The sequence below is a fragment of the Rattus norvegicus genome, chromosome 8, assembly GCF_021556685.1.
Source record: "Rattus norvegicus strain SHRSP/BbbUtx chromosome 8, alternate assembly SHRSP_T2T, whole genome shotgun sequence".
NCBI lineage: Eukaryota > Metazoa > Chordata > Mammalia > Rodentia > Muridae > Rattus > Rattus norvegicus.
This window is the reverse complement of record NC_141541.1, coordinates 7,644,131-7,716,219: the sequence shown is the minus strand read 5'-3', so window position 1 is coordinate 7,716,219 and position 72,089 is coordinate 7,644,131. Positions and strand designations below refer to the sequence as shown.

Genomic DNA, 72,089 nt, shown 5'->3' with positions numbered 1-72,089 from the left:
TATCAAATAAAATCAATTTTCAACTAAAATTCATCAAAAAAGATAAGGAAGGACACTTCATATTCATCAAAGGAAAAATCCACCAAGATGAACTCTCAATCCTAAATATCTATGCCCCAAATACAAGGGCACCTACATACGTAAAAGAAACCTTACTAAAGCTCAAAACACACATTGCACCTCACACAATAATAGTAGGAGACTTCAACACCCGACTCTCATCAATGGACAGATCATGGAAACAGAAATTAAACAGAGACGTAGACAGACTAAGAGAAGTCATGAGCCAAATGGACTTAACAGATATTTATAGAAAATTCTACCCTAAAGTAAAAGGATATACCTTCTTCTCAGCTCCTCATGGTACTTTCTCCAAAATTGACCATATAATTGCTCAAAAAACGGGCCTCAACAGGTACAGAAAGATAGAAATAATCCCATGCGTGCTATCGGACCACCATGGCCTAAAACTGGTCTTCAATAATATTAAGGGAAGAATGCCCACATATACGTGGAAATTGAACAATGCTCTACTCAATGATAACCTGGTCAAGGAAGAAATAAAGAAAGAAATTAAATACTTCTTAGAATTTAATGAAGATGAAGGTACAATATACCCAAACTTATGGGACACAATGAAAGCTGTGCTAAGAGGAAAACTCATAGCTCTGTGTGCCTGCAGAAAGAAACAAGAAAGAGCATATGTCACCAGCTTGACAGCACACCTAAAACCTCTAGAACAAAAAGAAGCAAATACACCCAGGAGGAGTAGAAGGCAGGAAATAACCAAACTCAGAGCTGAAATCAAACAAGTAGAAACAAAAAGGACCATAAAAAGAATCAACAGAACCAAAAGTTGGTTCTTTGAGAAAATCAACAAGATAGATATACTCTTAACCAGTCTAAGGAGAGGACACAGAGAGTGTGTCCAAATTAACAAAATCAGAAATGAAAAGGGAGACATAACTACAGATTCAGAGGAAATTCAAAAAATCATCAGATCTTACTATAAAAGCCTATATTCAACAAAACTAGACAATCTGCAGGAAATGGAAAATATCTTAGACAGATACCAGGTACCGAAGTTAAATCAGGAACAGATAAACCAGTTAAACAACCCCATAACTCCTAAGGAAATAGAAGCAGTCATTAAAGGTCTCCCAACCAAAAAGAGCCCAGGTCCAGATAGGTTTAGTGCAGAATTCTATCAGACCTTCATAGAAGACCTCGTACCAATATTATCCAAACTATTCCACAAAATTGAAACAGATGGAGCACTACCGAATTACTTCTATGAAGCCACAATTACTCATACCTAAACCACACAAAGACCCAACAAAGAAAGAGAACTTCAGACCAATTTCCCTTATGAATATCGACGCAAAAATACTCAATAAAATTCTGGGAAACCGAATCCAAGAGCACATCGAAACAATCATCCACCATGATCAAGTATGCTTCATCCCAGGCATGCAGGGATGGTTTAATATACAGAAAACCATCAACGTGATCCATTATATAAACAAACTGAAAGAACAAAACCACATGATCATTTCATTAGATGCTGAGAAAGCATTTGACAAAATTCAACAACCCTTCATGATAAAAGTCATGGAAAGAATAGGAATTCAAGGCCCATACCTAAACATAGTAAAAGCCATATACAGCAAACCAGTTGCTAACATTAAACTAAATGGAGAGAAACTTGAAGCAATCCCACTAAAATCAGGGACTAGACAAGGCTGCCCACTCTCTCCCTTCTTATTCAATATAGTTCTTGAAGTTCTAGCCAGAGCAATCAGAGAACAAAAGGAGGTCAAGGGGATACAGATTGGAAAAGAAGTCAAAATATCACTATTTGCAGATGATATGATAGTTTATTTAAGTGATCCCAAAAGTTCCACCAGACAACTACTAAAGCTGATAGACAACTTCAGCAAAGTGGCTGGGTATAAAATTAACTCAAATAAATCAGTAGACTTCCTCTACACCAAAGAGAAACAAGCCGAGAAAAAAATTAGGGAAACGACACCCTTCATAATAGACCCAAATAATATAAAGTACCTCGGTCTGACTTTAACCAAGCAAGTAAAAGATTTGTACAATAAGAACTTCAAGACTCTGAAGAAAGAAATTGAAGAAGTCCTCAGAAGATGGCAAGATCTCCCATGCTCATGGATTGGCAGGATTAATATAGTAAAAATGGCCATTTTACCAAAAGCGATCTACAGATTCAATGCAATCCCCATCAAAATACCAATCCAATTCTTAAAAGAGTTAGACAGAACAATTTGCAAATTCATCTGGAGTAACAAAAAACCCAGGATAGCTAAAACTATCCTCAACAATAAAAGGACGTCAGGGGGAATCACTATCCCTGAACTCAAGCAGTATTACAGAGCAATAGTGATAAAAAAAACTGCATGGTATTGGTACAGAGACAGACAGATAGACCAATGGAACAGAATTGAAGACCCAGAAATGAACCCACACACCTATGGACACTTGATTTTTGACAAAGGAGCCAAAACCATCAAATGGAAAAAGGACAGCATTTTCAGCACATGGTGCTGGTTCAACTGGAGGTCAACATGCAGAAGACTGCAGATCGATCCATGCTTATCACCCTGTACAAAGCTTAAGTCCAAGTGGATCAAGGACCTCCACATCAAACCAGATACACTCAACCTAATAGAAGAAAAACTAGGGAAGCATCTGGAACACATGGGCACTGGAAAAAATTTCCTGAACAAAACACCAATGGCTTATGCTCTAAGATCAAGAATCGACAAATGGGATCTCATGAAACTGCAAAGCTTCTATAAGGCAAAGGACACTGTGGTTAGGAAAAAAAGGCAACCAACAGATTGGGAAAAGGTCTTTACCAATCCTACAACAGATAGAGGGCTTATATCCAAAATATACAAAGAACTCAAGAAGTTAGACCGCAGGGAGACAAATAACCCTATTAAAAATGGGGTTCAGAGCTAAACAAAGAATTCACTGCTGAGGAATGCTGAATGGCTGAAAAACACCTAAAGAAATGTTCAACATCTTTAGTCATAAGGGAAATGCAAATCAAAACAACCCTGAGATTTCACCTCACACCAGTGAGAATGGCTAAGATCAAAAACTCAGGTGACAGCAGATTCTGGCGAGGATGGAGAGAAAGAGAAACACTCCTCCATTGTTGGTGGGATTGCAGACTGGTACAACCATTCTGGAAATCAGTCTGGGGGTTCCTCAGAAAATTGGACATTGAACTGCCTGAGGATCCAGCTATACCTCTCTTGGGCATATACCCAAAAGATGCCCCAACATTTAAAAAACACACGTGCTCCACTATGTTCATCGCAGCCTTATTTATAATAGCCAGAAGCTGGAAAGAACCCAGGTGCCCTTCAACAGAGGAATGGATACAGAAAATGTGGTACATCTACGCAATGGAATATTACTCAACTATCAAAAACAATGACTTTATGAAATTCGTAGGCAAATCGTCGGAACTGGAAAATATCATCCTGAGTGAGGTAACCCAATCACAGAAAAACACACATGGTATGCACTCATTGATAAGTGGCTATTAGCCCAAATGCTTGAATTACCCTAGATGCCTAGAACAAATGAAACTCAAGACGGATGATCAAAATGTGAATGCTTCACTCCTTCTTTAAAAGGGGAAAAAGAATACCCTTGGCAGGGAATAGAGAGGCAAAGATTAAAACAGACACAGAAGGAACACCCATTCAGAGCCTGCCCCACATGTGGCCCATGCATATACAGCCATCCAATTAGACAAGATGGATGAAGCAAAGAAGTGCAGGCCGACTGGAGCCGGATGTAGATCTCTCCCGAGAGACACAGCCAGAATACAGCAAATACAGAGGCGAATGCCAGCAGCAAACCACTGAATTGAGAATAGGACCCCCGTTGAAGGAATCAGAGAAAGAACTGGAAGAGCTTGAAGGGGCTTGAGACCCCATATGTACAACAATGCCAAGCAACCAGAGCTTCCAGGGACTAAGCCACTACCTAAAGACTATACATGGACTGACCCTGGACTCTGACCTCATAGGTAGCAATGAATATCCTAGTAAGAGCACCAGTGGAAGGGGAAGCCCTGGGTCCTGCTAAGACTGAACCCCCAGTGAACTAGATTGTTGGGGGGAGGGCAACAAGGGGGGGAGGATGGGGATGGGAACACCCATAAAAAAGGGGGGGGGAGGGGGATGTTTGCCCGGAAACCGGGAAAGGGAATAACACTCGACATGTATATAAGAAATACTCAAGTTAATAAAATAAAAAAGAAATATAAAAAAATATTTACTCTACTTTGTGAAATTTTAAACATCTATTTACTTTTTAAGCACATTTTTTCAGCTCTATTACAAGCACTACAATATTTCATGCACATTGACTGTAAATAAACCCAGCCCTTCATTCTTCTTAGGAATGAGGAGGGCTTTATTTTAATAGAATTCAGAATGGTGTCAGAATCCAAGATTTCATCAGTATAGCAACAGAGAACAATGGAAACACTAAATGTCAAATAAATTCAATGTTACCATAGTAACAGTCAGATGCTTTAACAAACACATTTACTTTTCCTTTCTGGTCAGTTTCTTTAATGCTCTCATCCATATGAATACTCAAAGTGAATGAAAGTTTAAAATTATTTTTAAAAGAAAATCTCTTGGGCTGGAGAGATGGCTCAGCGGTTAAGAGCACCAGACTGCTCTTCCAGAGGTCCTGAGTTCAATTCCCAGCAACCACATGGTGGCTCACAACCATCTGTAAAGAGATCTGATGCCCTCTTCTGGTGTATCTGAAGATAGCTACAGTGTACTTATATATAATAAATGAATAAATCTTAAAGAAAAAGAAAAAATCTCTTAACAGACAAAAGCAATTTGTTTCACTCTCCATCATGTAATAAGTAAATAAATAAATAGATAGATAGATAGATAGATAAAAAACCTCATATGATTCACAAAACCTTTTAATGGAAGTAGAAAATCTCAGCATTGTTCAACTCGGCATTCTTCCGTTTTTCTTATTTACAGTCAGGCAGATTGAAGCACAACATTTAAAACATGCCTGCACTGCTGTTGCCAGACATTTCAAACCACTTTCCCTGAGCCTCTGAATAGAGGCAATTCTGCCCTAAGAAAGGAAGAGACACCATCTGCTGCCCTAGACCCAATCCCTCAAGCTCCTCCCTAGGACTGCAAGGAAACAAAAGCTGCAACCCTCCCACCTCCCCACCCTCTACCCCCTCTGTCTATGACTCCTGCGGATCCCACATCCCATGTCCTTTGTCCTTCCCCACATCCACAGGTTGCTATAACCCAGCCCCCAACTCCCCATTCCCTGCTCAACCACAGGCTACTCCTGACAGAAAACAAGGTAGGCTGTCTGTGGAGATTCTCCATTCCCTCTGCTCTGCCCAGACTCCTCATCCCCACAATACCTCAGGCTCCTCCCAAGCTCTGCAAAAGAACAGCAAGTGTAGCCTCCATTCTACCTAGACAACTTCTCCTGTGAAACTAAGTAACCAACCCTTCCTAACCTCTCTCCCGCAATTCATTGCTTTAGTCCAGATTCCAACACCAGCAGGCATTCACTGTGAAGCCAACTGCAGAGTAGGCAAGTAATACTGGCAATGCAGAATCATCACAGTTTATGAAAATCCAGGGGAAATCGAAACCAAGAAACAAAACACCCAACAAGGAACTCCATTTTACTACAAAGGCACTTGCTCAGCCATATTCAGTGCAACTCTATTGGTAATATCCAGAAACTGAAAACAACCTAGATATCCCTCAATAAAAGAAAGAATAAATAAAATGGAATATTACTCAGCTGTTTTAAAAATGAAATTATGAAATTTGAAGGCAAATGGATGGAACTAGAAAAGAAATCATCCTGAGTGAGATAATCCAGACACAGAGTAAAAAATATGGTATGTATTCACTTATGAGTGCATATTAGCAGTTAAGTAAATGATTAGCAAGCTAAAATCCATAGACCCACAAGCTTAGGTAAAGAGGAGGAGTCTAGGAGGGGAGGAGGACACATGGATCTCCCTGGGAAAGGAAAACTGAATAGATTTTGCAGTCGGACTGCAGACAGGTAGAGATTGAAGAGTGAGGGATCAGGTAGCAGAGAAAATGTGACAGAAGGAGAGAGTGAAGTTTGAAGATGCTGGACATTTGGAATGTATACATATGTATTGCATACATATACAATGGTATAGAAATCTAGTGAACTGGGAATGTTCTGGAAACTATGAGGATGATCCAAATGAGGGCTCCTTGTAATAGAAATATAGATTCTCAATTGACCATCTCTTATAGCCAAGCAAGGCTTCCAATGGTAGTACTGGGTTGCATTCAATTCAGTTGTTCGACAAGGGGTCCCTTGGAGACCTTCACACAACCCAGGCTGACTTTAGAACAGAGGGGTTAGTCTCTTTGAACATGGAAGGTTGAGGTAATGACCACACAGAGTTTTCATCCCCATATTCTAGACTCTTTGGTGTGGGAAGGTAGGTTGAAGCCTATGAAAAGAAAAACATGGACACCAACCCAAACACAAAACCTTTGACTAACAATTTGTACTGCCTACAACATGTAATGGGTTAATGGTGGTGCAGAACTTGTGTGAACATTCAACCTATGTTAGCTTGAAGTCCTTCCCTTCCACTAGAGGGAACCCATGCCCAACAGTGCTTGGATGGCCAGGAACCAGAGACTGGGTAGTTCAGAAATCTAGGGTAGAACCAAATATAACTGGCCTTTAGAAAAAAAAGAAAAAGAAAAGAAAAAAAGAAGAAAAGAAAAAGAAAAGCAAATCAAGAAAGTGATTTCTAGTGATTTCTGTTATACTCATGGATCAGTGCCTTGTCCAGTTCTCATCAAAAAGTTTTCTTCTGGAGGCAGTTGGGAGCTGATGCAGAGAACTGTAGCCAGGCATTTTGTGAAGAGAGAGTCTAAATCCATGGGAGAGGGGTGCAGAAGGATTGTAGGAGTCAGAGCCTAAAAAGGACACCAGAAGAGCATGGCCTACTGAATCAACTAAGCACAGTGCTCACAGACACAGAGACTGAAGAGACAAGTTCAGGGTTCTGCATCAAGTCCTCTGTCTATATGTTGTGGCCAATAATGACCATTCTGACAACAGAAACATTCCTAGGTACCCTTGTGCTCTCTGCACTTTATTCTTAGTATTATATTATAATAGTAACATATATTATGTCTTTATTAGAATTATAGATCAGTTTGTTGTTTACCAGTTGTGACTGCCACATTCGTTCATTGAAAATTTGTTGAAGGTCTGCTGTTAACATTCTGTCTAAGCTCGATCCCCACAGTTACCTGACAGCAGCCATGTATGCCTGCCACTCTAAAAGGGCCTGATTGCCCCCTCCTCCCTCTCTTGTTCCCTCTTGCTCTCTTGGTCCTACCCTCTTTCACCTTTGTTCCCTCTCTCCTCATTCCCCTTTCCCCTTCTTTCCACATGCTCATGGCCAGCCTAGTCTACACTTCTACTCCTGTCCTCCCTCTCCCCCTCCTCCTCCCTCCCCCTCTCCTTCACCCCCCCTCTGCCCTACGACCCTCTTAACTCTCCTCCCCATGCTCTGAATAAATTTTATTCTATATTACACCATCTTTTGGCTGGTCCATCGGGGGAAAGGATGTTTTAGCATGGGTCCACTGAGGCACCCCTTTCCCATACTTCACCACACCTCCATAGAACATAACCGACCCCCTCTTTATCTTTTTTATAAACACAACATTGGTGCCGAAACCCAGGACATATCCTCTTTTTATCTTTTTAAAAACACATAATATGATAAACTCTGCAGGTTTGCATCTCCATGCTATCACATGCAGATCCAATGCTTATTAGCCTAAACTTCGGAGAACTGGTAAGCCCTCTTCCCCCACTGGTCAGAATAAAAGTCCACATTGTCCCAGGGGAACATTCTTGAGCTTGGAGCTATCCCTGTGCTATCCTTGAGGATGGAGCTTTTCACTGACCCTTGTTCTAGGACTTTTTCCCTTGGGTAAGATTTTCTTCTCTCCTTTTAAGACAGTTTCTTTCTCGCTGCTGAAAATGCCACGCCAGACCTGGATAAACTGCTCTCTGGCTCAGGAGCACTGGCTCCTATTCTCTCACCCAGGGGTCTGTCTTCGCTGCCTTGTCCCTATTTATTGCAATGTTTTGGTCTAATTCACAGTAAGCAGAAAGCAATATTTCTATGTGGCCACTAAACTGGCACCTCTTTCCAGCGATCTGTGCATAGGCTTCCTTCTCCTCCCTACTCATTGCTGCTGTGCAGCTGCAGCTCCTGCTTCGGCTCTCTGTGAAAAATGTGTTTGGCCCCGCCCCTTGCATCCTGCTATGTACTCTGTAAGACTTGCTTTATCTTATCTACCAGCCTGCCTGGTTAGCTCGCAGATAGGGAAAAGCAGCTTTGGTCCTGCCTGTCCATATCTGCCCTCTTCTTTAATTGTAGTTCTGTTTAGGCCAGCTGCAGCGTAGAGAACATGCTACGTTGGGGTACTTCCCTTACCCCACCCACCTCAGGAGGGTGGAGGAGAGCAGCGCCAGCCTGAAGCCAGAATCACTGGCACAGGGCTTCTGGCTGCCAGGAGGAGGTTCCGCCCCACCTGCCTGGGTCCTACCCACGCCCGCCACAGAACCACCTGTGTGTCCGGTGCCTCAACTGCCGGCCTGCTCGCCTGTCTCTCGCGCTGCAGACTGAGTTGCAAGTGTGCGGGTCGTGGCTGCTCTGCGTGCACAGCTGCGACCATTCTGTTGCTTGCCCAGGGCCTGGAGCTGCCTCCACAGAATGTGTTTTTTTATACCATGCAACCTGTCATGTTCCTATCCTGCCTTGGTAACTTGAAAATGATTTTTACTATTGCCCCTGAATTATAATGTTCTATATTTACCATATAAATTCTCAAATATGTAATTTACAGGCACAAGTTATATAACTAAGATATAACCAATCTATATAGCCCTGAATCTTGTCGGAAGTCTGGTAATTATTAATATATTTAAGTTATGACAGACGGAATCTCCCAAAGTCTTTAACAGTTTGCCCCACAAGGTCTTAGAAGATATGAACACAGTTTCAAGAGGCTTCCTGGATTGTGATATGATAACCACTAAGAAACACAGTGGACAAAACTGGATACCCTCAGAGTGAAATGATTTATCAAAATAAGGTAAGTCATTTCTCATGTCACAAGTATCCATTCCACCGAGAAAAAGCTCTGTGTCTTCTGGGCTTGAAAGCCAGACTGACTCCACCCAGGTTGCCTTGAAGACCACAGAGACCAGGGGGAATTGTTGGCTGATGGACTCTGTCATTTTTTAAATAATGTATGACTGCTAGATTATAGTTTATTCTTCCCCACATTTCTGACTACACTGACAGCTAAGGTAACTATAGCTTGGCAGCTAAGAAACAGACCTCTGCACTCAGTTTCTAGCAACTAGTTCAAATGTAAGCTTTCAAACCTAAACTGTTATTAAATGGGTCATATTTTTTCTTCTTGCTAAACTCGCCAATATATGATCCAACTGTAATCACAAACTCTTATTCCTTCTGCTCTAAAACAGCTCATCTTAAAGAATGTTCATGTTGTTAACTCATATTTATCTCTTTTGTAAACTTATAAGCTATAAGAAACCCATTCAGACTTACCTCTCATGGACCAAATAGACTCCAAGCAGGTAAGTACATCTGCCTAAAATTCCCACTTAACTACCTATTCCAGAGGGTGAGCTTCCTCTGGTTTTCACATGTACATGTAAGAAAATTTTTTTCTTTATCCCAAACACACTTAGACTTATTCTCTGCCTATAATAAATATGTATGTATGTTTCAGCATCTTGTTAAGTCCAGGCGCTTACTATACCCGGGACAGCTCCAGAGAAGAAACCTCCAGATGTTCCAATCTCTTCTCACAGATAGACTCTTCTACTGGACTTGTTCCTTCTGACCTATTATTCTCAGACGGTTCCACAAACACTGGACAGCAAAGACAGTCAATTCTAAGACTAGAAAAACCTCCCATACCCACTTTTCTAGGTTTCCTAGAGACATGTCTCCCTAAAACAAGCATGAAGCAGTTAGAGATCACAACAGCCTTATTCCTGCTCCATCATCGCCTCTAATTTTTCTTGTTTAATTAAACCAAAATGGGGAAATGTTAGCATTATGTCTAAGCTCCAACCCCACAGTTAACTTGCAACAGCCAAGCATGCCTGACTCTATAAAGGGGGCTGCTTACCCCCTCCTCCCTCTCTTGCTTCCTCTTGTTCTCTCTTGCTCTTACCTATTCCCTTCCCCCGTTCTGTCCACGAGCCTCTACTCCTCTATACTCTTCTCCTTCTCTACTTTTCTCTACTCTCTCTTTCTCTGCCCTACTACCCTCTTAACTCCCCTCCCCATGCTCTGAATAAACTCTACTCTGTGCTATACTGTTATGTGGCTGGTCCCTCAGGGGGAAGGGATGTCTCAGCATGGGACTGCTGAAGCACTCCCTTTACCACACCTCCATAGAACATACCCCCTCTTTATCTTTTTATAAATACAACATTGGTGCCAAAAAACAGAACATATTCTTTCTTTATCATTTTATAAACACATCATCTGATGTATGGTCAAATAAAATTTTCTACCCTTATGGACCTGTGTAAACTTCTATGATTTCTACCTTGGATTGAGCAATGCATAAAATTTGTTTATTTTGAGATTTTAAATTCTGCTTTTGAGTCAAATTCCTAGAAGCTTTATCAGCCCTATACGCCTCTGCTTTTCTACATGGTTCTAGCCTCTGCTACAACCTGAAAACATCTTTAAGCATCTTATGATGTACAAAGTGTAAAAGCCACAATTATTTTAAAACATATTTAAAAAGAGATATATTTGTGCAGCTTTCATGCCTGTCATTTAATAAAAAATTATACACAACGTTCTACCCTTACAAGAAACCATAAAAGAAAATTAGAGACACTCAAGATTAGCAACTAATGAAACAATAATAACTAAACTAAAAGAAAATGCCAATCGCTTTAATCATGAGGAAAGGGAGACAACATTAGATAGAAACATAGAAAAGGAACATTTCTCTGTCATTAATTACACACTATTGAATCATTTATTAATAAGTGTATTACTTGATTTTTCTGCTGGCCATTTTATTACACTTATTTGTATTCATATCTCTGACCTTTGGACATTATTTTAAATTATACCATGAAGAAAGCTGTGCGTCTTCCCTGTTTTATGAAGAAAACTAAATTAATTTTGTTGCATTGTTGACTGAAGTAACAACTTATTTCAAGCCACTTTTTAAAAGCTCTGGATACTGCTTTTCCTGAGGGACAAAAATAAGTCACTTTATCATTTTACTTCTCTCTCATTCCCAAATCTAGTCAGTCATTGATACTCTGTGTGTGTGTGTATGTGTGTGTGTGTTGAAATTTTATTTTTTAATTAGACACATTTCTTTATTTGCATTTCAAATGTAATTCCCTTTCCCAGTTTCCTGTCCATAAACTCCCACCCTCCTCCCCCAACATAGGAGTGTTCCTCCCCATTCACCTCCCCTTACCGCCCCCTTCCAATATTCCCCTGCACTGGGGTCCAACCTTGGCAGGACCAAGGACTTCCCCTTCCACTGGTGCCCAAACAAGGCTATTCTCTGCTACATATGCAGTTGGAGCCCTGCGTCAGTCCGTATATAGTCTTTGGGTAGTAGTTTAGTCCCTGGAAGTTCTGGTTGGCATTGTTGCTCTTATGGGGTTGCAAGCCCCTTCATTTCTTTCAATCCTTCCTCTAATTCCCTCAAAGGGGGTCCAGTTCTCAGTTCTGTGGTTTGTTGCTAGCATTGACCTCTGTATTTGACATGCTCTGGATGTGTCTCTCAGGAGAGGTCTATATTCAGTCCCTTTCAACATGCACTTTTTAACTTCATCAATCTTATTTATTCTTCTGCTGTATATGTGGGGGGAGGATGGGGGGGTAAGGGGTGTTGGATCAGCCCCTGTGTGCCCTTTGGTGTGTATGCTCTTTGGTTGGTGACTTAGTCTCTGGCATCTCCCAAGGGTCTGAGTTAGTTGAGACTGTTGTTCTTCCAAAGGGTTGCCATTCCCTTCAGCTCCTTCAATCCTTCCCCTAATTCTTGCATAGGGGTACCAACTTTAATTTAATGCTTGGCTGTAAGTATCTACAGCTTTCTTAGTCAGCTGCTGGTAGAGCCTCTCAGAAGACAGCTTTGCTAGTCTCCTTTCTGTAAGCACATCATATCATCAGTAATAGTGTCAGGCTTTGGTGTCTCCCTACCCCCATGAGATGGATCCCAAGTTGGGCTTGTCCTTCAGTCATTACGCCATTGCTGTCCCTGCACTTCTTTAGACAGGAATAACTCTGGGTCAGGAAATGTGATGGTTGGTGGGTAACCTTGACCCTCCACTTGGGTCCATGTCTGTCTACTGGAGGTGGTCTCTTCAGGTTCCATTTCCCTACTGTTAGTCATTTCAGCCAAGGTCACCCCCCCCATTGAGTCTTAGGAGTCTCTCACATCCCAGGTCTCTGGGACTTTCTAAAGTGTCCCCCAATTCCCATACCCGTAGACACAAGGTATTTCCATTCATTCTCCTGGCCCTCTGGGCTTCTCTCCTGTTCCTCGCCCACAAACCTGATCCTGCCCCTTCTCCCCTGTTGTTGTAAAAATATAAAAAATAAAAAAGTATGGTTGTCTTTTACCTTGCTAGGTTCAACACCTCAGTGCCCCAAGATATCTGCTAGATATCTTGGCGGAAACACATCCCAACTCTGCTGCAGCCCAGTGTCTCCTGCCGCCGCACCCTTTCCTACACTCAAACCATCACATAAAAGAACACACAACACAATCATCTTTGACCCAATTGATAAGATATAATTGCCCACTTAAACATACCAAGCCCGGTACCATCCATCCCTTAAGAACATTAATAACAACCTGTAAATACACAGAGCAGAATCTTAATGTCAGCCTCCATTGTCCTGCCACGGCTTCTCCCTCCTCCCTCCTCTCTCCTCCTTTCTGTTCTAGTCTCCTCCTCTTCCTTCAAACTTCTCTCCTGCCCATCCTTCCTTCTCCTCCAATGACAGGCCTCCTTCTATTTTGTACCTGCCCCTCACCTGTATTTTACAAATTTAATGGGGAGAAGGTTCCGTTGAAGTCACCTGATTCCTTAGTAGTGACTAGGCAGACATCCTTGGGGCAGTGAAATTAGCATCAAAATACAGGTAACTCCAGGGCAAACCACAGCATTCCCCTTCCCCCTTTTTACCCCAAACAGATTCATCCCTCTCTCTGCCTCCCATAATTATTTTGTTCCCCCTTCTAAATGAGATTGAAGCATCCTCACTTGGGCCTTCCTTCTTGTTAAACTTCTGATGGACTGTGGGTTGTATACTGAGCACTCTTTACTTTTTAGCTACTATCAGGCTCTACATTTTGCAGAAGAGAGCTTTCTTGTACCTGCCTGAGTGTGGCAGTCTGACCTGGTTTTCTTCTGATCAATAAGCAAAATGCTCAGCTCCTTCTCCAGTGCCATGTTTGCCTGCAGGTTTCCATGCTTCCTGCTATGATAATAATGGAGGAAACTTCTGAAACTGTAAGCCAGCCCCTGTATGTTTGCCTTTATAAGAGTTGCTTAGGTCATGGTGTCTATTCACATTAATGTAAACCTTAACTAAGACAGTAACCAACTGCAGGAGGTAATCCATGCCTGTGACTATAAACTTGGCCAAAAGCCCACAGCTCAAGTAGAGGGACCTAGTACTGCTGTTTTGCTATATATACATGTTGTTATCTAAGTATTTGTTCATACCAATAGATCAGTGCTGCTCTCAATATTGATCCGAGAAGTTTCTTTTTGCAGTAGGCAGTAGTTACAACAGGTCTAAGGGTTGAGAATAAGAGTGCAGCTTTAAATTAGGCACTACCAATTCTCAAAAGACTTGGAGAACATTGTGGAAGAGAAAGCACAAAGAATGTAAGAGCTGGAGACATGGTGCTTGCATGCAGGAACTCACTGCAGCTATGATTATCTGCACAAGAAGAGCAATTGATGCTACTGGGTGAAGGTGGTCATTTTTCCTTTATGAGTGTGGGCACTGGTAGGTTGCTCATGAGCATACAGGCAGCACTAATTGGGTTCAGTGGATTTTTTATTTTTGAGAGAGAGAGAGAGAGAGAGAGAGAGAGAGAGAGAGAGAGAGAGAGAGAGAGAGAGAACTGTTTGGGAAAAACTATTTGTTGTTTGAATTACAAGTTTAGAAGTCAAGGTCTCTTTTTAAATGGTAAATCATCACTTAGGAAAACTAAAAACATGAGAGATAGGGGTGTTGTCAGAAAATAAATTATAGAAGCAAGAACTCAGATAACATTTTCCCAATGCTAGTATTTTTAAAAAAATTCCTCTTTGAAATTCCATTTAGACTCTCAGGTTTTGGCTCTCTTTGCCAACGTTATAGTATGAGCTTGTAGTATGAGAAAGGATAGTCCCAATCAGAAGATGCACTTGTGGGGGTCCCTGCAAATTCATACTATCCATAAAGAAATGATCATGACAGACAAGAAGGAATTCCACTTCAACATGACCAGCACTGCTTCAAACATCTAGAGTTGGTCACCAGGCAGCTTTATTTAGAGATATTTATATACAGTAAATTTTTGGGAAAAAGTTTTTACTGCTAACAATTATCTCAATCATATGTGAACAATAAATGTTAAGGCGAGGCTACATAAAAAGCACTTTTTTTGCAAAGCACATGTAGCCTCTACCATGCAAATGAGTTTTATAGCTTAGGAGCAAACATCTGCTGTGGTCCCCATCATATTGATGAGGTAGAGGTCACCAGTCTATAAGGAACATGTGATATCTCTCTTAAGGATGGGTTCTATTGACTGAAAAGCAATGCTTATGATAAAGGTCTAGAGAGGAAGAGGTTGGGATAAACGTTAATAGTCTAGGAGAATCAGGTGTGGCCAGGTCCTACAGATAGAAAAGGTTACCAGGTTATTAACTACATCCACTCTCAGCTTTCGGAGGTGGAAAATATACTGACACATCATTTTGTTGTAGAGACAAGTCTGGTGTTTAACATTTCTGGTTTCTCTAGTGTTTATCTGTGAGCACAAACAAGACCTTATGTGTTTTACAATGACTGGTCCTTTCAAGCCCCAAATAGAATCATTATCTAGGGAACAAGGATTCAATATAGTGGATGACAGTTCTATGAAAATAGCATAGGACTAGCATTCCTTGAGGCAGAGCTCATCAGCCGCTGACCCTGTGTATTTGCAAAATAGTTCTGTTTTCGTTATTTCTGGCAATGGATATTTGCTGTGTTCTTTCTGGAGCAGAGGGAGTTTCTAAAACCCTCCCATTCAAATGCCATATTCTCAATAATCTGAAACCTATAAGGGTTGTATATCAGTAGAACATTTGCAAAGAGTTAAGAAGAATCTTGGCATTCACTTTTCTTTGTTTTATTTCTGATAATGATAGAACATATTTTTGTGACACATTTCAATAAATTAACGTTTTATAGAACTGTGATGTTTTACTGCATAATAATGTTAATACAAACATAAAAATATGTTCATTTTATTTCTCTTTTTTTCTTCCCCTGCCTCCCTCATTTTATTTCTCATACCATATGGCAGGGGCCTCATATTTCACTATCAGAGAAAGGAAATAAGTTATCTGTGTAATAGCATTGGGCATTACCTACCTCAAGTGGAAAAAAAAATCACTGAAGCAATTATACTTAGAAAATGGGTATTGCATCAGAATACCCAAGATACAATTTATAGATAAAATGAAGCTCAAGAAGAAAGACCAAAGTGTGGATGATTCAGTACTTCTTAGAAGGGGGAACAAAATACTTGTAGGAGGAAATATGGAGACAAATTTGGAGCAGAGACTGAAGAAAGGCCATCCAAAGAGTGCCACACATAGGGATCCATCTCACAAGCAGTCACCAATCCCAGTCACCATTGGGGATGCCAAGAGGTGCATGCTGACAGGAGCCTGATATAGTTTTCTCCTGAGAGGTTCTGCCAGAGCCTGACAAATACAGTGGTAGAAGTTCACAACCAAATATTGCAGTGAGAACCAGATCTCCAATGGAGAAGTTAGAGAAAGGACTGAGGTAGCTGAGGGGGCTTACAACCCCATAGGAAGAACGACGATATCAACAAACCAGACCCCCCCCCCCCCAGAGCTCCCAGGGACATGTTACAGATAACATGAAGCTCAAGAATAAGAAAGACCAACAGATGGCTCCAGCTGCATATGTAGCAGAAGATGGCCTTATTGGGCATCAATGGGAGGAGAGGCCTTGGTCCTGTGAAACCTCAATGCCCCAGTGTAGGGGAATGCCAGGGTTGGGAGGCAGAAGGGAGTAAGTGGGTGGGTGGGTGAGCACCCTCATGGAGGCAGGGAGTGAGTGGATGGGATAAGGTTTTTCAGGAGAGGAAATCTGGAAAGGGGATAATATTTGAAATGTAGATAAAGAAAATATCCAATAAAAATGAAAAAATGGGGGTTGCAAATGCATTAATGACATTTGTACTTAGTGTCTTACCCATTATTGCTACTTAAAGGAAACATAGGATTAAAAGTTATTGTTACTGAACAATAAATAATGAACTGCTAGAAAAAATAGGTAGAGAAATTACTTAGAAGCTATAACATCACCTTAAGAAAACAACTGGCTAAAGGTATGGAAGAATCAGACATACTCAGTCATGATGTAACTGAAAATTACATCTTGGTTCAAGTGTTGCTAATAGAATTAGCTTCTGGGACAGATTTCTATAACAGGCACTGTGCTAATTACTGAACCTGAAATGGTGAAGATACATCTCAATCTCTGTGAACTTCCAAGTAGAGGAGAATCATAAAGAAATATTTATTTAGTGTGATACTTGCTAATAGATGGCTGCCTTTTTGAGTTATTTTAGCAGCTTTGTTATCCTTAAGAACAGTACAAAATTCATTGAGCTACTTAAGACCTGTATGGTTGGGAGTGTTCTCAAAGGTAATGAGGTGAATAAAGTTTCACAGTTGATAATTATGGAATTATGGTCATGTTTTATGAAAATATTCTACTATATCCAACTGGACAAATAGCACAAATGACTGTCCACATTTAGACTGTTCTCATCATAAGGGTAGTCTATACCAATCTGGGAACAAATTGTCCTCTTAATGATGTAATTGCTATTTATGGTTTCTAGTTTTTATAGACTTTCTGAAAGATTTTTTAAAGTATTTTAAAAATTTGAAAACATTAATAATAAAATATTGTCATTAACGCTGCTTCTACCTCATAACTGCAATTTTCCTACTATCATGAATTGTAATATAAATATCTATGTTTTCCAATGGTCTTAGGTGACCCACAGGTTAGAACCATTGCTCTGACTCTATGAGACTACTAAGACCCAAAGAATTACACCAGAATAAAATGTTTTGAATCCCCAAGTTCACTAGCACTAGAAAGTTAGGTAAAATCCTCCCATGAAAAATTCTACAAAGTTTGCTAGGCTCGACCCAACAACACAGCACCACAATGAAGAGAAAGTCTCTGTGGCAACCTTATAAAGAGAAATGTAACTTGGCCACTGATGCAGAAGTCAAAGTGTTGAGCCCTTAAATAAGAAGGAAAATGAGGATGTACTTTGTGAAAGTAAGAAACATGGTACTGTTCCAAGTACTTGAATGACTGACATGCAGAAACAACAATTTGAAATCAAGTATGGAAGTTCACATTACTGTTGGCAGTTACTTTCAGTGTCAGCAGAACTTTCAAAGGTAATCACTTGGAATCAGTATAGTAATTCTTTACCTTGGAAAGCAATGAACTATAAACTGTAAGACAAAAACCGTGTGGCCAAAATGTTTAAGGTAGAAAGATTTTCAACACCATATTTTATTCCAAGATTACATTCACTTTGAATGTACAACTGTAACTTAAGAGAGTTAATGCTTATTATCATCCTGATTAAATTTTGGTATGAATTTGAATAGGCATTAGGCCATCAAATGTAATCTATGAACACACTTTAAATTTTAAATATAAAGATAGGCTATCACCACCTTTGTTTATGTAAGTACCATGTCAGGGAGATAAAAATTCATAGAATTTGTTTTTGATTTGGTCTTTGTTTTTACTCAGTTAGGAGCTCTTCCAGAATGATAGAAGAAAATAAAAAAAAGGAGTAAGAGATGAAGGGAAGAAAATTTCCCTTCAATAAAATCAAGTCCTATTTTTAACAAGTCTCAAGAAGGTAAAACAATTAAAATCAGAAGTTAAAGTGTTTTAGTAATAGTTTCATCCTAAAGAGATTATAAAGTTCAACTAATGCTATATTGAATGTAAACATGCTTTCCTGTAAAGTCTAGATCTTACTGTGAAGGGTTACCTTTTGGAGTTGCTCTCTTGGAGACATTTCTTAAACTTATATTTTAATTTCAAATACAGAAGAGTGAAGCTCACAGAACAATGGATTCGATCAATCTGACAATGATCCCAAAGTAACACTCTATATTCTAGTATGTATGTAATTGCTACAAAATTTATTGCTTCAGATTATCAAGATATTAAACAGATATATAATTGTATATTAGACTTGGTTGTCAAATGCAAACTTGAGCCAAACACAATGAACATATATTCAATTTTTCTTAGTATACGAAAAACGGAATATTGTTTCAATCTGTGGTTGCCCTCAAACAACCCAGTTTTCATGCATAGTCTATACCAATGCAGAATTAAGTGTTATGGGATTTTAGACAATTTTGATTATGCAACTACTCTTCCTTAAGACACTACCTGAACAAAGGTGGACCACATTTTAACTCAGGTTTGAAGATCACTACAGGAATGTCCATTAACTTTGAATTCATTTCATATGTTAATCCTTTTCTATATTTAATAATTATATATATATACATATATATACACACACACACAGATATATATATACATATATATATATATATACTTTCAAATTCAGGAGATAATATTCAAATACTTCTATATACATACTCTAATGAGGTAAAACAAGACAAAATGTAATGGAGAAATGTTAAGAAAATTTTTCCCCACAGGAATGACAACAGTCTCAGTAGTGTGCTTCAGTATTTTGTTTGTTACACTGTAGTACTCAGTACAGGCCATAAGGAAAGGAAAACAGAATTTAAGAAGAAAGAAAAAACTGAGAGATGTCATAAAAAGATGCCATATTTGTGAATAGACTTCAGAGATCACAGAAATTTGCATGTTAGAAAACCAGAATGCAGAGAGCCACAGTGATAAATGCTGTTCTTAGGTAACAAGGTCATAGTGCCTGGCAAGACCACAGGATGTACTAATTTAGCCATGGGACAGAGATGTAACTGGCTTAGTCATGGATCCAGTGTGGTTCTGGAGATGCTAATCATAGGACCATTTTCCCCCATCAGTGAAGTTAGATGAAATGGCATCTTGACATTAGTGGAACTAAGCCTATGCCTGTGGTGGTAAGGAAATGGGCTTTATAATTGGATATAGTATTTTCTTCACAATAACATAATGAACATGTTTAAAAAGCAAACAAAGTAATAGAACTAAGCCAAAAACCAGCATAAGTAAAGGCAACAAATCCCAAGTAGATGGAGCCAGTTGGGTCTTGATAACAAGGATATGTCAAGAGACACTACCATAAGCCAATGGTCAACAAGAATAGCAAAAAAAGAAGAGGATTTGATAATGTAACACTGTTGGGAGGGGATTGTTTTTGCTTCTGTTTTTCCTTTTTGGAAGAAATGGTTTATTCCTAGATTTATTAACATTATTATTTAAACACACTGCACTAAGAAATACTTAACAGCCCCATATAAGTGACTCATCATTACTGGCTTTAAGAATGCCAGAGGAACATCTACTGAGCTTTCTTTTTATTAAGTACATAAAAGAAAGAGCAGAGAACCCTGTCTGTGAGCTTAAAAAGAATATACTCTGTGACTGACATCTGAGAGTCTGATTTTGAAGCTGCATGAAAATATACTTTGATTTTGAAAATACACCTGAAAATTCATACTTTCATGTGTAAAAGTATTTTCACTTAGGTAAATTTTATTTGCAAAGTTACCACAAATTAAGATTTACAAATGTAGCATAGGAAATGACACTAATTCTGAGTTATGCAAACTATATGATTTCTGAGATGTAAATCAGTGGTCTTAAAACCTAAAATGCCAATATCTTTTCAAGCAATTAAAGCATGCCTCTTGCACAGCAGAACAACTTTTTTTTTTTTCAGAAACAAGGATGCTTATTCTCTCGTTAAAGCTGACATAAACATACATTTTGAAATTATTGATATCAAAAGTTCTATCATTTCTTTGCACGATTAATTAACTTGGAATATTTTGCTGAAGTTGTAAAACAACATGATGGTTTAAATTTAGCGCCCATGCTATATGCTAAACCCTGGAATCTCACTGCAGCTCCAGGTTAAACATATAAGGGATTAGTGAACTTTTCTGTTTATTGTTACATTGTTCACAGCACTCAGGAACCAGTCTAGATGACCAACAATGAATGGTTATAGAAAATATTGGGTCTATGCATAATGAAATTATACTCAGTTGTCAAGAATGAAATCAGAGCAACTGTATGAAAATGGATGGAACTAGAGGTAATATGGAAAGTAAAATTAGCCAAATCCAGAGAGACAAATATTGTATGTTTTCTTCTCTCATACTAAATCTAGATGTTTCTATATGTGTGCAACATTACATATATATATGTTTATGAGTGTGTGTGTGTGTGTGAGAGAGAGAGAGAGAGAGAGAGAGAGAGAGAGAGAGAGAGAGAGAGAGAGAGATGGCTCTGAAGGAAGCAATTTTAAGGGAGAAGAGAGTACTACAGAATGGGTGTAAACTGAAAACAAAAGGGAGACTTTCCCGCAGGAAAGCTAGAACAGGACTTGGAGGCAATTGGAGAGGGCTATGGAATAGGAAATAAAATATAATGACAAACATGAATAAAAAATAAACCACAAGAAAACCTACTACTTGCTATGCCGACTTAATAATGACCAATTTCTTAAAGGTAGAAATTTCTATATCATTTATGTTGGGGAACAGACACTAATATTGTAGAAAAAGTATTTTTAAAGTATCATTTCACATTGTAAGGACATCACTCAGTGAGTTATATGTTAAGATAACACTCAGGCTTGGTGCAATTTAGAATGATAGTTAAATAAAAAAATGTAAAACGATTTTAAATCTATTAAATGTGAACCAGAAAATGAGTGCCAAGTTGTAACTAAAGCTAAGTCTCAAGATGACAGTGAAAACAAATAGAACCAGAAATTTAAAAAAAAATTAGCTGCAACTTAGCAATTTAATGTGCTCCAATACCTTCTTAGTAAAAAAGATATAGTGCATGTACATAATATTATACACAATAATAGTAAAGCCAAACTATTCTTGGTGTGTTGACCAGAAGGATGAAAAAGTGTATTTTGGCAAATTTCTAGCCACACAAAGGTGAAGTGAAACCATTTAACCAGCAAGCAGAAAACAGTAGGAATTCAATTCTTACACCTACGGTGTACAATGTGAATTTCTCATCTATTTCTAATTTATCTTCATGTCATATAATATGCAGTATATAAGCAACTTTCACTTCAGAAAAATTTTTCCTTCTATAAAGTACACATTTGTGAACACTAATATTTTCCATCCTTTTATAGATTTAACAGGCATAAATCTGTAATTTTTATCTACACAAGAAAATATTACATGTTCTGGATTATTCAAGATGAATTTATATTCAATAAAATGTTGGCAAAATGTATTTCATATTTTAAACTTCTGGGACAGCATATATCGATAGTTGTTCTTTAATAGAAGGAGCATTTTATTGTGCTAAGATATAATAATATAATTTTAACCAATTGTACCAGGCATAATTTTAGAGCACTCATGCAAATATTACTTTTAGAAATGATTAGAATACCATGGGTCCCTGTATTTGTTGAACTGAATGATCTGACAGTAAAATTCAGTTAAAGCTCTTGGCATTGGTGACACCTCTTCCCACTCTGACCTACTACTGTGGTAGACCTGCACCTCATCTGTGATCTCATCTGGTGCATAGTCTCCACCTAATATGTAAATCTTATCCTCAATCCCAATTGCACCTGCATTAAAGCCTGCACACTCAAAAGAGCCTTCTCCTTTCCAAACACAAGTATCAGGACAAAAACTATACACCTTATAGGTGGAAAGATCACATATATAAAGGGTGCAGTTTACTGGGACAGCTTTAATTAAAGTAGCATGAAAAAACTGCCCAAACTCTGCTACTAGTTCAGACCACTGGTCAGTTGTAGCATTGTATTTAAAAAAGCAATCAAGTGATGGATTGAAAGCATCGGCAATCTCTACCTCAGATCCAAGGACATAAATGACATTCTGGCATGCACTGGCTTCTGGGTAATAGATGCCTCTGGGTAAAGGGCTAACTGATGTCCACTCTTTGGACAGTGGATCATAAGATTCAACATCTAAGAGACTTTTAATGTCCTGGGATCCTCTAGTCTTTCCACCTATAACAAATAATCGATTGAGAGCCGTGACTGATGTATGCATGGTTCTTGGGGTTTTCATGGTTGAAACGAAGAAAAACTCATTTTTTATTGGACAGTAGCACCAGGTCTGGTCAGTGGCATCATGGTAAGACTCTGCAATATGAAGTCGAACCTTTCTACAGCACTTTCCTTTGCAACCCCCTGTCAAGAATATTTTCTCTCCATAGCTAGACAGACTAGATCCTGGCAAATCAATCAGATGTGATTGTGACAATATTTTCCAGGAGTCAGTTTTAATATTATAGCAAAATGTATATTGATTTTCTCCATTTTCCTCAGTTTTATGGATGAATATATATTTTTCAGTTGTTGATGGTCGAGCATCAGGAAAGAGGCCACTAGAACCTTGCACACGTTTAATAGCATCCACGATTGTCTCAAAACAGTTTGTGCTTTTGAGTAAATACTCTTCATTGAGCAAACAGTCTTGAAGTGAGGCCTCAGATAACTGATGTAATCTTACTTTTGCAATCAAGTGAGGCAGGTGCTTTTGCCTGGACTCTACATTGTATTTAATCCATGTGAGGACAGCCTTCAGGACCATTTCTTCTTCAGGTACATTCAATTCATCTGATTCCAGACACTTTTGCAGCACTCCAAAATTCATCTCTAAAAAGTCTCTGGATTTGAACAACAAATGAAAGTGATGTTGCACAAAATATAAAGTGTGACTGAACAACTGGGCAGAGCCGTAGCTGTCTGACAGAGATAACAAATGCAAACAATTGACCAGACTGATGCTTTTTATTAAAAAGTCACTGCAAGCTTTGGACAGGAAGGAAACTTGAAGAAAGGATGACAACTGGAAGAACATTTCCACGTTATCATCTGTTATTCTTGTTTTTCCGGTATAGGCATAGTCAAGAAATGCTTTTACAGCTTTGGAGGACAAGTTAGTAATGGTAACACTTCCGTCATCTCTTTCTTTCATGTTTACTTCAAACATAGCCCTGAAAAATATTAAAAAAAAAAAAAGAAGCACAAGTAAACAGAAGTATTTGAACTATTTCCAACACATGCCTTTTTACTACTTACTTAATTTAGGATACATTTATAAGATTTAATGGCATCCTAAGGAATTATTTTAACATTTAAAATAACTATATGGCATACTACTTATCTGCTGAGATATTATGTAACTTTCATAATAAAAACATATACAGTATAGCTGAGATACAGAAAGAAATAAAACAAGGTTGTAAAGTGGTTCAAATTTTATACATTGGCTAGTTCTTACATATAACTCAGTTTTTTTCCCCAATGGCAAATTAATTATATCTGTGATCAAAACTAAAATTTCTCAACATACTCTGCTCAAGGTCTTAGACTTAAAAAATTTACATCAAACACAGAAAATGAGAGGCCCACTGCCACCATTGATTTTGTATTGGTCTGTGGAGAAATCTGTCAAATCAGAGTCATACCGAAAAGGGGACCAAGGAAGCAATATCCAAAATCCAAGCCATACAAAGTCAAAAAGCCAAACCTACATTTTTGTGGTAAAAATCACAGAAAGACAGAGACTGTTCCCTAAATTGGAGTAATTATGCCAGCTTGGAAATTAAAAGGCAAATCTAGGGAATTGGGACTATTTTGAACTCAGGAGAGACAGAAATATTATTTGTAGAGATCCTAATTTCATAACTGTGCTGATAAATATTAAAAAAAAATGCTGTGCCGATCTGACTGAGAATGACATCCCCACCCCCCAATTGGGAAAGGTTTGAATACCTGGTCCCCAGTTGGTATAACAATCTGGGAAGGACTAAATGGTAGCCTTATGCAAGAGGTGTGTCAATGGGGGAGATACGAGGTTTCAAAACAGTGGTGCCATTATGAGTGTGTTCTCTCATATTTTTGCTACTGTGCCTTTGCTCTCCCATCACTGACCCTAACCTTCTGAAACTGTAAGCTAAATTAGACACTTTCTTTTATAAGTTGTTTTGGTCATGTTTTCTTACCACAGCTTAGAAAAGTAACTAAGAAAAATACTTTGGGCGCTATACGAGTGAGTATCCAAAAACTTGTACTTGGTGGTATTGGGGCTATCTTCCCTCCATGGCCTCTGCATCAGCTCCTGTTTCTTGCCCTGTGTGAGTTCCAGTCCTGACTTCCTTTGGTGATGAACAGCAATGTGGCAGTGTAAGCAAAATAAACTCTTTCCTCCCCAACTTGCTTCTTGGTCGTGATGTTTTGTCCAGGAATAGAAACCCTTTCTAAGACAAATTGCTACCAGCATAGAGGGTATTCCTGTGACAACCTGACCATGTTTTGGTGAGGACTGTGGAAGGACTTTGGAACTTTGAACTAGAAGAGCCACTGGAATATTAGGAGCTCTGTGGGATGCTCTGTAGGAGCTTGGACAATAATGTTGAGAACAGTGCAGAGATGGGGGCCTGACTTGTGAAATTTCAGAGGGAAGATTAAAGACTCTTTTTGGAGCTCTAGCTGTTTTGATTGTGAAGATTCTGTGGTTTGGTTAGCTGGGCCTTAAGAATCAGCTGTGATTAACAAGTTGACAAAACTGCTAAAGCAAAACCTTTGTGTTACTGGGACTATTGATGCTGGTCAACTGGAGCTAGGATATTAGTGGTGATTAAGAAGAGACCAGCATCATTAAGGCGAAATCTTATGGGAAGCGTTTTCTGAGAGCAAAAAGAGGCTGTGTTCCAGAGATAGCCAAGGTTGTACCTTATGCTGTGGCTGGACATGGTAAAGTGTAAGAGTCACCCAGGTAGTACTGGTTTTGAAGGCGTGAAGGGACTATGAAGAGCAGCTGAGGCTGGGCACTGTGATGCCTCCAATGGAAGGCCATTGGTGAAGGTGCACCCTCTGTTGCAATTGATGGTCCAGGACTCAAGGGGCCATTCAAAGGAGATGAGGTTTGGCATCATCAAGAGAGCCCGTGAGAGGGTATTAGTGAAGCCTAATTGCAGCAGAAGACAGCAGCGTTTTGGAGATGCCAGTACCATGACATGACCACCAAGAAAAGCAGAACAGTGGAGTACAGGCAGCTGGAGCATAGAAGACAAGGTGTGTGCTACGAAGGACAGAGCTAGAGAAGTGACCCAGAAGACCGTGAATGGATCCCAGACATTGGGCAGTTTGATTTCACTTTTGATTGTAACTGTGCCCTGATATTTTAACCTCTTGAAGGAGGAAAGTATTTTAGTGGAGTCCACAGTTAAAAGACTGCGTCACTCTTAAAGTTATTTAGATCTTGGGGATGAATAAGAAAGTAAGGGTTGGGGCTGGGGATTTAGCTCAGTGGTAGAGCACTTGCCTAGCAAGCACAAGGCCCTGGGTTCGGTCCCCAGCTCCGGAAAAAAAAAAAAAAGTAAGGGTTGAGGATTAATACTGATGTGTTTGTGTGTCAATTGTACTGGCTGGTTTTGTGTGTCAACTTGACACAAGCTGGAATTATCACTGAGAAAGGAGTCTCAGTTGAGGAAATGCCTCCATGAGACCCAGCTGTAAGACATTTTCTCAATTAGTGATCAAGGGGAGAGGACCCAGGTGGTGCCAGCCCTGGGCTGGTGGTCTTGGGTTTTATAAGACAGCAAGCTGAGCAAGCCAGGGGGAGCAAGCCAGTAAGTAACATCCCTCCATGGCCTCTGCATCAGCTCCTCCCCTGACCTGCTTGAGTTCCAGTCCTGACTTCCTTTGGTGGTCAACAGCCACATGGAGTATAAGCTGAATAAACCCTTTCCTCCCCAACTAGCTTCTTGGTTCTACTGTTTTATGCAGGAATAGAAATTCTGACTATGACAGTCATGTTGTCTTACCACAGCTTAGAAAAGTAACTAAGATAAGTACTTTGGGTGCTATACCAGTGAGTATCCAAATATTTGTACTTGGTGGTATAGGGGCTAACTTTTTGCTTAGAGTCTGTCCCAGAGGATAAATAAATCAATTAGTAATCACAAAATCTACTTGAAGACTATGTGAGATCTTTCAAATAAAATAGGAAAACAATAATAAACAGTCTTTTTCCCTGCATACTCAATATACTTCTTAATAGGAAGCCAAATAAACGTAGTGAGAAAAGTTATAATTATGATATATCCTAACACAATGTATGCCAGTTTAGAAATTCTAACTTGTAATTATCTATATCATGGAGTCTTGCAAAATAAAGGGATTAAGCAAGTTGTTTAGAAGAATAAATAACTTAATCATTGCAAAGTATTAAGAAATCAAATGTTTCCTAATACTACTCCTCCTTCCACATCTCTGTGTGTCTGTTTATGTATGTGTCTACCAACCTACTATAGTTTTATTTGTGGTTATGGGTGGTTTTTGTCTTCATGTATAAATGTGCACAGGAATGTACCTAATGCCCGTGAAGGACATAAAAGGGGAACAGATTCCCTGGAACTAGAATTATAGCTGATTATGAATTACCATATGGATGCTCTTAATCAATAAACAATTTTTTCAGTCCCTGGATTCTATATGTATTTTTAATTTGATATCAGCTTCTACACACTTGCAGAAGACACATTTAAGATCAAATTCTTATACTTTACCATACTCTCCTACTTATTTCTCAGATATGACATGTTATTATAAGTGGTTTCTATAAGACATGTTCCTTGATGTTTGTATCTTAATCATAAATTTTGTGATGTAGTGCAAACTTTTCTGACACTTTTACTTTACATTCTCTCAATGCAGTTAGTTTTTATCAAACTGTAGATATTTAAAATTGATTGTTCATTTTAAAAGTATAAATGATTAAATTTCTAGCCACAGGGATAAAGAGAAGGCTCAGTGGTTAAGAGCACTGGCTGTGCTTTCGCTGATCATCGCCCGCAGCTCACTGCTCCCAAACCCCGTGGGAGAGACAGCTCACCACCGGACAGGTGGGCACTCCTGAGACTGCAGAGCAGAAGAGACCACCAACACTGCCCACCCCTGCCCACATCCCTGGCCCAAGAGGAAACTATATACGGCCTCTGGGATCTGGTAGATAAGGGTACTGGAGCTGTAGGTCCCCTGCGCCCAAGACAGCACCAGAACCTGAAGGGACCAACCGGATCAACAGTTCTCTGCACCCAAATCCCGTGGGAGGGAGAGCTAAACCTTCAGAAGGCAGACATGCCTGGGAAGCCAGAAGAGACTACACTCTGCCCACATTTCTGACTCCAGAGGAAAACACCAAACGCCATCTGGGACCCTGGTGCACGGGGGCTCACGGAAAGGGCGGCGCAGGTCCTCCTGGTTGCTGCCCTTGTGGAGAGCTCATAAGCAACACCCCACAAGCAAACTTGAGCCTCGGGACCACAGGTAAAACCAACTTTTCTACTCCAAGCAACCTGCCTGGTGAACTCAGGACACAGGCCCAAGGAACAGCTGAAGACCTGTAGATAGGAAAAACTACACGCCCGAAAGCAGAACACTTTGTTCCCATAACTGGCTGAAAGAAAACAGGAAACAGGTCTACAGCACTCCTGACACACAGGCTGATAGGACAGTCTAGCCACTGTCAGAAATAGCAGAACAAAGTAACACCAGAGATAATCTGATGGCAAGAGGCAAGCTCAGGAACCCAAGCAACAGAAACCAAGATTACATGGCATCATCGGAGGCCAATTCTCCCACCAAGGCAAACACTGAATATCCAAACACACCAGAAAAGCAAGATCTAGATTTAAAATCATATTTGATCATGATGTGGGAGGTCTTCAAGAAAAACATGAAGAACTCCCTTAGAGAAACGCAGGAAAACATAAATAAACAAGTAGAAGCCTACAGAGAGGAATTACAAAAATCCCTGAAAGAATTCCAGGAAAACACAATCAAACAGTTGAAGGAATTAAAAATGAAAATAGAAGCAATCAAGAAAGAATACAGGGAAACAACCCTGGATATAGAAAACCAAAGGAAGAGACAAGGAGCCATAGATACAAGCATCACCTACAGAATACAAGAGATAGAAGAGAGAATCTCAGGTGCAGAAGATTCCATAGAAATCATTGCCTCAACTGTCAAAGATAATGTAAAGCAGAAAAAGCTACTGGTCCAAAACATACAGGAAATCCAGGACTCAATGAGAAGATCAAACCTAAGGATAATAGGTATAGAAGAGAGTGAAGACTCCCAGCTCAAAGGACCAGTAAATATCTTCAACAAAATCATAGAACAAAACTTCCCTAACCTAAAGAAAGAGATGCCCATAAATGTACAAGAAGCCTAAAGAACTTCAAATAGATTCGACCAGAAAAGAAACTCCTCCCGTCACATAATAGTCAAAACAACAAATGCACAAAATAAAGAAAGAATATAAAGAGGAGTAAGGGAAAAAGGTCAAGTAACATATAAAGGCAGACCAGACTTCTCGCAGGAGAGTATGAAAGCCAGAAGATCCTGGACAGATGTCATACAGACCCTAAGAAAACAAAAATGCCACCCAGGTTACTGTATCCTGCAAAACTCTCAATTGACATAGATGGAGAACCCAAGATATTCCATGACAAAACCAAATTTACACAATATCTTTCTACAAATCCAGCACTACAAAGGATAATAAATGGTAAAGCCCAACATAAGGAGGCAAGCTACACCCTAGAAAAAGCAAGAAACTAATGGTCTTGGCAATAAAACAAAGAGAAGAAAAGCACACAAACATAACCTCACATCCAAATATGAATATAACAGGAAGCAATAATCACTATTTCTTAATATCTCTCAACATCAATGGTCTCAACTCCCCAAGAAAAAGACATAGATTAACAAACTGGATAGGCAATGAGGACCCTGCATTCTGCTGCCTACAGGAAACACATCTCAGAGACAAAGACAGAAACTACCTCAGATTGAAAGGCTGGAAAACAACGTTCCAAGCAAATGGTCTGAAGAAGCAAACTGGAGTAGCCATTCTAATATCAAATAAAATCAATTTTCAACTAAAAGTCATCAAAAAAGATAAGGAAGGACACTTCATATTCATCAAAGGAAAAATCCACCAAGATGAACTCTTAATCCTAAACATCTATGCTCCAAATAGAAGGGCACCTATATACGTAAAAGAAACCTTACTAAAGCTCAGAACACACACTGCACCTCACACAATAATTGTAGGAGATTTCAACACCCCACTCTCATCAATGGACAGATAGATCATGGAAACAGAAATTAAACAGAGATGTAGACAGACTAAGAGAAGTCATGAAACAAATGGACTTAACAGATATTTATAGAACATTCTATCCTAAAGCAAAAGGATATACATTCTTCTCAGCACCTCATGGTACTTTCTACAAAACTGAACATATAATTGGTCGAAAAACAGGCCTCAACAGATACAGAAAGATAGAAATAATCCCATGTGTCCTATCAGACAACCACGGCCTAAAGCTGGTCTTCAATAACAATAAGGGAAGAATGCCCACATATACGTGGAAATTGAACAATGCTCTACTCAACAATAACCTGGTCAAGGAAGAAATAAAGAAAGAAATGAAAGACTTCTTAGAATTTAATGAAAATGAAGGTACAACATACCCAAACTTATGAGACACAATGAAAGCTATGCTAAGAGGAAAACTCATACCTCTGAGTGCCTATAGAAAGAAAAAGAAGAGAGCATATGTCAGCAGCTTGACAGCACACCTAAAAGCTCTAGAACAAAAAGAAGCAAATACACCCAGGAGAGTAGAAGGCAGGAAATAGTCAAAATCAGAGCAGAAATTAACCAAGTAGGAAAAAAAAAGGACCATACAAACAATCAACAGAACCAAAAGTTGGTTCTTTGAGAAAATCAACAATATAGATAAACCCTTAGCCAGACTAACAAGAGGACACAGAGAGTGTGTCCAAATTAACAAAATCAGAAATGAAAAAGGGAGACATAACTACAGATTCAGAGAAAATTCAAAAAATCATCAGATCTTACTACAAAAGCCTATATTCAACAAAACTTGAAAATCTGCAGGAAATGGACAATATCTTAGACAGATACCAGGTACCGAAGTTAAATCAGGAACAGATAAACCATTTAAACAACCCCATAACTCCTAACAAAATAGAAGCAGTCATTGAAGGTCTCCCAACCAAAAAGAGCCCAGGTCCAGATAGGTTTAGTGCAGAATTCTATCAGACCTTCATAGAAGACCTCATACCAATACTATCCAAACTATTCCACAAAATTGAAACAGATTGAGCACTACCAAATTCCTTCTATGAAGCCACAATTACTCTTATATCTAAACCACACAAAGACCCAACAAAGAAAGAGAACTTCAGACCAATTTCCCTTATGAATATCGACACAAAAATACTCAATAAAATTCTGGCAAACTGAATCCAAGAGCACATCAAAACAATCATCCACCATGATCAAGTAGGCTTCATCCCAGGCATGCAGGGATGGTTTAATATACGGAAAACCATCAACGTGATCCATTATATAAACAAACTGAAAGAACAAAACCACATGATCATTTCATTAGATGCTGAGAAAGCATTTTACAAAATTCAACACCCCTTCATGATAAAAGTCCTGGAAAGAATAGGAATTCAAGGCCCATACCTAAATACAGTAAAAGCCATATACAGCAAACCAGTTGCTAACACTAAACTAAATAGAGAGAAACTTGAAGCAATCCCACTAAAATCAGGAACTAGACAAGGCTGTCCACTCTCTCCCTACTTATTCAATATAGGTCTTGAAGTTCTAGCCAGAGCAATAAGACAACAAAAGGAGATCAAGGGGATACAGATCGGAAAAGAAGAGGTCAAAATATCACTATTTGCAGATGATATGATAGTATATTTAAGTGATCCCAAAAGTTCCACCAGAGAACTACTAAAGCTGATAAACAACTTCAGCAAAGTGGCTGGGTATAAAATTAACTCAAATAAATCAGTAGCCTTCCTCTACACAAAAGAGAAACAAGCCGAGAAAGAAATTAGGGAAATGACACCCTTCATAATAGACCCAAATAATATAAAGTACCTCGGTGTGACTTTAAACAAGCAAGTAAAAGATCTGTACAATAAGAACTTTAATCCTCTGAAGAAAGAAATTGAAGAAGACCTCAGAAGATGGAAAGATCTCCCACGCTCATGGATTGGCAGGATTAATATAGTAAAAATGGCCATTTTACCAAAAGCGATCTACAGATTCAATGCAATCCCCATCAAAATACCAATCCAATTCTTAAAAGAGTTAGACAGAGCAATCTGCAAATTCATCTGGAATAACAAAAAACCCAGAATAGCTAAAACTATCCTCAACAATAAAAGGACTTCAGGGGGAAATCACTATCCCTGAACTCAAGCAGTATTACAGAACAACAGTGATAAAAACTGCATGGTATTGGTACAGAGACAGACAGATAGACTAGTGGAACAGAATTGAAGTCCCAGAAATGAACCCACACACTTATGGGCACTTGATTTTTGACAAAGGAGCCAAAACCGTTCAATGGAAAAAAGATAGCATTTTCAGCAAATGGTGCTGGTTCAACCGGAGGTCAACATGTAGAAGAATGCAGATCGATCCATGCTTATCACCCTGTACAAAGCTTAAGTCCAAGTGGATCAAGGACCTCCACATCAAACCAGATACACTCAAACTAATAGAAGAAAAACTAGGGGAGCATCTCGAACACATGGGCACTGGAAAAATTTTTCTGAACAAAACACCAATGGCTTATGCTCTAAGATCAAGAATCGACAAATGGGATCTCATAAAACTCCCAAGCTTCTGTAAGGCAAAGGACACTGTGGTTAGGACAAAACGGCAACCAACAGATTGGGAAAAGGTATTTACCAATCCTACAACAGATAGAGGGCTTATATCCAAAATATACAAAGAACTCAAGAAGTTAGACCGCAGGGAGACAAATAACCCTATTAAAAAATGGGGTTCAGAGCTAAACAAAGAATTCACAGCTGAGGAATGCCGAATGGCTGAGAAACACCTAAAGAAATGTTCAACATCTTTAGTCATAAGGGAAATGCAAATCAAAACAACCCTGAGATTTCACCTCACACCAGTGAGAATGGCTACGATCACAAACTCAGGTGACAGCAAATGCTGGCGAGGATGTGGAGAAAGAGGAACACTCCTTCATTGTTGGTGGGATTGCAGACTGGTACAACCATTCTGGAAATCAGTCTGGAGTTTCCCCAGAAAATTGGACATTGAAGTACCTGAGGACTGAGCTAGACCTTTCTTGGGCATATACCCAAAAGACGCCCCAACATATAAAAAAGACACATGCTCCACTATGTTCATAGAAGCCTTATTCATAATAGCCAGAAGCTGGAAAGAACCCAGATGCCCTTCAACAGAGGAATGGATACAGAAAATGTGGTACATCTACACAATGGAATATTACTCAGCTATTAAAAACACTTTATGAAATTCATAGGCAAATGGAGGGAACTGGAAAATATCATCCTGAGTGAGCTAACCCAATCACAAAAAAACACACACGGTATGCACTCATTGAAAAGTGGCAATTAGCCCAAATGCTTGAATTACCCTAGATGCACAGAACATGTGAAACTCAAGATGGATGATCAAAATGCGAATGCTTCACTCCTTCTTTAAAAGGGGAACAAGAATATCCTTGGCATGGAATAGGGAGGCAAAGATTAAAACAGAGGCAGAAGGAACACCCATTCAGAGCCTGCCCCACATGTGGCCATACATATACAGCCACCCAATTAGACAAGATGGATGATGCAAAGAAGTGCAGGCTGACAGGAACCGGATGTAGATCTCTCCTGAGAGACTCAGCCAGAATACAGCAAATACATAGGCGAGTGCCAGCAGCAAACCACTGAACTGAGAACAGGACCCCCATTGAAGGAATCAGAGAAAGGACTGACAGAGCTTGAAGGGGCTCGAGACCACATATGAACAACAATGCCAAGCAACCAGAGCTTCCAGGGACTAAGCCACTACCTAAAGACTATACATGGACTGACCCTGGACTCTGACCTCATAGGTAGTAATGAATAGCCTAGTAAGAGCACCAGTGGAAGGGGAAGCCCTTGGTCCTGCTAAGACTGAACCCCCAGTGAACGTGATTGTTGTGGGGAGGGTGGTAATGGGGGGAGGATGGGGAGGGGAACACCAAGAAAGAAGGCGAGGGGGAGGGTTTAGGGGGATTTTGGTCGGGAAACCGGGAAAGGGTATAACATTCGAAATGTAAATAAGAAATACTCAAGTTAATTAAAAAAAAAAAAAAGAAGAAGAAGAAGATGATGAAGAAGGGAGAGGGGAATGGGATAGGGAGTTTATGGACGGGAAACCAGGAAAGGCGATAACATTTGAACTAAATAAATTAATTAATAAATTAATAAATAAATATTACTAAATTAATAAATAAATAAAATATATCCAATAAAAAAAGAAATTAAAAAAAAAAAAGCACTGGCTGCTCTTCCAGAGGTTGCTAGTCATTAAGCAGCAACCATACGATGGTTTCCAAACATCTGTAATGGGATCTGTTCCCCATTTCTGGTGTGTATGAAGAAAAAGTGCTCATATACACAAAACAAATCTTTAAAAAGAATTTCTAGCAACATTTGTACATATTTTCATGTTAACTATGTATTCCTTTAATAAAATTCAATCAAGACCAGTCATCTCTGCTGTTTAAAACTTTAAAATTAAAAATGAAAACTATTATTCTACTCTGATAGTAATTTTTACAATGAAAAGCAGACTCAAAAAGTGAAGAAAAGGTATAAGGCTCCATTTTGTTGTGTATTATTTACTAATATTGTTAAATTTAGCTTTATAATTATAAAAATTCTGCACACATGATACACATGTAAAAAACTGTCAAAGAATTAACATACAGAACTATTTAAAAAATTTGATAAGCTCAGAGGATTACAAATTCAAATGTTTACATGAACTTTTTGTTGTATTACCTTGAAAACACTGCAAGAAAATCATGCTGAATACTCAGAACAGAATCTTTCTGTGTTTTTTTGTTATGAAACAAGAACTTTATTGACTAACAGTAACTGAATGTAAAATAAAACATGCTAACCAATTATATATTATTTCCTTTATAACCTACAGAATGACCTTATGTATTAATTCCTATTTTTTTATTTTCTCTATTTTTCTAATTTCCTTGTCACTAGTGAGGAGACCTAGGTCTGAAGAGGGTAAGTGATTTGCGTAAGGTCACATGAATAGTACGCAGGAGAGCTGGGATTTAGATTAGGGCACATATACTAAGAAACTAAGTATTTAAACCCTTAAACAGACCGAGGCCTGTGAACAAGAGGCCACATTTATAAGGATAAGCGCTGCCCTAAAAGAAACATGGAAGGAAAGCTGTGCTTAAAAGAAAGGAAGACAAAGGGGGCCCGGGAGCAACAGATTCTAACATTGGGGACCCCAGTAGAGCTCAAAACATACCTCAGAGTATATGAAGAAACAAAATGAGAAGAGTTACACTAAGAAAACAGCTCGTTTAATACTGCTGGAGCCTCCCTGGCCACGGACACTGTGAATTATTGAAGTCTAGCTTATAATATTTACTCTAATGGCAATACAGAAGGTTTTGAATTATATATTTATATAAAGCAGGCTTTGAATTAATGATTCAAAATCATTAATTGAACCCACAAGGCCCTGGGTTCAGTCCCCAATTTAAATAAATCATAAATGCAATATAATTACCACTTTGCTTCATATATTAAATCTTACTCTGTTTTTACCAATTTGTTGGGAGATTAAATCCCTACTTAATTTTTCTTCCAAAACTGGACCTAACACGGAGTATCAAGTGAGGACTTGAGTTTACTGCAGTATGACTAGGATGGCTGACTGCAGACTGTCAGCAAAAAATACCTGTTTTTTTATAGGCCAGGAAACAGTCACCACAGTATTGTAATAACACATGTGACCTTATAGTAACAGAAACCTACTATCATCATGACAATCTTCCTTTCTCAGCCTCCTCAATGCTGAAATTGCATGCATGGAAAAAAATAGTCATCTGGGCTGCAGTTCCTGCCCTGGGAAATGTCATTGACACCACTAAATTGTTTTCTTCTTGGTTAAATTCTGTAAATTCAGCTTCTATATTTTTCAACTTGTCATTTCACCGTTTGCTAACATGATATCATTCAAGGAATCCTCAAAGTTGATCCCATATGAACCTTACCCAGAATAGCTGATGGCACTAATTTTAAAGATCTCTGGGAAACTGTCCTGGGAGGACTCTTGTTTTTACAGCTGTAGTTTAACATTCCCAGGTCAAAAGCTATTAATAATCTACTTATAATTAAGCCTTTTTTATTAAGAGTTAAACATTATTATAGCATGTTCAGGGGGCAGAATATGGTTGTAAGATATAATGTAGTTTTTCATATATAAAATCTAAGGCACAGATAGGGGTACAGTACCTGAAAAAGTCACTGCATGCTGCCAACACACAACGATGACATGGGATTATTTCTTCTTTCATGATTATTTTGAAGTCATAAAAGACATTCTGTTCTCTAAAACTTTGTAGTACACTTAAGATTTTCTGTCCATGATCTTCTGATGCAAGGAAATTCTTTTTCTTTTCAGATGAGATACCATTCCATGAGCTTTGTTCATTTAAATTGTATGACTTATCCATAGCCAATTCCACCTGTTCTTAGAACTAGAATAAAAAAAAGTGTGATAGGAAGCTAATGAAAATTTCAGATTTAATTCGACCTCTTCAAGCTGGCAACATAGCTTATCAGGCAAAAGCTCTTACCATGCAAGCTGGTGACCTAAGTTAGATGCACAGAACCCATATGAAGTGGAAGAGAATCAACTCCACAAAACTATCTTCTGACATCCACATTTGTCACAATCTCCCATAATGAACTTTTAAAAAATGTATTCATGGTGTGAAATTATAACAATACTCAACAACAGCAATATGATAGTAAACCTTACTTTAAACATTTTTTCATGATATTTAGTACTAAACTCTTTTTGAATTTTCATAAATGTGTATTTGAATTGAGAAGTACGTTTTAATTGAGACCTAAGTTTATGGTTGTAGAATTAACTGTATAAACTGTATGAATACCTACCTTCTTTAGGCCTTTACTATATGCCTTGTCTTATTGTTATTAAATTATTACTCTTGAAGTAGTTCTTACTTTAGTATACACTCTATATATCCCTGTCCTTCTATGAATGTTCTACTGTAGCAAAATCAGGATTAAAATGTTGATGGTGATGTACACACTACATATCTTCTAACTTTAACCCTAACCCTGACTTTCACAAGCAAACTGGCCTAAGGGGGAAAAAAAATCCACCAGACTTTGGTGGTATTAGCCACTTTATGGCTATAGTGGTTTGAATAAAAGTGACCCCCAAGGCTCATAATGGAGTAGCACTACTAGGGGGTGTAACCCATGTGTCATTGGGGATGAGCTTGGAGGTTTCAAATGCTCAAGTCAGGGCCAGTATCACTCTCCCTGCTGTCTTCCTATCTCGGTTTAGAAATCTGAACTCCTGTGCCAGTACCATGTCTGTAAGCCCTAATGCTTCCTGCCATGATGACAATAGACTAAACCTCAAGTGTAAACCAGCCTCAATTAAAATCCTTGTTTATAAAGTAATGACTTTATTAAGTAATTTAGAAAATAAAATAAAAAGGGTGGGCTGTGCTCTACTTCATCTGGGCTTTATTTCATTAGAGCATCCAATCACTAATATCTAGATATGGATTTTACTATAGAAGTTAATTATGCAAAAACACTGTATTAGTCAGGGTTTTCTGGAGTCACAGAGCTTATGGGATGATTGTCCCTATCTATCTGTCTGTCTGTCTATCTCACAGGATTTCTGGAATGACTTACTGGATGAACCAACAATGGCTATCAGTGAAGGGAAAGTTCAAGAGTCTACTAGTTGCCAGTACCGCAAGGCTGGACATTTTAACTGGTCTTCTCTATACAATGGAAACCTGAAGAAGTAGGTTTCAATGCCTCTCAAAGGAATAGAGCTGTTTTGGAGAATAGGCAGACAATTACCTATACTTTCTATATTTTCTTTCTTTTTGTGTTTATTGTCTAGTACTGCTATTTCTGCATACTTTGTATTCTCTTTAAATCCTCTAGCTACCTATACATATCAAATACTATTATCTCTATTTTATAGATGGGAAATAAGGTTTTGCTACTCTAAGTACTTTGTATAAGGTCACATACAATGATTAAGTGTGAACTCAAATAGTCTGACTCAGGAGGCCTTGCCCTCATCCACTACAATACTAGTCTTTTTGAGGATGTATTGTTGACACCTAAATGACAAGAAGGTAAATCACTGGTAGGAGAAAGTATGTAAAGTCCTCACATGAAAAAGGAGTCTTTTGGTTTTAGAAAATTAGAGGCTCACTGACCCCAGCCCACAGTTCCCTGCTCCCAAACCCCTTGGGAGAGAGAGCTCAACACCTGGACAGGTGGGACTCCTGAGACTGCAGAGCGGGAGAGACCACCAATAATACCCACCCCTGCTCACATTCCCTGGCCCAAGAGGAAAGTGTATAGGGCCTCTGGGGACCGGAAGATAGGGGCACTCAAGCGGTAGGTCCCCTACTGTCCAGAAACCACCCTGAACTGAAGGGACCCGGTCAAAAGCTCCCTGCACACAAATCCTGTGGGAGGAAGAGCTAAACCTTCAGAGGGGCAGACACACCTGAGAAGCCAGAAGAGACTAGAGTCTACTCACATTTCTGACTCCATAGGAAATGCCATCTGGGACCCTGGTGCACGGGGGCCCTGGGAAAAGGCAGCACAGGACCTCCTGGTTGCTGCCCTCACAGAGAGCTCAAAAGCAGCCCCCCAGGAGCAACTTCAGCCACGGGACCACGGGTAAGACCAACTTTTCTGCTCCAAGCGACCTTCCCGGTGGACTCAGGACACAGGCCCACAGGAACAGCTGAAGACCAGTAGACAGGAAAGACTACACCCCCAAAACCAGAACACTGTTTCCATAACTGGCTGAAAGAAAACAGGAAAACACGTCTATAGCCCTCCTGACACACAGGCCTATAGGACATTCTAGCAACTGTCAGAAATAGCAGAACAAGGTAACACCAGAGACAACCTGATGGCGAGAGGCAAGTTCAGGAACCCAAGAAACAGAAACCAAGACTACATGGCATCATCGGAGGCCAATTTTCCCACCAAAGCAAATACTGAATATCCAAACACACCAGAAAAGCAAGATCTACATTTAAAATGACATTTTATCATGATGATGGAGGACTTCAAGAAAGACATAAAGAACTCCCTTAGAGAAACGCAGGGAAACATAAATAAACAAGTAGAAGCCTACAGAGAGGAATCACAAAAATCCCAGAAAGAATTCCAGGAAAACACAAACAGTTGAAGGAATTAAAAATGGAAATAGAAGCAATAAAGAAAGCAAAACGGGAGACAAACCTGGATATAGAAAAACAAAGGAAGAGATAAGAAGCCGAAGATACAAGCATCACCAACAGAATGCAAGAGATAGAAGAGAGAATCTCAGGAGCAGAAGATTCCATAGAAATCATCGACACAACTGTCAAAGATAATGTAAAATGGAAAAAGCTACTGGTCCAAAACATACAGGAAATCCAGGATTCAATGAGAAGATCAAACATGAGGATAATAAATATAGAAGTGAGTGAGGATTCCCAGTTCAAAGGACCAGTAAATATCTTCAACAAAATCATAGAACAAAACTTCCCTAACCTAAAGAAAGAGATGCTCATAAACATACAAGACGCCTACAGAACTCCAAACAGATTGGACCAGAAAAGAAACTCCTCCCGTCACATTATAGTCAAAAGACCAAATGCAAAAAACAAAGAAAGAATATTAAAAGCAGTAAGGGAAAAAGGTCAAGTAACATATAAAGGCAGACCTATCAGAATCACACCAGACTTCTCACCAGAGACTATGAAAGCCAGAAGATCCTGGACAGATGTCATACAGACCCTAAAATAACACACATGCCAGCCCATGTTACTGTATCCAGCAAAACTCTTAATCAACAGAGATGGAGAAACCAAGATATTCCATGACAAAACCAACTTTACACAATATTTTTCTACAAATCCAGCTCTAAAAAGGTTAATAAATGGTAAAGCCCAACATTAGAAGGCAAGCTACACCCTTGAAAAAGCAAGGAACTAATTGTCTTGGCAACAAAACAAAGAGAAGAAAAGGAAACAAACATAATCTCACATCCAAATACGAATATAACAGGAAGCAACGATCACTATTCCTTATTATCTCTCAACATCAATGGACTCAACTCCCCAAGAAAAAGACATAGATTAACAAACTGGATATGCAACGAGGACCCTGCATTCTGCTGCCTACAGGAAACACACCTCAGAGAAAAAGACAGACACTACCTCAGAGTGAAAGGCTGGAAAACAACTTTCCAAGCAAATGGTCTGAAGAAGCAAGCTGGAGTAGCCATTCTAATATCAAATAAAATCAATTTTCAACTAAAAGTCATCAAAAAAGATAAGGAAGGACACTTCATATTCATCAAAGGAAAAATCCACCAAGATGAACTCTCAATCCTAAATATCTATGCTCCAAATGGAAGGGCTCCTACATACATAAAAGAAACCTTACTAAAGCTCAAAACACACATTGGACCTCACACAATAATAGTGGGAGACTTCAACACCCCACTCTCATCAATGGACAGATCATGGAAACAGAAATCAAACAGAGACACAGACAAACTAAGAGAAGTCATGAACCAAATGGACTTAACTTATAGAACATTCTATCCTAAAACAAAATGATATACCTTCTTCTCACCACCTCATGATACTTTCTCCAAAATTTACCATATAATTGGTCAAAAAACAGGCCTCAAAAGATACAGGAAGACAGAAATAATCCTATGAGTCCTATCAGACCACCACGGGCTAAAGCTGGTCTTCAATAACAATAAAGGGAGAAAGACCACATATACATTGAAGTTGAACAATGTTCTATTCAATGAAAACCTGGTCAAGGAAGAAATAAGGAAAGAAATTAAAGACTTCTTAGAATTCAATGAAAATGAAGGTGCAACATACACAAACTTTTGAGGCACAACAAAACTGTGCTAAGAGGAAAACTCATAGCTCTGAGTGCCTGCAGAAAGAAACAGGAGAGAGCATATATCAGCAGCTTGACAGCACACCTAAAAGCTCTAGAACAAAAGAAATCAAATACATCCAGGAGGAGTAGAAGGCAGGAAATAACTCTCTCCCTACTTATTCAATATAGTTCTTGAAGTTCTAGCCAGAGCAATCAGACAACAAATGGAGGTCAAGGGGATACAGATAGGAAAAGAAGAAGTCAAAATATCACTATTTGCAGATGACATGATAGTATATTTAAGTGATCCCAAAAGTTCGACCAGACAACTACTAAAGCTGATAAACAACTTCAGCAAAGTGGCTGGGTATAAAATTAACTCAAATAAATCAGTAGCCTTCCTCTACACAAAAGAGAAACAAGCCGAGAAAGAAATTAGGGAAACGACACCCTTCATAATAGTCCCAAATAATATAAAATACCTCGGTGTGACTTTAACCAAGCAAATAAAAAGATCTGTACAATAAGAACTTCAAACTTCTGAAGAAAGAAATTGAAGATGGAAAGATCTCCCATGCACATGGATTGGCAGGATTCATATAGTAAAAATGGCCATTTTACCAAAAGTGATCTACAGATTCAATGGAATCCCCATCAAAATACCAATCCAATTCTTCAAAGAGTTAGACAGAACAATTTGCAAATTCAAATTTAGTTACACAGGATAGCTAAATCTATCCTGAACAATAAAAGGACTTCTGGAGGAATCACTATCCCTGAACTCAAGCAGTATTACAGAGCAGTAGTGATAAAACCTGCATGTTATTGGTACAGAGACAGACAGACAGACCAATGGAATAGAATTGAAGACCCAGAAATGAACCCACACACCTATGGTCACTTGATTTTTGACAAAGGAGCCAAAACCAACCAATGGAAAAAAGATAACATTTTCAGCAAATGGTGCTGGTTCAACTGGAGGTCAACATGTAGAAGAATGCAGTTCGATCCATGCTTATCACCCTGTACAAAGCTTAAGTCCAAGTGGATCAAGGACCTCCACATCAAATCAGATACACTCAAACTAATAGAAGAAAAAGTGGAGAAGCATCTCGAACACATGGGCACTAGAAAAAATTTCCTGAACAAAACACCAATGGCTTATGCTCTAAGATCAAGAATCAACAAATGCGATCTCATAAAACTGTAAAGCTTCTGTAAGGCAAAGGACATTGTGGTTCGGACAAAACAGCAACCAACAGATTGGGAAAAGGTCTTTACCAATCCTACAACAGATAGAGGGCTTATATCCAAAATATACAAAGAACTCAAGAAGTTAGACCGCAGGGAGACAAATAACCCTATTAAAAAATGGGGGGTTGGGGATTTAGCTCAGTGGTAGAGCACTTGCCTAGCAAGCTCAAGGCCCTGGGTTCCGTCCCCAGCTCCAGGAAAAAAAAAAAACCAAACAAATAAAAAATGGGGTTCAGATCTAAACAAAGAATTCACAGCTGAGGAATGCCGAATGGCTGAGAAACACCTAAAGAAATGTTCAACATCTTTAGTCATAAGGGAAATACAAATCAAAACAACCCTGAGATTTCACCTTACACCAGTGAGAATGGGTAAGATCACAAACTCAGGCGACAGCAAATGCTGGTGAGGATGTGGAGAAAGAGGAACACTCCTCCATTGTTGGTGGGATTGCAGACTGGTACAACCATTCTGGAAATCAGTCTGGAGGTTCCTCAGACAATTGGACATTGAAGTACCTGAGGACCGAGCTATACCTCTCTTGGGTATATATCCAAAAGATACCCTAACATATAACAAAGCCACATGCTCCACTCTGTTTAAAGCAGCCTTATTTATAATAGCCAGAAGCTGGAAAGAACCCAGATGCCCTTCAACAGAAGAATGCATACAAAAAATGTGGTACATCTACACAATGGAATATTGCTTAGCTATCAAAAACAATGACTTTATGAAATTCATAGACAAATGGAGGGAACTGGAAAATATCATCCTGAGTGAGCTAACGCAATCACAGAAAAACACACATGGTATGCACTCATTGATAAGTGTCTATTAGCCTAAATGCTTGAATTGCCCTAGATGCACAGAACATATGAAACTCAAGATGGGTGATCAAAATGCGAATGCTTCACTCCTTCTTTAAAAGGGGAACAAGAATACCCTTGGCAGGGAATAGGGGGGCAAAGATTAAAACAGAGGCAGAAGGAACACCCATTCAGAGTCTGCCCCCCATGTGGCCCATACATATACAGTCACCCAATTAGACAAGATGGATGAAGCAAAGAAGTACAGGCCGACAGGAACCAGATGTAGATCTCTCCTGAGAGACTCAGCCAGAATACAGCAAATATATAGGGGAATGCCAGCAGCAAACCACTGAACTGAGAACGGGACCCCCGTTGAAGCAATCAGAGAAAGGACTGACAGAGATCGAAGGGGCTTGAGACCCCATGTGAACAACAATGGCAACCAACCAGAGCTTCCAGGGACTAAGCCACTACCCAAAGAGTGTACATGGACTGACCCTGGGCTCCAACTGCATAAGTTGAAATGAATGGCCTAGTAAGAGCACCAGTAAAAGGGGAAGCACTTGGTCCTCCCAAGACTGAACCCCCAGTGAACGTGATTCTTGGGGGGGAGGGTGGTAATGTCGGTGGATGGGGAGGGGAATACCTGTAGAGAAGGGGAGAGGGAGGGTTAGGGGGATGTTGGCTAGGAAACTGGGAAGGGGAATAACAATCAAAATGTAAATAAGAAATACTCAAGTTAATAAAGATGAAAAAGAAAAAAAAAAGAAAAAGAAAATTACCGGTGGCCAGTAGTGTTCCAAGACAGAGATGCAGAAAACAAGTAAAGGAGCTGTGATTTTAAAGTTAAGAATTATTAACTTCTAATGTGGCAGTGATTTGATGTTCCATTTTTAGAATATATTTCTCGCTCATAAATGCATAAGTTGAAAGAAGGCTATTTATTGGAACATTTATAGAGTAATTATTGTGGAAGCACTATTCTAAACACAGGACAGTGCATGGCTAGTCATGAGGCTTTTTTTAAAGGATTTTTTTATGTAAATGAGTGCTCTATCTGTATGTACACCTGCATGCCAGAAGAGGGCATAAGATCCTAGGATAGAAGGTAGTAAGCCATCATATGGTTGCTGGGAATTGAATTCAAGCCCTCTGGATGAGCAGACAGTTCTCTTAGGAGCTGAGCCATCTCTCCACCTCCTTAATATACTTTAATATGAAGTAGCATCTCCAGCTCAGTGACATTGTAAAAAGCCATATGGTCCATCACACTGGAGTGACTGCTAGAATGGTGATCAGGTCTCAGTCTGTCTCTCTCTGGCCTACACAGTAAAAATTTCTCCTTCCCTTGGACACTTAGCATAACATACAATTTCCAGTACTCTTATCTTTAAGCATTAACAAAAAAATCCACATCCTGTGACTTCTTATTCTCCCCTAGCCACCACTGTATTTTTCTATTCTGTATCCAGGAAAACAAGCTTGACAATACTCTTTTGGTACCATTACCTCCAGTCATCATGACCCTAATCATGTTCCTCTTTTGTCCTACTCAAACTGGCCCAGGTCACACTATCATTAAAAACACGGGGAAAGACACTATGATAGGATGCAAAACAGAAAACTGAATTACTATATTTACTTATAAGGGTAAATATAGTGCTTGCTGTCTTTATTCATCCCCACATTGCTTATTGTAGCTTTTTCTGTGTACTTTAGATACCTTGTCACATTATGAGATCTTTGCAATATTTAGATTTTAGAACAGCACCTCACTCACAATTTTAACAGATAAGGTGTTATATCAAGATAGCAATGTCAAAACTGCCATATAGCTGCAGAAGAGTCGAGGGGTGTGTAATATCACAAAAAATGTTAATGGGAGTAAGTATGGATCAGACTAAACGCATCTTTAGGAATACAGAACTAATGGACAATAGTTGTGCAGATCAGATTACTGTTAGCTATCCCAGATCCTTCCTGACTGCCTTAGAAAGGAGACAGGCTGAATCAGCATGCCACCTCGCGCGAAATCCACATTCATCGGCAGAGACCAACTTTTCCATGTACCCTAACTGGTCCTCAGAAAGAGGTGGACGTTCACAGAAGTGCACCGATATCCATCTACACGAGCAGTCAAGGAAATGAACCGGTGTGACTGCAGGAAGAACAGCATGGGGCGTCAAGGTACGCAGAAGCCGCGCCTTGAACCCTTGTGGGACACAGCAAACCTTAGAGGGCTTGCACTGATACTGTCCTGGGCTGGCCCAAGGTAGACAGGGAGGTCCGCACAGGGTCCATCTGCAAATGACAGGGAAGGGTCACCTCCCGGCCGCCTCCTAGTAGAACTTCCGGGGCAGAGTGCTCCTCGCTGCGGACCCTTCCTCTCCGGAGCGCTCACGAACTGCACCGCAACCGAGGGTCGTAGGAACCTGGCCTCCAACAGCCGGATACAAGCCCACTCTTCCCTCGGACCCCACAGCTCACCCACCTGCACCTGCAACTCCACCCAGGCCCAGCCTGCAAATTCTGGCTGCGATTGGCTTGTGTGACTGTCCAGTTAGCTCTTCCTCCAGTGTGAGCGGCTTAACGGTTCTGAGACGCTCTGGTCCCGCCCTTTCCGAGGCGAGCTATGCTTAGTCAGCTGCCGCAGATCTCTGCGTTGAGTCTGAATCTCCTCCCCCAAATCGCCCTTGCGGGCTTCTGTAGGAGACGTCCGTGTTGGGGGCGGAGCAGCGTCAGACTACGCCACCACGCGCAACCGGGAACTAAAGATGGGTATTGGGATGTCTAGCTACTTCGCGCTGAAGCCTGAAGAAGGGTGGAGCCTGGCGACATCCGTAACTAGGCGCCGCTCCTTTGCGCAGACTCTGGGGCAAAGGAGGGCGTGGCTACGTCAGCGCTCGCTCTACTTGGCCTACGATCGGCGATCCAAGCGAGTCCTATGGTGTTCCCAGCCAAGAGGCTGTGTGTGGTCCCGTACATGGAGGGCGTTCGCTGGGCCTTTTCCTGCGGCACCTGGCTGCCAAGTCCAGCCGAATGGCTTCTGGCGGTGCGATCGATCCAGCCAGAGGAGAAGGAGCGCATCGGCCAGTTCGTGTTTGCTCGCGACGCTAAGGCGGCCTTGGTACTTGAGGCCGGCGGCTTTGGGGAGGCGGGCCGGGCTTCGGAGCCCTATATGCGCTTCTGGTGTTGCAGCCTCCGAGCCGCCGGCGGGCTGATGACTCCGTAGTGTGTGCGACTGTCTTCGGCCTTTGCACCCTCGGAGGCCTGGGGCACTTAAAACTAGTCCTCTTTTGTGAGGTTGAGAGTGGAGACCCTTAACCCTAAAATTGGAGGCAGGGCCTAGGAAGTAATCGTTGTTTACTAATGAATATATACTTCGAAAATTAAAAGCTTAGAAGCCATAAATAAACTTTCTAAGCAGTGTACTTATGCGATTAGTAGATAGCAATACATACCCTGTGTTTTATGTCTAAACAGGCTGGTCGTCTTATGATAAGGAAATTAGTTGCAGAGAAATTGAATATCCCTTGGGATCACATCCGTCTGCAGAGAACTTCAAAGGGAAAGCCAATTTTGGCGAAAGACACGTTGAATCCTTATCCCAATTTCAACTTTAACATCTCTCATCAAGGGGACTATACAGTTCTTGCCGCAGAACCTGAACTACAAGTTGGTATTGATATCATGAAGACTAGTTTTCCAGGTGATGGTTCATTTTTACGACATATTAAGTGTTTTATGTCTCAGATTCTATTAGACAGTTGTAAATCAGGAAACTTACTGTAAATACAAGTACTAGCAATACTTAATTTAATGACAAAGTATTTAACCAAAAAGAATGCATTTCCTTTAACATTGACATATATGTATAGATATGGTGGATTCTGCATTACTGTACCTTTTAACCTCTTTAAATTGTTAGCTACATTTTCTCTATACGTATCATATGTTTTTCTAAGTATTTTTGTTTTTTCTTGTTATGAAATAAGCAAGGCTGAATTACAAAGATGAGTTTATTTAGGCTTATTCTGAATTCAGGGAAATCCGTGAGTAATGGGATAATAAATTTGTAAAAGTAGTAGGTACCATTACGGCCTTTGCAATGCACTTTTATTGGCAATTAAATTTCAGCCTGAATTTGAAGGTAAGAAACCTTTTTGAAACATGTCCAATGAAAGGACCTGGTATTGTAGAAGGCTTGTTCTGAAGTTACTGCTACAGCAGAGGAGTCAGGATGATTTTTGGGAATAGTCCAAATGAGTTTGCATCTCTGGGGAAGCTTCATATGAGCTTTCCCTATAACTAGAAGTTAGCAGAGAGGCCATTAGACACTTAGAAAAAAGATAGCACAGTTAGACAGTGCCTGCCTGGAAATAAAGGAACAGATTTTACAACCCATTTTTAATGGTGGGAACATATTGGGAAGATGTTGAAGATTCTGTCTCCTGTTAATACTTTATTAATCCTTTGACACCCAGCACTTTTGATTAAAGCCTTTTCCTTCCCTTTTATAGTTTAACTGCCTCAAAGCTTATTATATGTCCAGTAAAACAAAGGAAGAGATCCATTCAGTTGGGACTAGTGTCATATCATTACCATTCCACTCATTTTCACATTTTGATTGGGTGCTGCCTTTTTAGTGATGAGAAGTAAACAGCAGTTTGCTTCAGTGGTAAGTGAGGTAGTTGATCAAAGATTATTCTTCAGTCTTGCTGAATGATGGAAGATATAATTTTGGATATAAGGAACCTACTCTGCACTAGGAATTGACAACAGAGACAGGGTAAGCAGAAAGGAGTGTCATTAGCATATTGAAGAAGACAGTTCTCTTGCATTCTCTGTGTGTGTGTGTGTGGCCATAAGAAATGTCATGTAGGAACATGACTTTCCTTATTACTTAAGCCGTGTTGGGTGAGTACAGCTTATTTCCTAGTAGATTTAGGCTATGGGTTCTTAGCACAAATTGTCAAGTGTATACATTCTTGGTCAAGTGTTTTCCTAATTTCTTAATTTTTACTTAGAGTTACAGATGATTACAGTTTTACGTGTAATAAAGACATAGTTTTATAATTCAGTTTAATAGTATTTACAAAATAATCATCAGTATAAAAATATTTTAAGTTTAGGAAATAGTAAGAATTCTATTTTTGTGCTTTTGCAATTTCATGTGTGTTTTTATTATAAAATATTTTGGATAGTAATTGGCACAATAAAAATAACTTTAAAATATTTTGAGAAACAGTTATAGTTTTAATTAAGTAGTTTAAAATGACTATTACTATGTATACTGACAAACCTGTATTCCCAGCACTTTGGAGGTAGAAGCAGAAGCAAGACTATGAGTTCAAGTCTACCCTGAAATACATTGAAAGACATTCATCCCAATAGATTCTGTAACAGAACTGCTCTCTAGAGGACCTATTGCATTATAAGTGTAAATTAAGTGTAGTAGGTATAAATTAGACCTGGATATTACTAAAGAATAGGAAGCCTCTTTCTCGTCTTCTCCCATACCTTTGTTCTGAAGTATTATTATATACTCCTAACTGGTTCTCCAGCTAGAGCTAAGTGATCTTTTGAGATGGACACCAGTTTTAAGTGTGAAATAGATTCTCGTTAGACATACAATAGAACTCAAACTCCTAAATCGTGTTCTTTTCTGCTTTCTGTTCTCAGGCATGTTAGCATTTCTCATTTCTTTCTATTTTTATTATTGTTTTCTGCCCATTCTAGCCTTTAATTAGTGTTGCTTAACTCCTTACCTCCATTCTCCCCTTGATAACTCTCATATTCTTTGAGAAGCATGGATAATTTTACTGCTTTGTTTTTAGTTTATGTGTGTTCGTGGTGCTGATAATATGTATGGAGGACCGAGTACAACCCATAGTAGATGCCATGCCCCTTGAAAACAGGATCTTTTCAACTGATTAAGCTAGACTTGCTAAGTAGTGTGAGCCTTAGGGTTCCACTTACTTCCTCTTCCCCAGCACTGGAATTACCAGGCTGTTTACTGTTTACTGGGCTGGTATTTTTTTTTAAGTCCTAATGATTTAACTCAGGTCTCCCTGTTTGCACTTTACTATTTGAGCTTTCTTTATAAACAGCTGAATGGTCAGTTTTATCTGAGGTGCTATTATGCCCCCGCCAGCGGGGACCCAGTTATTTGTGGGTGTCGAGGGGGACCCATACCTGTGGGAGAAAAGGCGAGAAAGAGGAGCGAGACCAAGCAGTGTCCTTGTCAAGGTCTGTTTATTGAGAGGAATGTACAGCATTTAAAGCTCTAAAGAAGGAATTGAAGCAGGAACTGAAGCTTATGGCGGGAAGCGGGGGTGGAGGAGTACTGGGAAGTGCCGAAGGACATAAGGTGAATCTCTTAACTGAAAGATATTCTCCTTAGACAAGGAGGCAACAGTCTTCCAGGGACGTGAATCTGACTAGTCCGGCAGTCTGGTCCCGACATTATTATAATACATTTGTAATGGAGACTTGTTTTAGAATGATGTAGGTTGACTTATATTAGAATATTTTTACATAGGCCTAAAATAGTAACTAAAGATATTGGTTGTGCATGATTTCGTTATGGGTTTTTATTAAGTTTAAAATAAAACAGTTGTCTGATTTTGATTATATAGAACATTTAGTTAGTAGCTGACATTCTTCTTTAATAACTAAGTTCTAAGAAGGATCAAGTTTGTCAAAACTTAGTGATAGTTCACATTTTCAGTCCTATACCTTTCTTATATGTATATACCTATGTTCTTAATATTTTATAGGATAATTAGATTATAGTATGCATCAATAAATTAATAAATAACAAGTAATATTGAGGATTTACTTATGTATATGCTCAGTAATTATGCTGATAATTTGAGAGGCAAATTTGTTTTTCTACTGGGATTTTCTCTTAGTTTTTCTTCAAGTTTCCAGTGTAAACTGGAGTAAAATAGAATGTTTGGCCAGTGTGCGTTCTCCCCATAACACCACAGGGTGGTGCTGCTGTCCTTTAGTTGAGTGTTTAGAGACTTACCATTGCTTGCTTACATATATAGGAAAATGTAAACACTGATTTTTTTTTCAGCCATAAGTAATAAGTTATACTATTGCTTCATTGCCAATATCTAAAATACAAGTTAAGATATTCCCCCTCTTGGTTTCATGTATGCTATTTATGTCAGAGTCTACTCAAGAAGAGTTTATCTTCTAAATTTTGTGGATATGGGTTGTGTGGGTTTGTGAATTCGGAGGCCAAAAGTTGTTATCAGTTTCCTCTTGTAATCTACCTTTTGTTATGTTTGTGACATAATCTCTTACTGCACCAGCATGCTGATAAGTGAGCTCTGGGGATCACCTTCACCTCCCAACCCTGCCCTGACAAATGCCCTTTCTGACAGTATTGGGTTATAGACACTGGCAGCTTCTGTACCTTTTACAGGTGCTGGGGAATCCAAGCTCAGATCCCATGCTTGCTTAACAAACTACTCACTGAAGCATTTCCTCTACCCTTTTACTTTTTAAAAGATTAGGTGCCAGAAACAGTGAAGAAATCAGTTATTATTGACAGGCATTCAATAATTCTCAGTAAAGTGAAAATGAGCTCTAGATCACTAAAAGGATCCATGTCCCCAAATGGTAATATTCTTTTGTCATAGGATTCCCAAGATCATAGAATTGAAGTTATGGTCTCAAGTAATACAGATTTCTGGGTTAAGGAAAAAGGATCTGTTTTGAAGAATTGAATATTGAAGTAGGAACTTGGGGGAGTCATCAATATTTTTGCACAAGAACTGGTTTATAATGTTTCCTTTTCTGACTTCCTGTAGGAGAGGTAGGTGGATACTGCAGAAGTCCTAGACAGTACAAATGAGGACAGTCCATTGTGTTCCAGATTTCTGCAAGACACTTGAGTGTCTATATGTATATACTGACTTTATTTTCCCAGTAGTAATTTCTAGTAAGCAGTATACATATCTATGTGTTTGTGTATATTTATATATGAATGAAAGTATACTGCTTTCTAGTTACAAAATATAAAACAGTCCTGTTCTTTTTCCCCTCAGTAATGTAGCAGGTCAAAGTATAACATGGAAAGTTTGTTGTGAATTTCTGAAAAATATTTTGTCATATATAAGAATTTTCTTGTAGCTGTTTAAAATTTAGAACAAGTTTGGATTATCAAATATTAAGGTTTTTTGGAACATGTTTCAGAAGCTAGGGTTCTTCTGCTTCATTATTTAACTCACAATTCCACAAATTCCTATTAAACTGCTTCTTTTAGGCTAATCATGCTTGTTATGGTGAGTTATTCTTTTAATTTCTAGCTAGTTTTGATATATAAAATATTTTTGTTTTGTTTGTTTGTTTGTTTATAGTAGTAGGAATTTAATTCAGGACTAGGCAAGTACTCTACCACTGAGCTACATTCCTCCCTCACTTAAGATTGTTTTCTGAATAAGTTGTCTTTCCTTTTTGGGTAGTCCTCAGTAGTTTTGGTGATACAACAGCTTTTAAGTTTTGTTTTTATTTTTATTTTTAATAGAATAATTCTTTAATTCTGTATTATCTGATTTGACAGGTCGTGGTTCAATTCCAGAATTCTTTCATATCATGAAAAGAAAGTTTACAAACAAGGAGTGGGAAACAATCAGAAGTTTTAATGATGAATGGTCTCAACTGGATATGTTTTACCGGCATTGGGTATAATTCCTTTGTAATTCTATAATTATTCCATTGTCTTCACTAGAAATAAGAAGGAAAGACTTGTAGATACCTGATAATGTCATATAGTGCTTGATACAAATGGACAGCTTCTTGAGAACTTTGGGATTTTTTTCTTTTAATCTATATAACTATAGAAACATGAACCTTATTTAACAGAAAATGTCACTTCACAGTTAATTCTCTTAGCAACCTCTTAGATGGCATTGTTTGGACATATAGTTTATATTTGAGAGATCTTAAATTTATTTACATAAGCTACTACTAAGGTGAGTTGTTTTTGATGATATTACAATGAGCAAAATAAAACAGAAGTTTACAGCTGTAACAAACAGAAATCCAAATGTACTATATCTATTAATGTTATAAAAGTTTTAGCTATTGGATTTTCTAAAAGAAAATGTCCCTTTTTCTCTCAAGGCACTGAAAGAAAGCTTCATAAAAGCCATTGGTGTTGGACTGGGATTTGAAATGCAGCGGCTTGAATTTGATGTATCTCCATTAAGCATGGACATCGGCCAGGTTTATAAGGAAACACGTTTGATTTTGGATGGGGAAGAAGAAAAGGAATGGGCCTTTGAGGTAAGAAATTTATTTTAATTATTATAGATAAGACATTCCATATTTATTCATATATGTGCATATAAATAGATTGTTATAAATAAATTTATAAGAATGTCAGCAGTAGAGAGAACATATCTCTTTTGAGCCTGTGTAGTTTCAAAAATGCATAATTAAAATCTGATCATTAAAACTCTTCAGTCTTAAAATTTGGAGCAGAGACTGAAGGAATGGCCATTCAGAGCCTGCCCCACCTGTAGATTCAGCCCATATATATACAGCCACCAAAACTAGATAATATTGATGAAGCCAATAAGTACATGCTGATAGGAGCCTGATATAGCTGTCTCCTGAGAGGCTCAGACAGAGCATGACAAATACAGAAGTGAATACTGGCAGCAAACAATTGAACTGAGAACATGTCCCCATTGTAGGAATTAGAGAATGGATTGAAGCAGTTGAAGGGGCTTGCAACTCCATAAGAACGACAATACCAACCAACTAGAGCTCCCAGGGACTAAACCACCATCTAATGACTACACAGGGACAGACCCATGGCACCAGCTACATATGTAGCAGAGGATGGCCTTGTTGGGCACCAAAGGAAGGAGAAGCCCTTGGTCTTGCCAATGCTGGACCCCTTAGTGTAGGGGAATGTCGGGGGGGGGGAGGGGGAGGCATGAAAGGAAGGGTGTGATTGGGGAGGGGGAATACCCTCATAGAAGAAGGGGAGGAGGATGGGATATGGGGTTATGGTCAGAAAACTGGGAAAGGGAGTAACATTTGAAATGTAAATGGAAAATATCCAATAAAACAACAACCAAAAAAATAAACAAACAAAAACCTCTTTAGTCTTAGTAAGACATAATGGTACTTGCATTCAATTTCAGTATTTGGGATCTCTTTTGAATTGGAATCCAGACTGGTATACATAGGGAGTGACATGCCAGCCAGTTACATGATGAGACTTTTTACAAGCTTAATTTCTTAGTCCAAAAAAGAGCAGCATTGTATAATAAAACCTGTTGGGACTTGTGTTTTAAAATCACTAAAAGAGGTCAGGACAAGAACTCAGGCAAAGTAGGAAACTGGAGCCTGGAGCTAATACAGAAGCCATGGAGAGGTCCTGCCTACTGGCTTGATCAGCCCACTTTCTTGTAGAACTCAGAACCCAGCAACCACAATGAGCTGGGCCCTCTTACATCAATCACTAATGAAAATGCTCTACAGCCCAATCTTAGGGAGGCTTTTCTTTTTTCCCCAATTGAGGCTGTCCCTCCATTCTGATTGCTCTAGCTTGTGTCAAATTGACAGAACTAGTGAACACATAGTCATAGTAGAGATTAACATATGAAATACTTAATCGTGTTTGCATGCTACATGGTTCCAAGAGAGGCGAAAGTGTTTTAGTGTGTGTAGAAATGTATAGAAAGTAAATGAGGTTTTGAAAATTAAATAAATTCTATCTAAATTTAGGTTTTAGAATCTGAATTCATTTTTTACTTTTTAGGAAAGCAAAATAGATCAACACCATTTCGTTGCGGTGGCTCTTAGGAAGCCTGATGGATCTAGACATCAAAATGTAAGATTTTGTTTTTTTAAAAGTTTTTCTAAAAAAATAAGAATGAATCAATGATGCTTTTGATTATAGTTGATCATAATTGTAATTTTGGGTAGGGATATAGTTTATAAGTATTTTCAGATTAGCTGGTATGCCCCCCCCAAAAAAAAACCCAGAAAACTTTATAAGATCATAATCTTCTTTATATTTAAGTAACCTTAAATGTTGAAAAGGAAAATGTTTATAGTACTATTATATTTCCAATAGAAATTTAATATCACTACTATATTAGTTGTAACCATAAATTATTTCTAAGTGAATCCAGATTGTATTGAATATAAATAGCACCAGGCTGAAGGTTGGTGAATACTGATAATACCTTAGAAATTAAACATACTCCTAATGTTCTAAACTATTCCCAGAGGTTATGCGAGACTTTGTATCATATTGGGACTTAAGGTTGGACTCACTTTGTACTTTTAATCATAATTGGATTATATTTCTAATATTGTTATCTAAGTAATGAGGGAAAATACTAACACTTAATATACATATTGCATTTGTTCTGTGTGAATAATTTCTTTATGGTGTACTGGTAGCAAAACTTTATGCCTTTGTTTTTATGAAATGCATAGGAGAAAATATGTATATGTATATGCATACACAACCTGTTGTCATTAATTCTAGAAAAACAATGTAGGCCACAGACAGTTTCTTTTATAATAATTTTGTCATAGAGTACCCTTTAAGAATATTAACAGGTTAGAATTGATACTTGATAGGAGATGGTGTGATTAGTTCTATTCTTATTCTCTAGTCTCAGCTTCATGTTCCTTTTACCTTTTTTGTATACTCATACCCATTTATTACCTTTCTATACAGTCATCTACTCTGCATCCTTCCCAACTTCATTTGGTTTAGGGTTTTGTTGTAGTTGAAGTTGTAGTTGTAGTTGAAGTTGTAGTTGTAGTTGTAGTTGTAGTTGTAGTTGTTGATAACCTTAACTCTAGTTAGTGCTGCTCATATCGGCATGGATTTGGGGATATCCACCTGAGTCATGATACCCAAACTAGATTGACTCCCTCTCTAAGTAATGGTCATGTATCAGGGGCTCTTCTTTTATTTGTGTAGTTATTTTGATGTGCTTGATTTTGTTCAAGTCTTGTGCAGATAGTCGCAAGCCCTGTAAGTTGTATGTACCACCATGCCATGTCCAGAAGTCAGCATTTCACAGATTTCCTCTTCATGTGTCAGCTCTTAAATTCTTTGTCTACTCTTCCTTGGTGTTCTCTGAGCCTTAGATGTGGGCAAATTAATATAGATGCTTCATCTACAGATGAGCACATACTATTATTTATGTTATTAGGCATATGACCAGCTATCAATCAGCCTGTTGGTTGTTACCCATTACAGAAAGACCAAAGGGAACAGCACAAGAAATATTTGTATATTAATGTAACAGAAAGTAGTTTGACAGTTTAACAGAATAACAACAGTAGGGTTCTCCCCTAGGGCCCGTGCTCTTTCCAGTCATGAGCTTTTGGCCCAGTTTTACAGTACCAAACATGAAATTCATCCTGTGATAGTGAAGGCCCCAAGTGGTTGGATACCATCATAACTGTCATGCCACTATAACACTATTAGTAGATGAACTTTTAGTACTTCTGGCTCTTTGAATAGAGTCTGCTGCAACAGTGCATAGTGGGAAACTAGGCTCTAAATCTAAGTTCACAATTTAACTTGTGTGTTCAGCTTGTGCAAATGGTCTGACCTTCTTTAGCCTCAATTTCCCATCTATAAAATTGAGATAACTGTATTATAGCATGGTCTACTAAACTTTGTTAAGATAGTTTATAAAGTTCAAGTACTGTTTAATATGAATTGATTGCCCCTCATCTAAAATGCTTTGGGCTCAAAGTGATACTGGATTTCAGAGTTTGTTATATTAAACATATATAACATATATATTATGTATATGTGTATATATATAGTGAATATGTATATTCACATATACACAATTATATTTTGGAGTTGGAGCCCAATATTAAACATGAATGTTAATTTTTATTTCATATATACCACCTACATTCTGTCTGAAGTGTATAAATGTTATACACTGATTTTTGTTATGTTTGTGTTTTGATTTGGTTGCCACAGAAAGTCAGGTGCTTTATTGGTACTCAGTAGTTTCTGGATGGGTGTCATTCCTATGTAGTTAGAAGAGATTATCAAAGCAGGCCTATATTTCAGTAATGTTTCAGAAATTTTGCTGGTGACACACTTCTGCTTACTGAAGTTAAAGATCTTCAGATTTCTTTTATGTATGTCAACTGAGTTGGACTTTCTTTATATAGGATAGTATTCTTTAAAAATAGTACTGCAGGTAGTGGTTTGAACATGTTCGTGTTTTACTTTTTTTATTGACAACACTAGTATAAGAAATAAAGACAATATTTTAGAAATTTTATTTTGCCTTAATACTAAACACTAGAATTATTTCAAAATTATAAAACTGATCATATAGTTAATATGGAGTTTAAAAACAAGGCAATCTTTTCGTTTTTTTTTTTTTTTTTTTTCTTTTAGGTTTCATATCAAGATGATTCTAAGCCATCTCAGAGGCAGTTCACCATTCTTAACTTTAATGACTTGATAGCATCTGCTATTCCTATGACACCTGAGGATCCTTCATTTTGGGACTGCTTTTGTTTCACAGAAGAAATTCTAATACGAAATGGTTCCAAGTCATGATAGGATTCTCTGAGAAAGGAAAATAAATGAAAAGGATAATCTTGTGTATTCACTGAAATAAATTACCTGATGTGGTCAAATTTTATTTAACAAAACATTTTTTTCCTTTTATTTGGAAAAACATTTTTTTCTTTTATTTATATTTCAAATTTTATCCCTTTTCCAGGTTTCCCATCCAAAAACCCCCATCCCATGCCCTCTCCCCCTACTTCTATGAGAGTGCTCCCCAACCTCCCACCCATTTCCCCCCTCCTCCCTGCCCTGGCATTCCCCTACACTGGGGCATCTAGCCTTCACTGGACCAAGGGCCTCTCCTCCCATTGATGCCTAGCAAGGCCATACTCTGCTACATATGTGACTAGAGCATAGGTCTCTCCATGTGTACTCTTTGGTTGGTGGTTTAGTCCCTGGGAACTCTGGGATATCTGGTTGGTTGATACTGTTGTTCTTTCAATGGGATTGCAAACCCCTTCACCTCCTTCAGTCTTTTCTCTAGCTCCTCCATTGGGGATCCCGTTTTCAGTTTAATGGTTGACTGTGAGCATCTGTCTCTATTTGTCAAGCTCTGGCAGAGCCTCTCAGGAGACAGCTATATCAGGCTCCTGTCAGTATGCACTTCTTGTCATAAGCAATATTGTCTTGGTTTTGTGACTATATGGGATGGATCCCCCAAGTGGGGCAGGCTCTAGATGGCCTTTCCTTCAGTCTTTCCTCCACATTTTGTCTCTGTATTTTTTCCTGTGAGTATTTTGTTCCTCCTTATAAGAAGGACTGAAGTATTTGTTCTTTGTTCTTCCTTCTCCTTGAGCTTCATGTGGTCTGTTAATTGTATCTCGGGTATTCCAAGCTTTTGGGCACTTACTGGTAAGTGCATACCATGTATGTAGTTTTGTGATTGGGTTACTTCACTCAGGATATCTTCTGGTTCCATCCATTATGTAAATGCACCACATTTTCTGTATCCATTCCTCCATCTGGGAGGACATCTGGGTTCATTCCAGCTTCTGGCTATTATAAATAAGGCTTCTGTGAACATAGTGGAGCACGTGTCTTTGTTGTATGTTGGAGAATCATTTCAGTATATGCCCATGAGTGGTATAGCTGGATCTTCAGGTAGTATATGTCCAATTTTCTGAGGAACCTCCAGACTGATTTCCACAGTGGTTGTACTGGCTTGGAACTCCATCAACAATGGAGGGGTGTTCCTCTATCTTCATCCACATACTGGCCAGCATCTGCTGTCACCTGAGTTAGCCATTCTGACTGCTGTGAGGTGGAATCTCAGGGTTGTTTTCATTTGCATTTTTCTGATGACTAAGGATGTTATTCTTCAGGTGAGAATTCTTTGTTTATCTCTGTACCCCATTTTTTAATAGGGTTATTTGGTTCTCTGGAGTCTGACTTCTTTAGTTCTCTGTATATATTGAATATTAGCCCTCTATCAGATGTAGGATTGGTAAAGATCTTTTCCCAATCTGTTGGCTGCTGTTTTGTCCTATTGACAGTGTCTTCTGCTTTGCAATTTTATGAGGTCCCATTTTTTTTTTATCTTAGGGCATAAGCCATTGTTGGGGAAATTTTTTCCTGTGCACATGCGTTCGAGGTTCTTCCACACTTCTTCTATTAGTTTCAGTGAATCTGGTTTTATGTGGAAGTCCTTGATCCACTTGGACTTGAGCTTTGTACAAGGTTCTAAGAATGTATTAACTTGCATTCTTGTACATGCTGACCACCGGTTGAACCAGCACCATTTGTTGAAAATGCTCTCTTTTTCCACCGGATGGTTATAGTTTAGCAAAACATTTTTTTTTCTTTTTTTTTCGGAGCTGGGGACTGAACCCAGGGCCTTGCCCTTGCTAGGCAAGCGCTCTACCACTGAGCTAAATCCCCAACCCCAGCAAAACATTTTTAAAGACATACTTTTACAGTTCAATGGCTGCATTTCGTATGTTTACTTCTTCCTTCTCTAATTGTAATTAATAGACACGATGACAGAATCTTGATTCAAGGGTAAATGTTCATTTTAGAAAAAATAAAGTGTAAACATGCTCAAGGCAAGCATTTCACCTTATTTTTCAGAGAACTACTCTAAAATTTGTTATCTTTTCAGAAACTTGTTGCAAATTAATTCATATGATCTTTTTTAAAAGTGGAGACACATGTTTTGTAATTACAAGAACATGTATCTGCCCATCGTAACTATTCCTGCTGCATGAACTTAGTGGTTTTATGTTGCTGTCTTGTATGACATAGTGGTTTTATGTTGCTGTCTTGTATGACATAGTGGTTTTATGTTACTGTCTTGTATGACATAGTGGTTTTATGTTGCTGTCTTGTATGACATAGTGGTTTTATGTTACTGTCTTGTATGACATAGTGGTTTTATGTTACTGTCTTGTATGACATAGTGGTTTTATGTTACTGTCTTGTATGACATAGTGGTTTTATGTTACTGTCTTGTATGACATCTGTCTGCCAGAGCAAAAGGTATAAGTTGCCAGCACTATAACACACATTTTGCCTTGCCTACAGTAACACAAACTGCTGTTGAAACTTCCAGACTTATGTCTTTATAAAGTTATAACATTTGTTTTATCAGTGATAAATTAGCCCCCCAAAGATTCCATTAACTCAGATGTGTCTTTTTTTTAACCACTGTCAAAAGTAAACTATTGGAGAGAAAAAACTGAACCTGTTGTCTAAGTTTCATTGCTGTGAAGAGACACCGTAACCATGGCAACTCTTACAAAGGACAACATTAACCTGGGGCTGGCTCACAGGTTCAGAGGTTCAGTCCATTATTATTATGGCAGGAAGTATGGTAGTCAGGCATGGTCCTGAAGGAGCTGAGATTTGTACCTCTTGTTTCAAAAGAAGCTCAGAGAAGTTTTCAAAGCACCCCCCCAACCCCCGTGACACACTTCCTCCAACATGGCCACACCTAATAGTGCCATTGCTTGGGCCAAGCATATTCAGTATGCCTGGTGTGGTTTGGGAGAATTTCATTAATGTCACACTACTATGGTTGAAGAAAATATACCATAGGGTACTCGTTCCTGTGTTAGGAGCTTTTATTGTGTGTGTCATTACTGTGGCATTTTGAGAGACATCCTTATGTCCTACAAACAGTTTTTAGAAGTGGAGTGATTGGTTCAAAGGGTTAAACAAACAGCTTTAGGTATTACCTTAAGGCACTTGAAACACTGTAGTTTATGCTTCAGCTAGTTGTGTCTGCCACCACTTGGGCCCTCTGATCCAACTGCAGGTATTACCTTACTTTTGTTTATCTGAAGATTGGCTTGTTGGTTCTTCTTGTTTTTTCTTTGTATTGAATAACTGTATAACTAAAAAGTGATATATCACATTTAAATTTACATTCCTTTCATTATAAGTAGGGTTACTATGACATTGTTACTTGTTATTTGTATTTCCTTTTTATGAACCTATTGTTCATAATCATTTGTTTTTATTTACTAAATAGACTTAAAGTGAACACAGTAAGATGCCAAGATGATCATACTGATGAGAGAATCTATTTATGGTTGTAGTGCATGTCTTCAGGAGTTAGTCTTATTACTGTTAAATAGCAAGAAGTAAAATATTGTTTTTATTAACATCAATCTTGTGTGTAAGTGCTCTAAAATTACTCGGTATTTTTTTTTAATTTTATTGAGCATGCTTAATTATAGAAAGCATAGAAAATCTTATAGCATTTCTAATAAATGAAGTATTGTTTTCACCTACATGAGTATAATACTGAAATGAAAAATCACTTATCATTATAATAAAATGATGATAATTATGGAATTTTAGGGGCTTGACAGTGTGCCAGATTTTGTGCCTTTTAAATTTTTTTTATTCTTCTATTTTTAATCAAGTTACATGTGTACATAGTTTAAAAAGAAAAATAGATCAGATTTTTTTTTTACAACTTTGCAATTTTCTACCTTTTCCCACTACTATAACAAGCACTGTCAACTCTTTAGTTGATATGCTATTTTTTATTATTGCAAATAAGGTTTATATTGCTTTTAGTTGGTTTTTAAACTTTAGTTAGGCTTTGATTTCCATATTCCAGATAGAAATCTTTTCTTCCCTCAACATTGCAGCTTTCATCTTCTCTTATGGCCCCGTTTACTTCCCATTGTTCATTGTTGACATTACATTTCATAACTTCACCTGAGCATCTCTATATGCACTAATTCCTCTTTTCTTGTTTTGTTTTTTGAGACAGTTTCTCTGTGCAGCCCTGCCCTGAAACTTGCTCTGTAGACCAAACTGGCCTGGACCTCCTTGACTGCCTCCTGAGTTCTGGGCCGAAAGGCATTTGGCACCACCACCTAGCATGTACTAGTTCCCCTTTTTATAGGGACTCTTAGCTCTTTCCATCACTGTGATTAAAAAAGGAGGTAGGGGAGCTTTATTTTACCTCATGGTTTCAGGGGATTCAGTTCATGGTTGATTGATGTCATGGAGAAATCAAGGAAGCGAAGTAGCAATTCTGCACCTAAGGGAAAGGAAGTAAAAGAGGAGAGGGTCTGTAGACAAGCTTTATTTCTTCCAGCTAGTCTCCATCTCCTAAAGATGACAGGGCCTCTCCAAAATAGTGCTACCATCTGGGAACCAAGAATTCATTATATGAGTTGGGGAAAGGGGTATTTTGCAGTCAAGTTATGAGAGGGATGCTAGTTCTACTTGATAGCCTGTCCTGGTGACCTTATTTAACACTGAATTGTCCAATCTCCTTATGTACTCCTAGGCACACAGGAATTACAATATGAATATAAGAACTGGATGGTGTTTAAAAAATATAACATGGTTCTAATTCTTGTTTACACTTCCTCTGATTCCCCTGCAATTCATTCTCCATTATTTGATCCCATAATTTTTTTATAGCTACCCTTTTTAAATTCTTCTCCTAATTTGTCACTTTATATATTTATAATCATTTTATAGTATCTACCTTTTTTCTCTTCTAGACTCTCAATTTCTTTGAATTTATTAATACCTATATCACATGTGCATGTTGTGTGTGTGTGTGTGTGTGAGAGAGAGAGAGAGAGAGAGAGAGAGCGAGAGAGAGCACTTTGTGTGTGTGTGTGTGTGTGTGTTATATGCATATGTGAGGGAAGGCAAGGGGGCAATGTTAGGCCAAAGCCTATTTTCTTGTTTACATACCATACTCTCATTCAAAGCAACAGCATAAATAAAACCATACTCTTGTCAAATAGGCTTGAAGCTACCTTTGAAGTATGTCTGGTAGACCCTGAAATGGAATTAGTTTAGAAGAGAGAAATTGAATTTTTTACTGCTGGAATTTCTTTTCTTTGTAGTCTATATTCTTACCTTTGAAAAATTTAGCAGCCAAGAATATTAAGTTTGTTTCCTCATTACAGTGTCATATAGTGAATTCATAATTCTAGGGCAATGAATATAATTTTACTTTGAAATAGAGATGAGAAAGTCCATGGCTTTTGTTAGACAATTTTTATATGACTTCTTTATCTAATGACTGTAGGGAGCTGTATTGGATTTGGGCCTGGCCGTTTTGTGACTGTATAGCTCAGAATGCCTACGTGACTCTTGGCTGCATGGCCACAGATGTTCAGCCCTAAAATGACTGCCATAAAGTCATGAGATTGTTGATCAAAAGCCTTTCCCATGAATTTACACACAAGAAGAAAACAACCACTGAATGCTTCAGCAAATACCAGATGTCTCCTGAGCAAACACCTGGTGTCTCCACTGCATGACCTCTTCACCTCCTGCTATCAGAGTACCCTCACAAAGGGTACCTCCTTTGTGTTTCACAAAGGGCACTCCCCCTATCTGAATGCCTTATAAGCCGTAACACTCACCCCAATAAACGAGACCTTGACAACAGAACCTAGCTTGGTCTCCTTCTTTTCTCTCCCACCCTTGACACTCAGGTAGAGCCTCTTTGGGACCCTGAATAACTGGGCCTGCTGGATGGGTCAAATGACAATTTTAGTCATTAAAAAAAGAGCTGACTTCAGAGACTTTCTCCATGTAGATCACTAATTAAACAATACATTTGTGTCTTTACTCATAAGATTTCCTATTTTAGGCTGAGCATACATGTTATTCATATATCTGAATTTATATTCATATATACACCTGCTTATGTATTATTTATGACATATACATATGTTTACATGACACATATATGAGTACCACCATTGTATTGAAAAGCCTAATACTAGTTGAGAAATCATTAACTTTGTCAGGAAAATAGCTGAATGTTCTTACTTTGATACATGGATGGAAATTCAATAGGTTGTAGTTGTGATTACATAGAGTTGGTGAGCCCTGGCTTTCATTCATCATTTCAAAAACAATGGCTATCTAATCATGGATTTTTAAATCAGTGAAATGACAGAAGTGCAGAGATGGTGTTTATTTTGACTCGTAGATTGTGCTTAATATGATGTTTTATATCTGTGTATCAATAGGTCCTAAAAATATGCCACTTTATAGAAATTAATTTTATTTAAAGCAAATAACCACTGTGAACAAAACTGAAGTTTTCAAGTATACTTGAAAACAGGTATTTAGTAGTCTTAAAGAAATGTACTTTTAAGAATAAGCTTGTAGAAAATGAAACATTTTCAGTTAATAACAAATAAAACCTGAATTGTTAATCATAAATTCCTGTCATTTTTCTTGGAATTCTTCATGTATAGTAAATGCAGCGAACTATGAAGGTAGCTGAAAATAATCTTTTACTCACTTGGGAAAATAGCATGCTGTCTAGCAAAATTTGATTTATTTTGTTATTGGTGACTTGTTTTTCTTTAGGGATCAAGGAGTAAATATTAAATCCTATTTAGTTAGTTTCAGTTCTGCTAAATAAACTTGAGACAAATGAATTAAAGGAAGAGCTAGAAGAGCCAGATGAAACACTTTGAATATTTGATTTTTGTTAAGTAAAAAGAACATGTATGAATCCCTAGCATTGCAGCTAAGGGGTGGGAACAGCCGTAGTGGCTTATACCTGGAATACCAACACTCACAAAAGATAGAACTGATGGCTCAGAGTTCTGAATCAACCTGGGCTATATGGTGTGCTCCAGGCCAACAAGAGCTTAATAGGGAGATACTATCTCAAACAAACACACAAAAAATTATAATAATAAAAGTATAAAAAATTTAAAAAGAAGAAAAAGATTTTTAAAATGAAGATGAATGTAATTCTTTGAAGATCACTGAATCAACAAAAAGTTCTATGATTCTAAATCCAAGAGTCATGTTACCTGGGCTTCAATGCTAAGCGCAGCATTTTTTTGAAATTGGATTTTGGAAAACTGTCATTCTCTTAACTTGGGGCATGATTAATTTACCAAGAGAAAAATTATTTACCTCTTCCTAGGCTTTACATTTGCTTTCAGCATTTTTTTCTGAAAATAGTTTATAAATTATAAATCAAGATAAATTTACATGTATGACTATCAAAATAGAAAAATGTTCTTAGAGCTATTATTTTCCATTTTATTGGAAATTAAATACTTTATGACTTGAGTTCCTGAGGTTATATTCTAATCACCTTTATTTTGTGCTATTTTTAATGTATTTGTGTGTTATTTTGTCATTTAAAAGCCTAACTGATTTTTGGGTCAGACAGAAACAAATACTGTGTATATCATGCCCAAATTAATCAGGCAGGTCTTTTCCTGTCACAAGAAATTGCTCATTCATTTCAAATAGACATTCTTTCCTCTTCTATTTGGCATACCAAATAAGACAATATGATTTTCTTTCTGTTGACCTCGACACATGGAAAAAGCCCTGCATTTATTTCAATGTGTAGTATTTACACTTCTGGGGAATGAAGGGAAGTTAAGTCCACTAGGTTGAGAAGCTTCATAAATGCTCCTAGTGAGTTCAGATCCTTCAAACAATATTACGTCAGAGCCTTTCAGTTAGTTTTTTACTGCAAACTTTTCTGGTTCCAAGAAGTTTTAAGTTTGATGATATCCATATATTGGTAAATAATTGTTTAGTTTATCCTATTCCTACCTGCAGAATTATCTTTCCTGCAAATCTAATTAAATTTTGCCATTGATTTACATAAAAACCCGGATTAGTCCCCCTTTACTCTGTGGGCTCAAGAAGAGAATCCTCAATATACTTACTGAGCTTAGTTTTGCTCATTCCATCATCAACTCTTTAGCTACCCCTTCTCATTGCCCATAAACCACAACTCACTCCCTCTCTGCCTTTCCTAAATTTTACTTCTCAGCTCTCATTTAAAGTCATGACCACAAATATCAAATAGTATATATATATTTCAGGTTCACGCATGTTTTCAATCTCCTCCCATCTCTAATAATCTCTTTGCTGTTAGCTGTTGAAACCAATCTGTACCTACTGAAAAAAACCTTCCAAAGAACCTTTCCCCATGTGACCTACTCCACATCCAGCTTCTCTATTTGTGATTATGTACCCCCCCTCTCTGTGTGTGTGTGTGTGTGTGTGTGTGTGTGTGTGTGTGTGCATAGAGTGCACATTCCACTTGTGTCTGTCCTAGGGCAACTAAACATGACAGTCAAAGCAACTTGAGAAGGAAAGGGATTAATTGGTTTATATTCCACAGCACAGTACATTAAATGAAGGTAGGACAAAAACTTAGGGCAGGAACCTTGAGGCAAGAGCTGATGAGGAGGCCATGGAAAAATGGTAGTTCCTACTTTGCTTCCCAAGTCTTGCTCATTGTTTTCTTCTAGAATACAGGATCACCAACTGAGGAATAGCTTCACCCACAATGAGCTGTGCCCTCTGCCATCAGTCATTAAGAAAGTGCTTTAAAGCCAGATCTTCTGAAGGCATTTTCTTAGTTCTGGTCCTCTTTTTTTCAGATACTCTAGCTTTGTCAAATCGATGTAAAACTAGCTTCAACAGCATGTGAATGTAGAGGTCAGAAGAAAAGTTCCCATAGTTGGTTTTATCCTTCGACTGTGTGGGTTCTGGAATAGAACTCAAATCATCAGACTTGACAGCAAATGCCTTAACCCACTGAGCCATCTGGAGGCCAACAAAACAGTTTATTGATTTTTACAGTTTCATCCCATTTACCATCTTAAAAACAAAAAAGGAATCTCACTTGACACTTGTTTTTCATGTGGGGAGTTCTTACATTAGACAATAGCATTTAGCTCATTGCAAATGCCCTCTTTCTGGTTACAGCTTCTTCAGGATACCTTATCAGTCAAGTGTCTGCAGACCTAAATATTAGCAGGTCCTACATCTAACTTTCATACTTCTTCCTTCCTATGCCTTCTGTCTATTATGAGCCATTGGCTCTCAATCTATGCCTCACAGCCCATATCTTTCCCCCAAACTGCAGGATTATATTTCTCTTGACATTTTTACTTGGATACCTAACAAACATCTCAAATATATTCAAAATCAAAATGTTTATCTCCCCCAAATCTTCTGAATCTATTAAAGGCAAATCATGTTTCTTTAGATATCTTTGTTTAAAACAACAAAACAAAAACAAAACTTGAAATCTCTATGTCTTATATCCCAAATCTTCTAATTTATTAATAGCTGCTATTGCTTTTACCTAAAACACTTGAATCTATTAGATGCAAGTTCTATTTCTTTAGATGCTTTTGGTACAAAAAAAAATTTTGGACTCTCTTTGCCTTATACCCTAACACTCTCTTCTATTAATAGATACAATTGCTTTTACTTTAAAAAATGTACCTGAGTCAGACTTCTATTGTTTTTTTTTCTTTTTTCTTTATTAACTTGAGTATTTCTTATTTACATTTTGATTGTTATTCCCTTTCCCATTTTCCGGGCCAACATCCCCCTAACCTCTCCCACTCCCCTTCTATATGGCTGTTCCCCTCCCCATCCTCCCCCCATTACTGCCCTCCCCCCAACAATCACATTAACTGGGGGTTCAGTCTTAGCAGGACCAAGGGCTTCCCTTTCCACTGGTGCTCTTACTAGGCTATTCATTGCTACCTATGAGGTTGGAGCCCAGGGTCAGTCCATGTATAGTCTTTGGGTAGTGGCTTAGTTCCTGGAAGCTCTGGTTGCTTGGCATTGTTGTTCATATGGGGTCTCGAGCCCCTTTAAGCTCTTCCAGTTCTTTCTCTGATTCCTTCAACGGGGGTCCTGTTCTCAGTTTAGTGGTTTACTGCCGGCATTCGCCTCTGTATTTGCTGTATTCTGGCTGTGTCTCTCAGGAGTAATCTACATCCGGCTCCTGTCGGCCTGCACTTCTTTGCTTCATCCATCTTGTCTAATTGGGTGGCTGTATATGTATGGGCCACATGTGGGGCAGGCTCTGAATGGGTGTTCCTTCTGTCTCTGTTTTAATCTTTGCCTCCCTATTGCCTGCCAAGGGTATTCTTGTTCCCCTTTTAAAGAAGGAGTGAAGCATTCGCATTTTGATCATCCGTGTTGAGTTTCATGTGTTCTGTGCATCTAGGGCAATTCAAGCATTTGGGCGAATAACCACTTTTCAATGAGTGCATACCGTGTGTGTTTTTCTGTGATTGGGTTACCTCACACAGGATGATATTTTCTAGTTGCCTCCATTTGCCTATGAATTTCATAAAGTCATTGTTTTTGATAGTTGAGTAATATTCCATTGTGTAGATGTACCACATTTTCTGTATCCATTCCTTTGTTGAAGGGCATCTGGGTTCTTTCCAGCTTCTGGCTATTATAAATAAGGCTGCTATGAACATAGTGGAGCACGTGTCTTTGTTATATGTTGGGGAATCTTTTGGGTATATGCCCAAGAGAGCTGTAGCTGGGTCCTCAGGTAGTTCAATGTCCAATTTTCTGAGGAACCTCCAGACTGATTTCCAGAATGGTTGTACCAGTCTGCAATCCCACCAACAATGGAGGATTGCTATTGTTTTCTTTTACCCCATAGTTGAGTCAAGGTACCACTGGCCTCATTTTTTATTTTTACTGAATTAATACATAATTTTATTTTTGATAAAACAAATAATTCTATATTTGATTAAATGTCCCCTTTACCTAAAACACTCTATAGTCTTTAACCCCTCTCAGATTTAAAAAGAAAAACAAGGTCATTATTATGGCTTACAAGAAGATATATATTATCAGTCCTCACTCTTGCCCCACTTTCTTCATCTTCTTTTTTAAATTTTATTGATTCTTTGTAAATTTCCTATCAAGTACTCTGCTCATCTATCCTCTTATGTTTACTCTTTACTCTTGCACCTCCCCCCCAAATAACACACACACACACACACACACACACACACACACACACACACACACACACATTCATTCTCTCTCTCTCTCTCTCTCCCCCCCCCCCCTCTCTCTCTCAAACATACAAAATATCTTACTGTAGAAGCTAGTATGTCCTGTGAGTCTGACTGCTGCCTTACCACTGTGGTTTTCCAAATCTGGCATATAACACCACTGGAGGAGGCAAAACACACAGATACTAGTCTGCATTTCTTCTTCAACTTTGGCCTGCCAGTCTTGTGGGATACTAACCCACTGCTTAGGGGAGGGGAAATGCAGTTTCAAGATAGGAGTATGAGCCCATGTTTTTCTGGATGAAAAATGGTGGGAACTGGTATGGAGGTTGTGGTTCTCAAACTCTGGGCATCCAGAAGTCAATGGGGACCTAGAAGAGATGGGAATGGGCCTGCAGGCCTGCAATGAACCTGTGATGGGAGGGAGGGAAGTGTATCAGACTTAGCTCAGGGTTAGGGCCAGGAGTGCAGAGGGACCTTCTGGTCTCTGTATGAAGGTCCTCTACCACCACAGCAGTCCTTGATGAAGGAGATAGTCCTTGTTTGTCCAAACTTCTTTATTCATGGTGGATTAGGATGCATACCACTTACTCAGGGTGAACCAGAGATTAGGTACATTTTACAGGAAGGAATGCCTAGGAAGGTAAGTTAATTGGCTTGAGAAACCTCATTAACATGGAGAACTCTAGGCTGTATGCTACCTGCCTGGTTGGAATGGTCCTTTTGTGAGGTGTTGTGGTCACATTCTCCAGGACAGGAATCTGGTCTGGAGCTAGTTTAAACCATTCTAAATTATGAGTGTTACTGGAGGTTCTGAACTTTGCTACTATCTTACCAGTTCTCTGTCTGGTGGCATGGTCCTCTGCCCCACAGTGTCCCAAAGTATATCCCTCTGTCCATACATCTTCATTGGCAAATGTTCACTGCAATGAGTCATCAATCTGGTTTAAGGTTTCAGACTTCTGTGACATTATCAATATTGGATCCTCACTGAGATCCCTCCCAGTTATCTTATTGCCTTGTGTCATGGAGCTCTTGCAGCTTTGGTTCAGCAGGACTGGCCCTTTCATAAGTCCTAGCCATGTGAACTTGATACAGACTTTGGATGTGGGCCAACTCAGATATCTGGGCTCAGTGATAACTTAGCTGTTCAGTATGCCTGCTCTCCCTTAACCACACCAGCTGTTCAGCACTGCTCTGGGTAGGCCACACAATGCTGCCATTAGCAGGAGACAGGATCAATTCTGCTCTCATTCACATAGGGATAGCTCACCTGCACCCATTCCTACAGAACCAGTTCCACTGGGCTGCCCAGTCAAGGCACAAGGTCCACTTTCCCAAGTGCAGTAGCCTATGAGAGTCTGGGATATCTCTCCTGCTCTCATAATCATACACTTGGTCCCCTGTCTTTCACCATCATAGCCAGCTCCACTACACTGCCTAGGAGAGGTGTAGGGCCCACTTGGCTGAGTGCTGCAACCTCAAGGGGCAGGGCCAGCTAATTCACTCTCATGACTCCAGTGTCCGCTCATCCCCACACCTACACCACATTCAGGCAGACCAGACTAGTGGTGGAGCCAGCTCTCCTAAACTCTTATCCTCAGGGCAACATCTGCACCTGGTAGACCAGGGCTAAGCGTTACTGTGCTGCATAGGAGAGGTACAGCACCTGCTCTCTGGAGTGCTGTATGCTCATGACCCTGTGGGCAGCTTTCCTGACTGCTGGAGATGTCAATAGGAGGGGAGACAGACACCTTTATGCCCATGCCACCTTATGGCAGATGTGTGGCAAGGTCAGCTTTCCCACACTCACATTCTTTGGGCCTGCTCACTCACACTCCCAGAGCCAGCTCCACTGGTGCTGCTGCCAATGAGGGACAGGGAGAGTTCTGCACAGCCCCTGGACATCCATGTGGTTCATAGAGGCTGTCCCAACCAAGGAAATCTCTTTTTTAGTAGTAATATGAGCCACAGACATTGATGCTGGTCCCTACCACTGTGTAGCCATGGACTCAGACATGGTCCTCAATGACAGTTAGGCTGAGACCTCACCATGACCATAGATAGTGGGGCTGGCCACTGACCTCAGGCTACTACTTTCCACCCTTGAGTGTTCAGTTCTATTTCTCTTCATAATGCTCAAGCAGGTCCACTAATCTTTCTCTCCCATCTGACTACCACACACTCACATTGTGGTGGCTCCTGCTGTAGGCTAGTTATGCAACTGGTAGGTTCCTAGGTGACATGCATAGCATGATAGCACGTGAGTGTCTAAGGCCTGCCTGCTCTGTTTACTGTACAGTAGTAGTGAGTAGCCTGATGGTCTGCAGATCTCTGTCTTCCCACTCCTGTGCTGCACTGCATAATGATAGGTGGGGCTCTGTGTGTCTGCCCCACCTGAGCCATGGGACAGAGGGCACATCTCTGGCCATCTTAACCCACTCACACCACATGGCATGGTAGAACAAAAGTCTCTTTACCTTCTCCTGTGCTTCACTACCTATATTTGAGTTGATTTGGTTTTTATGTGCCTAGTCATAAAACAACTTTGGTTACCAAGTCAAGCATCAAGTTAAGATGAAGGAAGGACTGTCATCTGTTCTGCCTCTGCCTGATAGAAGAACAAAAAACCACCAATAAGTTGGTTTTCTTCCCCTATTTCTGGGGGTCTCATCTTTGTCTCTTTCTTTTAACTATTCTCCATCTCTTTCTGTCTCTCCCTTCCTGCTCTCTCTTTCCTTGCTTTCTTCCTTCTGCTCTGACTATAGTGGTCATTTTGCTATTCTTGGAAAATATGTAAGTTTGCAATATATAGTTATATACATAAATATATGTATATGTATATTTATATACATATATATACACATACACATATATACATATATACACAGATACATGTATCTGTATGTAGATACATATATATTATACAAAAATACATATTATTTAAAACTCTAATAGTGTTCCTCCCGACATACTTACATTTCCTCCTTTTTTCCTGGCTATTCTGAGAATGTGGTTTCATCAAGAAATTCCTAAGCTACCTGACAAAAATCACAGTGTCTTTCCTTAATTTCACCCCATCCCTATTTCTTCATTTTCCTGTTATTATGATCAGATAAATAAGGTAATGTTACATATATATTTGTGTATTCTTTCTCTCAATTAAAATGTTAGCTTCAAGAGAATGAAGACTATGGTTTACTTGTTAGTACCTGTATTCCTCTTGCTTTTGTTGTGAGAATCTTTCTGGAACAGTCTCTCCACACCAATGAGAGTAAAAGAGAGATGTCATTGGTGGATCTAAGCCAGGATAGCTCCTGCAAAGTGCAATCTAGGTTCCAGTTTGTATTCTCTTTTCATGTTCTGAAACCACAGATGTGCCAGGAGCCATCTAGAAGAAGCTAAAAACTAGCAAGTGATCTTCCTTAGATGGTTCCCCTTGGACTGTAAAGCTATGATGAATTCACTCCTTTAGGCAAGGCTGAGGAGATTACACTTGAGGAAAGATTCCTGTTATTGATTGCCGCGCCCAACCTCGACCAGCAAGGAATACACGACCACAGGAGATCTTCTTCAAGCAGTTTTACTCAGGAACCTTGATACAACTTTCTGACTCTCTTTCTCTTCCGGCTCTCTCTCCCCGGGGAACGCCCTGCACCATACTTAAATAGCTAGCACTGGCCAGTCCTAGCAAGCCACGTGGGTCATGTAGATAAGCTGTCACTGTGCGGAAGCTAGCAGGCCAGGCAGACATAGCCAAATAAGGCCTTGTTTACTGCAAGGAGCGCTCACCGTTGGGAGGGTGGAAGGCGGAAATCAGCGCCATCTTTGAGGCGCGGCACATCACAGCTCTCTACAGTTCCCGCTTTTTGTTTAATTAATCAAGCAGACAAAGGCACAGCTGAGTGTGGCAACCCCCCCCCCCCCGTCTTAGGATCATCCCTTCATTAAACCCGTCGTAGGACACCTCGTCGCCCACAAGGTTCCGTGCCTTAGGTAGAAGGGAAGTTGCCCGTCGCTGGGCAAGGTCACTCACATATACTCAGGGGCGAGGTGCAACTAGGTCTTCTGAATGACCGTAAGCCAGGCTTGAGGGGACTGTCCTGCTTCAATGGCTGTAAATGTCTGTACCACCATAGCCGCGTGCCGCCTCTGAACAAACCTCATTCTACAGAGACACCACAGGCTCACTAGGGAGACCAGCAGCAAGAGTCCAGGTAGGGCTCCCATACCCACCCACTCTCTAAGATGATTCATAGCAGCAGCAATCCAAGATGACAATCCTGTAGCCAGTCTAGCATCTGCACATGTGGAGTTCATGGTCACGATGGCTACACATAGCTGATCC

At 39.0% G+C, this 72,089-nt stretch overlaps 2 protein-coding genes across 17 annotated transcripts; one reads left to right on the top strand and one right to left on the bottom strand.

Annotated features, from left to right (window-relative positions):
* Window positions 1-14,694: 14,694 nt before the first annotated feature.
* Kbtbd3 (kelch repeat and BTB domain containing 3) lies at window positions 14,695-45,451 on the bottom strand. Of its 15 annotated transcripts, XM_087561636.1 has the most exons (5): window positions 45,100-45,199; window positions 43,651-43,700; window positions 38,440-38,711; window positions 36,123-36,367; window positions 21,463-23,683 (listed from the first exon to the last, which is right to left on the bottom strand). In XM_087561636.1, the coding sequence occupies exons 4-5, from the start codon at window positions 36,341-36,343 to the stop codon at window positions 22,081-22,083; spliced, it is 1,824 nt and encodes a 607-aa protein (XP_087417762.1). In that variant the 5' UTR covers window positions 36,344-36,367; window positions 38,440-38,711; window positions 43,651-43,700; window positions 45,100-45,199; the 3' UTR covers window positions 21,463-22,080.
* A 325-nt stretch (window positions 45,452-45,776) lies between these two features.
* Window positions 45,777-63,131, top strand: Aasdhppt (aminoadipate-semialdehyde dehydrogenase-phosphopantetheinyl transferase). Of its 2 annotated transcripts, none has more exons than XM_087560769.1 (6): window positions 45,777-45,995; window positions 46,352-46,577; window positions 51,447-51,568; window positions 52,010-52,171; window positions 53,661-53,732; window positions 61,981-63,131. In XM_087560769.1, the coding sequence occupies exons 1-6, from the start codon at window positions 45,813-45,815 to the stop codon at window positions 62,014-62,016; spliced, it is 801 nt and encodes a 266-aa protein (XP_087416895.1). In that variant the 5' UTR covers window positions 45,777-45,812; the 3' UTR covers window positions 62,017-63,131. The 2 variants fall into 2 exon arrangements, with proteins under 2 accessions (XP_087416895.1, NP_001100268.2); NM_001106798.2 differs by lacking the exon at window positions 61,981-63,131 and adding an exon at window positions 56,298-56,552 and having other exon boundaries at window positions 45,793-45,995.
* The last annotated feature ends 8,958 nt before the right edge of the window (window positions 63,132-72,089 follow it).

Excerpts from the sequence above, each read along its gene's own strand:
- Kbtbd3 (XM_087561633.1), bottom strand. The coding sequence starts at position 36,343 with ATGGATAAGTCATACAATTTAAATGAACAAAGCTCATGGAATGGTATC. Across the intron at positions 23,684-36,122 it reads GCATGCAGTGACTTTTTCAG|GGCTATGTTTGAAGTAAACA; the intron begins GTACTGTACCCC and ends AATATTTTTCAG.
- Aasdhppt (NM_001106798.2), top strand. The coding sequence starts at position 45,813 with ATGGTGTTCCCAGCCAAGAGGCTGTGTGTGGTCCCGTACATGGAGGGC. Across the intron at positions 45,996-46,351 it reads GCGACGCTAAGGCGGCCTTG|GCTGGTCGTCTTATGATAAG; the intron begins GTACTTGAGGCC and ends ATGTCTAAACAG. Across the intron at positions 52,172-53,660 it reads AAAAGGAATGGGCCTTTGAG|GAAAGCAAAATAGATCAACA; the intron begins GTAAGAAATTTA and ends TTTACTTTTTAG.